This window comes from Schistocerca gregaria, chromosome 1, assembly GCF_023897955.1.
Source record: "Schistocerca gregaria isolate iqSchGreg1 chromosome 1, iqSchGreg1.2, whole genome shotgun sequence".
NCBI classification, from domain to species: domain Eukaryota; kingdom Metazoa; phylum Arthropoda; class Insecta; order Orthoptera; family Acrididae; genus Schistocerca; species Schistocerca gregaria.
The window spans coordinates 966,998,622-967,070,710 of record NC_064920.1 but is presented as its reverse complement, the minus strand read 5'-3'; the positions used below and the strand labels follow the sequence as shown (position 1 = coordinate 967,070,710).

General features: G+C 39.8%; 1 protein-coding gene across 1 annotated transcript; it reads right to left on the bottom strand.

Annotated features, from left to right (window-relative positions):
* Positions 1 to 26,801: 26,801 nt before the first annotated feature.
* LOC126276449 (protein N-lysine methyltransferase METTL21D-like) lies at positions 26,802 to 56,863 on the bottom strand. Its single transcript, XM_049977277.1, has 3 exons — positions 56,496 to 56,863; positions 55,133 to 55,322; positions 26,802 to 27,203 (listed from the first exon to the last, which is right to left on the bottom strand). The coding sequence occupies exons 1-3, from the start codon at positions 56,750 to 56,752 to the stop codon at positions 26,970 to 26,972; spliced, it is 681 nt and encodes a 226-aa protein (XP_049833234.1). The 5' UTR covers positions 56,753 to 56,863; the 3' UTR covers positions 26,802 to 26,969.
* Positions 56,864 to 72,089: the final 15,226 nt, after the last annotated feature.

Here is a 72,089-nt window from a genome sequence, read left to right as displayed (position 1 = left end):
GGCACGAAAACGTCCGTGAATGAGTTTCTTAGTTTTGAGCACAGCTACGAAAGAAATATAAAAACAACTATGAGAGTTACTGAGTACTATTAGCAACTAAGCTCCAGTCCTTAAACCTGGTTACAGAAATGCTAATCGGACGCATTACATATTCCTGGCTGTAGCAGCCGCGTCTTTGAGGCGCCTGCTAGGGTCACTTACCAGCCCGCTGTAGGATCACATCGCTTCGTCTTCTTCCTGCTGGTAATGTAACTGAGATTTGGCAACAACGCAAGGTATGTTTGGCAACTCTGTGATCGACGAGTTACTTCCTGGTGTGCACGGAATTAAGTCTCAAACTTCACTTGATTTCTCGTGTCATTTCCATTGAATAACCTGAGTTGCTATCGCTTGAGGTGTAACAGAAGAATGTAAATTTACGGTTTTCAGCCCAGCAAAGTCATTGAACCTGACAATCGCAAATAATCTCGTGCTGTAAATAGCGGTTTACGAGTTCTAACCACTATTGGCCTCGTAAGAGGAAAGAGCAACTATGTCTATCCGCTAGCTCTGTGTTAACGTGCTGACCTATGGAACCACGACTCTTATGGTTCGCGGTTCCAGCCTCGCTGAACGTAACGTTTTTATCCATTCTGAGTAAGAGCTGCAAGCAGTCAGATCAAACATCGATAAGTAAATCGTAAGAAAATACTTTTAGCTCAAAGTGCAATGGTGAAAAACTTACAATACCGCACAACAGGTAACGCTTCTTTCCGCTGCTGACAAGCAAATTTTTGGTTTCTAGGAACACGTAACTTTATTTATGAAATGCCACATTTGCTACCTGTCGAGTGTGACACAGTATACCATTTAAACACAGATCCAATCGAAATATAAGTGGGTGGTATTTTACTAATTCGTGCAGATACAGCCACGCCTGTGTACAGAAACTTAGTTTTGTTAAAACAGACTTACTTTCGTCGTAAGGTTATCGTGGGTAGTTTTATTTCATTTCTTACAATACAGTGCACAGTTTTCGGTGTAGTTAAAACAATACTAAACATGAGAGAGAAATTAATCATCAACGATATATGCGAATTCTCTGGTGTTATCTATAACAGTCTGACAATGCACATGCAGTTTATTGATTACATGCATGTAGAAAACTTGTTCTGAGTTAAAGCTGTGAAACAAGGTTTGAAGAAGAATAAAATGCCACTACCAGACGACAGCTAATGTAGAAAATACGTACTTTTCTGGCAATTTTGGCACAATGCGCTCTCCCCATACATAATACAAAAGCTTCGAGACGGCATCTGCTGCCTGGCGGTCTATTAAACCTGAAAAGAACAACTTCAACAGACAGCAGAATTGCGTTTTAAAAAATGTAGTAGCGAATGTAATAGAACATGCGACGTCTTATTAACAGTGCGCGACGCTTACCATTACGCTACTAGCTGTGACGTAGCTACAGCACCACTGGAAGTGAACAATTCCTCCAGAACTTCGGCATTCCACAGTGCTGTGAGATAATGCATATGGCCGGATCTAGACTTCTGAGAGACAGGCAGTTACAGCATTTCTTTCACTGCACGATGGTTTCAACAAACAGATAGCGCAATCTACATCTACATCTACATGACTACTCTGCAATTCACATTTAAATGCTTGGCAGAGGGTTCATCGAACCACAATCATACTATCTCTCTACTATTCCACTCCCGAACAGCGAGCGGGAAAAACGAACACCTAAACCTTTTTGTTCGAGCTCTGATTTCTCTTATTTTATTTTGATGATCATTCCTACCTATGTAGGTTGGGCTCAACAAAATATTTTCGCATTCGGAAGAGAAAGTTGGTGACTGAAATTTCGTAAAAAGGTCTCGCCGCGACGAAAAACGTCTGTGCTGGAATGACTTCCATCCCAACTCGTGTATCATATCTGCCACACTCTCTCCCCTATAACGTGATAATACAAAACGAGCTGCCCTTTTTTGCACTCTTTCGATGTCCTCCGTCAATCCCACCTGGTAAGGATCCCACACTGCGTAGCAATATTCTAACAGAGGACGAACGAGTGTAGTGTAAGCTGTCTCTTTAGTGGACTTGTTGCATCTTCTAAGTGTCCTGCCAATGAAACGCAACCTTTGGCTCGCCTTCCCGACAATATTATCTATGTGGTCCTTCCAACTGAAGTTGTTCGTAATTTTCACACCCAGGTACTTAGTTGCATTGACAGCCTTGAGAATTGTACTATTTATCGAGTAATTGAATTCCAACGGATTTCTTTTGGAAATCATGTGGATCATCTCACACTTTTCGTTATTTAGCGTCAACTGCCACCTGACACACCATACAGCAATCTTTTCTAAATCGCTTTGCAACTGATACTGGTCTTCGGATGACCTTACTAGACGGTAAATTACAGCATCATCTGCGAACAATCTAAGAGAACTGCTCAGATTGTCACCCAGGTCATTTATATAGATCAGGAACAGCAAAGGTCCCAGGACGCTTCTCTGGGGAACACCTGATATCACTTCAGTTTTACTCGATGATTTGCCGTCTATTACTACGAACTGCGACCTTCCTGACAGGAAATCACGAATCCAGTCGCACAACTGAGAAGATACCCCATAGCTCCGCAGCTTGATTAGAAGTTGCTTGTGAGGAACGGTGCCAAAAGCTTTCCGGAAATCTAGAAATACGGAATCAACTTGAGATCCCCTGTCGATAGCGGCCATTACTTCGTGCGAATAAAGAGCTAGCTGCGTTGCACAAGAGCGATGTTTTCTGAAGCCATGCTGATTACGTGTTAATAGATCGTTCCCTTCGAGGTGATTCATAATGTTTGAATACAGTATATGCTCCAAAACCCTACTGCAAACCGACGTCAATAATATAGGCCTGTAGTTAAATGGATTACTCCTACTACCCTTCTTGAACACTGGTGCGACCTGCGCAATTTTCCAATCTGTAGGTACAGATCTATCGGTGAGCGAGCGGTTGTATATGAGTGCTAAGTAGGGAGCTATAGTATCAGCGTAATCTGAAAGGAACCTAATCGGTATACAATCTGGACCTGAAGACTTGCCCGTATCAAGCGATTTGAGTTGCTTCGCAACCCCTAAGGTATCTACTTCTAAGAAACTCATGCTAGCAGATGTTCGTGTTTCAAATTCTGGAATATTCCATTCGTCTTCCCTGGTGAAGGAATTTTGGAAAACTGCGTTCAATAACTCCGCTTTAGCCGCACAGTCGTCGATAACAGTACCATCGGCACTGCGCAGCGAAGGTATTGACTGCGTCTTGCCGCTTGTGTACTTTACATACGACCAGAATTTCTTCGGATTTTCTACCAAATTTCGAGACAATGTTTCGTTGTGGAACCTATTAAAGGCATCTCGCATCGAAGTACGTGCCAAATTTCGCGCGTCTGTAAATTTTAGCCCATCTTCGGGATTTCGCGTTCTTCTGAACTTCTCATGCTTTTTCCGTTGCCTCTGCAACAGCGTTCGGACCTTTTTTGTGTACCACGGGGGATCCGTTCCATCTCTTACCAATTTATGAGGTATGAATATCTCAATTGCTGTTGCTACTATATCTTTGAATTTGAGCCACATCTCGTCTACATTCGCATAGTCAGTTCGGAAGGAATGGAAATTGTCTTTTAGGAAGGCTTCTAGTGACACTTTATCCGCTTTTTTAAATAAAATTATTTTGCGTTTGTTTCTGATGGATTTGGAAGAAATGGTATTGAGCCTAGCTACAACGACCTTGTGATCACTAATCCCTGTATCAGTCATGATACTCTCTATCAGCTCTGGATTGTTTGTGGCTAAGAGGTCAAGTGTGTTTTCGCAACCATTTACAATTCGCATTGGTTCGTGGACTAACTGCTCGAAATAATTTTCGGAGAAAGCATTTAGGACAATCTCGGAAGAAGTTTTCTGCGTACCACCGGTTTTGAACAAGTATTTTTGCCAACATACCGAGGGTAGGTTGAAGTCCCCACCAACTATAACCGTATGAGTGGGGTATTTATTTGTTACGAGACTCAAACTTTCTCTGAACTGTTCCGCAACTGTATCATCGGAGTCTGGGGGTCGGTAGAAGGAGCCAATTATTAACTTAATTCGGCTGTTAAGTATAAACTCCACGCATACCAATACGCACGGAGTATCTACTTCGACTTCACTACAAGATAAACCACTACTGACAGACACAAACACTCCACCACCAATTCTGCCTAATCTATCTTTCCTGAACACCGTCTGAGACTTCGTAAAAATTTCTGCAGAACTTATTTCAGACTTTAGCCAGCTTTCTGTACCTATAACGATATCAGCTTCTGTGCTTTCTATTAGCGCTTGAAGCTCAGGGACTTTTCCAGCGCAACTACAACAATTTACAACTATAATTCCGACTGTTCCTTGATCCAAGCACGTCCTGTAATTGCCAAGCACCCTTTGACATTGCAGCCCATCCCGCACTTTCCCGAGGCCTTCTAACCTAAAAACACCGCCCAGTCCACGCCACACAGCCTCCGCTACCCGTGTAGCCGCCAGCTGAGTGCAGTGAACTCCTGACCTATTCAGCAGAACCCGAAACCCCACCACCCTATGGCGCAAGTCAAGGAATCTGCAGCCAATACGGTCGCAAAACCGTCTGAACCTCTGATTCAGACCCTCCACCCGGCTCTGCACCAAAGGTCCGCAGTCGGTTCTGTCAACGATGCTGCAGATGGTGAGCTCTGCAATAGAGTAGCTCAAATGGTAAGGTACACTTTATTTAAATTTCTGCATCCTACACTGTTGGCAGTTGTGTGTAAGTGGCAGTTACGTTACTTTATTTCGGAGATTACAAAATAGAGTCGAATGTATACACTGGGTAGCCAAGGCAGCTAGTTCATGGCGATTCGGTCAACCAAGTAAATGAATGTAATGAACACCCTGAAAACCACTACAGGGAGCCTGAGTGTCAGAATTCTCATCTTGTGTGCCGCAACGGTGTTATGATAGAGAAATGAGTCGTAGAGAACAGGGTTTTGGTAGTCTGTTGGACTGATGATAGTTTCATATGATGTTGGTATCGATTCGATTCCAACTTCTGCCGATGTTCTTTGATAGGGAGAGGCAGATTCTATTCTCTTCTGGCTACGCCAAGTGAAGGGTTGGAATCCTGGCGCAGCACTAAACTTTTCACTATGTATTATCAAGCTCTAGCATGAGAACACCTATCTGCTGGTGGATAATAATTTTTAATGCATTTTCCTTCGTTGTCAACACTAACGATATCTGACGTTTTTGACTCCCAGTGAGACACAGAACTATTTCGAGATCACTAAGATCAAGGATGTTATTCCGAGCTGCCGGTGGAGAAAAATTCGGTAAGTGTCGTCTGTTTGTGTGTAGTCAACAACGATATGTGCGGGGTTCGATTCTCAGTCAGCAATGAACACTTCGTCATATTATGTGTAGTTCAAATATGTTCACGTGTCACTGCTGGTGTAACAAACCCATACTTAACGTTCCTTTTCTCTAGAATATAACAGCGATACGTGCCGGGTTGGAGTCCTGGGAAGGAAAAATTAATGTTTCGTCTCGTCATTTCATTTAATACATCTAGCTACAGCCGAGAAAATCCGATATGTCAAAGTTGACTGTGCTTCGATAACAATCCGATTATGTTTTGGGTTCGAATCCCTGTTCAACACAAAGCTTTACCTCACTGCATTTCAAGTAAGTTACTTGTGAAGAAGCAGTATTTAACATTTCTCGGAGTTCGTTAACAGGGACAATAGATGCTTGGTAGGAATTCGCGACCGTTAAAATTGTTTACGTTATGTGGTTTAAAGTTGATTTTTCTTAACTGATACTGTCTGAAGTCGAGGTATATCACTCTCTTTATGCCTAGTCAGGAATGACTGTAAATTTCCGTCAGTCACGAAATCTTAGAGTGCATGATCTGGGTTTGAATCCATATGCAGAACGAGTCGGTTCGCCATGTCATTTGAAGTTCATACATAGTTTCAACTAGCTGCTCGTGAATAACGTAAATTTTTAATGACATTTTGTGTTCTTTAACAAGTATGGTATGATACTTTGAAGAGGAAATCATGAATACGACGAACTTACTACGTGCGTTACCTATCTGACGTAATAATAAGAGTGCTAACATTTCAGGTATGGCAGTAACTGCAATAAATGCGATCTTACAAGCCTTAAGGGCAGTCTTATCTGTGGTGAGGTGTTCCTCGATATTTTTAGTATCGTGGTATTACTTTACATCTTGAGTTATTGCGATACAGAGCAGTGTTTTCTAGTGGTGATTGGTTGGAACCATTTTCAATAGTCAAACGATTGTATCAAGTAGCGATTAGAGGACCTGCTAGACAGCTACGTTATGTGGGTATATGATATTTCAATTTTAAACATGAGCATACCTTGTTGCTTGTGAATGACACCATATTCAACATGGTAGGGGGTAGTTCCCAGGACGGTAACTGTTAAGCCCAGTCCACACGCATCGATCTGTCTGTGCAGACATTGGCGCAGATGTCTGTACATGCAAAAGATCGCTGCAAATGTGGTGTGTTCACACGACACAAACCCCAATCTACTACTCGCCCGCCAACTGTCGGCGTAGAACAGAAAATCAGTGGCAAGCGACTACGCTCCCCGTAAACGTCAAAAATTTAATTCAGTTTTTTGAAATATAGAAATGGAGGAAGTTCTTTTGTGGTCTGTGTTCGCAATTTGTGTTGCAAAAAACATTCAGACCAACCGCAGGAAACAGAGAAAGCGGTCAAAATGGTGTAGACAGTGGCTGCTAAAGCGAAAGCAGTTTTCTCACGTAAATTTACTGCGAGAGTTGCAAGGCGAACCTAACGACTGGCGAAATTATTTGCTGATGGATGTCGAAAGTTATAATCATATCTTAAAGCTTGTAACCCCTCATATTATGAGAAAAAATACAGGGTGATTCAAAAAGAATACCACAACTTTAAAAATGTTGTTTAATGAAAGAAACATAACATTCTGGTATACATCATTACAAAGAGTATTTAAAAAGGTTTTTTCCACTCATAAACAAGTTCAGAGATGTTCAATTGGCCCTCTCCAGACACTCGAGCAATATCAACCCGATACTCCAACTCGTTCCACACTCTCTGTAGCATATCAGGCATAACAGTTTGGATAGCTGCTGTTATTTCTCGTTTCAAATCATCAATGGTGGCTGGGAGAGGTGGCCGAAACACCTTATCCTTATATACCCCCATAAGAAAAAATCGCAGGGGGTAAGATCAGGGCTTCTTGGAGGCCAGTGATGAAGTGCTCTGTCATGGGCTGCCTGGCGGCCGATCCATCGCCTCAGGTAGTTGACGTTCAGGTAGTTACGGACAGGTAAGTGCCAATGTGGTGGCGCTCCATCCTGCTGAAATATGAGTTGTTGTGCTTCTTGTTCGAGCTGAGGGAACAGCCAATTCTGTAGCATCTCCAGATACTGTAGTCCAGTTACAGTAGCACCTTCGAAGAAAAAGGGACCAATAACTTTATTGGCTGAAATGGCACAGAAAACGTTCACCTTAGGCGAGTCACGTTCATACTGAGTTGTTTCCCGCGGATTCTCAATGCCCCATATACAGACATTGTAACGGTTGACTTTCCCATTAGTGTGGAAAGTTGCTTCGTCACTAAACACAATCTTTGAAACGAAAGATTGATCTGTTTCCATTTGAGCAAGGATAAAATCACAGAAATCGATTCTTTTAATCTTATCAGCTGCAGACAGTGCTTGAACCAATTTCAGACGATAGGGTTTCATAACTAACCTTTTTCGTAGGACTCTGTATACAGTTGATTGTTGAGCGGTCGCCATCTTAGCATCAACTGACGCTGACACCTAGTCAACAGCGACTCAAGCGAACAAATGTACAACTAAATGAAACTTTATAGCTCCCTTAATTCGCTGACAGATAGTGCTTAGCTCTGCCTTTTGTCGTTGGAGAGTTTTGAATTCCTGAAGTTGTGGTATTCTTTTTGAATCATCCTGTACTTGTATGAGAAGGGCAATTTCTCCTCATGAACGCCTGGCGGTAACATTAAGATTCCTAGCAACAGGAAGGAGCTACAAGGATTTGGAATTTTCAACTGGTAATATCGAAACAAGCGTTGAGTGAAATAATACCCAACACATGTGAAGCTAATTACGCTGTCCTGAAGGATGAGTTCATGAAGGCAAGTCACGTAAATTAAGTCTGTCAAGTTACAGATAATATTTTTGGTGCTGTAGACGTGTTTGAAACACAGTAGGCCTATTATTATTATTATTATTATTAGAGATTATATACAGACATGACCAATGAGCTATGGTTTGTTTCTGAGGAGGCATTTTCAGTTCGCTACTTTGTAGAAGCAACCTGTTACAAACTTTTGTTCCAGGATACAAAACTCCTACACTAGATCTTCTAGATTTCTGAACTTTGGATAACCTTTTCGGCAAACAGTTCGCAACGAATTTATTTTATTTTATTTTATTTTTTATTACTGTGTCACCGTTTGCCGAGGCGTCAACTGACCCGCAGTTTTTCAATTAGAGCATTGTATGCTTCTGTCTTTTTGTCTCAGTCTCTATATTCTTTACTTTTAATCCTCCACTAACATGGGTGGTTTCTATATATTTCAATGAATTCACTTACAAACTCTCGAGAACATTGACGAGTATCAGCCATTTTAATGCCCTGTGCGCACAAATACAAACACTAGACTGAGCCAACAGCTGTTTCGTGCCAGATTTGCGGCGATCTCCTGTCCACACGCTCCAACTTGTCTGCACATATGTGGTTTGAACACACAGATTTGGACTGCTTCTGTTTTGCCACTCTTCTGCTCAATTATGTCGAAAGATGAGGGCACGTTTATGCCATACACTATCTCGAACAGTGACAGTATATACTTTTAGAGTTATATGTGATAATGACAAAAGCCACATATGTATCCCAATTTGGATCCATGTAGTAACTATATTTTCCCAAATGTTCTACGAACAGTCTCTGTCCTATTTGCTTGAGGATGTAGTGGTCTAATCCTCAACTTCTTCACTCTCAGCGACTGACAGAATTCCATCAGGTCTGATATGAAGTGGGTTCCCTGATCCATTATCATCATCATCTGTGGCTATTTGAACTTCAGTGTCCACCTATTAACTGACACCATTGTTCTGTTGAATGGCCCGAATACGTCCGCCCCAATGAAACTTAAAGGTTCTATTTCTTCTGGCAATCTTTGTTGCAATACCTGATTCTGACTCAAATTGGCCCTCTGTGCGTAATCCACAGAATTCTTGAATTACTGATCCATATCATCCTTTCCGTCAATGCTTCTCTGCCACCCTTCTATTCATTGTCCTGCATCCACCATGGCTGATAAACAGTAATCGTGCATCTCACTTAAGGCTTCCAATTTTAACTTGGCATGCACCACCGTTCGTGGTCATAATTTGTCTCATTACGCAATAATTCGTCTGTTGCTTCTTAAAACTGCCTACATTCATCGTTGGTGTTCTATAATGCTTGTTAATCCACAAAATCATGACCCAGTGGGTGTATTACAACTATTTTTCTACTTAGTCCATCCACATTTGCGTGTTTCCTTCATAATCAAATTCACTGACTTTCAGTGCCCATCTTGTTAAAATTCTAGATTGGTCTTTCGAGCCTACTAACCATTTCAAAGTTGCATGGACCGTTATCACCTTAAACTTCCTCCCATACACATAACATCGAAAGTAAATTATTCTGTATACCAGACTAAGCATATTTATCTCTCTCTCTGTATTGTAATTTCTTTCTGTGGCGTTCAATTGGCTTGATACAAAGGCAACAGAGTGTTCTTTACCATCAACCTCCTCGTTCAAAACACAGCCAAAGGCATAGTTTGATGCGTCACATGACAATATAAATTCTTTCTGGAAGTCTGGAAACACCAAAAATGGACTGGATGTCAAAACCATCTATAGCTTGTCTGCTGCCCGACATTGCTCCGAACACACCAACATAACCCCTTCTTCAGTTGCGTAAGCCGTCTTGCAACCCTTTACTTTCCCGTATGCAGATCAAATTTTATTTTTCCAATAATTAGCCACCACTACGGCTTTGTCGTTGGCTTGTAGCAGGTCACTAAAACTGCAGGGCTCCGGCAGTAGTCGGCACATGAGCAGATGTGCCTTGTCTTTTACCTGTCCGCATCCGCAAAGAACGTCGTCATCGTTAGTCAGCTGTATCCACTTGCACAGATTAGTTTTGCATCTGGATACACCAGCCCTCAGCCTATTTAGTGTTCTCCACACTGTATAAGGAAGTTTGTTTCCAGGTGCCATGTGCTTTTTTTTTTGTATTATCTGCTGTGTGTTTTGTTCATTCTCCCATTTACAGACTTCCTGTGAACCTTCTTGGATCTTGCAGTAAAGCTATTTCTAGACCAAAGCCTCCGAGCATGAGTGACGTGCCCATTCAGTGGGTGTCGAGAATCTGTTTCTTTCTTTGTTCTCTCAGCATCTGCTGCCACCTGTCTTCTGATCTTGGATGGGGCAATTCCAACAAGTAGGTACAAATTACCTCTAGAGAGAATTACCTGTTGGTGTGGGTCTGAGGCAGCCTGTAACAATTCACATTGTCTCATTTACACTTATATCAACCTGTTTAGCATGTGCAGATGCTTCCCATACTGGCGCTGCATAGTCTGCTGCAGAAACACACAGAGCAAGTGCTGATGTTCTCAGTACTGATGGTTGAGCTCCCCATTTCATAGTTTGTCAGCCTACAGATGATGTTAGTCCTGGAGCAGACTTTAGCCTCGGTGTTTTGGCAATGCTGCTTGAAGGAAAGCGTTCTGTCAAGTACAACCCCAAGGTATTTACGTGTTGGACACTGCTTTAGCTTCTTATCTTGCCATGTAACGTCGAGCTCAAATCCACCATCTCTATTGCGCAGATGGAAAGCACATACTTGGGTTTTGTCAGGGTTTGGCTCGAGGTGATTGGCGTCGTAGTATTGAGCCAGTTCTTCAAGCGCTCTAAAGAGATTTCCAGTTGTTGCATACAAATTGGACCCCTGGACCACCATAGCTGCATCATCAGCATATACGAACAGTCTTGCATCTTGAGGTATAGGTTGGTCTTTAGTGTACACATTATAAAGGATGGGAGAAAGTACACTTCCTTGTGGTAAGCCATTATTCTACAGTCGCCATCTACTGTTCTTACCATTTAGGGAGACATAATATCTTCGATTCTGCAGAAGACTACCAATAACCATCGTCAACCTATAGTCCTCTGTGAGGTGATATAATTTGCGCAATAGCTTTCTGTGGTTTACCGTGTCGTATGCACCAGTAAGATCTATGAAAGCTTCTCCAGTTATTAATTTTTTTTCAAAGCCATCTTCTATATGTTGTGTCAGAGTAAGTATTTGCCCACAACAAGATCTTCCTGGTCTGAAACCGACTTCTTCCTTTATGAGCTTTCCATCTATAGTTTCTGCCACGTGGTTGAGAATCATCCACTCCAGTATCTTAGAGAGATGGCATAAAAGTGACACTGGTCTGTAACTTTTGGGGTCCTTTAACTCCTTGCCAGGTTTTAGTAAAGCCACCACTCTTCGCCTGCCATCATAGTTTTGGAATATTCAGCTCTTTAATACAGGTGTTCATCATTTGCAGTAACCAGTTTCGAGCCTTGGGCCCAAACTGTTTCATCTGCTCCATTCTAAGGTCATTAGTTCCTGCGGCCTTATTCAGTTTCATACTCTGAATGGCGTCTTCCAGTTTGGTTGCTGTGAATGAAGCATTGAGGATTCCGTAATCTTTTTGTTCTTGGTATAACTCTTTCCCTTTGGTTTTCCCATTCTTCGGAAGTTGGCTAGCAATCTGATTTGCTATTACCCCGTTGTTCTTCTGCTAGTGGTCAGTTGGGTCCCCACTTAAATTTTTCAGTAATTTCCATGCGCGTCGTTTTGTTTCATGTCAAGATTCTCGACTAGTTTGCACCACCATGATCTCTTATCCTCAGCAATAGCCTGCATTAGTTCCTCCCCAGCCTCCATCGTATCTTCGCTGAAGGGGTTCTGAGTGAACAGCTTTTGGTACCTGTCAAGTAAGACCTTGCTGCTGCCGGTTAGACCCTGGATGTACTGGGTACGGCAACCCCTTGGGATGTTTTTCCTTGAGATCCCTTTCACAAGATCGATAAATCTACCATACTCATCTGGTCAAGGAGGGATTTTCTCAATCTCTTCATCCAATTGCTCTTTAAATTTCTGCCAGTCTGCCTTTTTGAAATTAAACCAACCTCGGAAAGGCACCTCCTCTGGTTTAACCATGGCATTCACAACACAAATTACGGGTCTGTGTTGTGTACTTGGAATAGGTTCTTCAACGCACTGTGCGGCCAACTTCCTACTCACAAAGATGTTGTCAGGATTATATCCCCTTCTCCATCTTCTGCTGTTCAACGATGCTGGCTGTTTTGGGTCATGAATGAGTTGTAGGTCATTTGTGTCAGCCCAGGATTCAAGCTGTACACCATTCTTATCAGTCTCATTATATCCCCATGGCAGTTGAAATCGCCTATGACAAAATTAATATGGTCATATGTACATTGTTTGGTTCATGGAAAACAAAGTCCACATCTGATGGTTTTTACACAGACAACTTCTGGGCACGAATGGTAAGTACTTCAATGTTATTTACTTCTGTCATTGCGGCTGATGTTACGTTGAGCCTGGTGAAAATCGCACTCCCATACTTGTCATGAGGTCTTTCAATGGCCAAATCCATTCCTGCTATTTTTGGTCTGTGGCTGCTGGCTCCCCGGTGTGTTTCCTGCACCAACAATTCGTTGCATTTCTGCTTATAGCACATGTCTGCTAATAAAACACTCTTATGACTAGAGAATCCCTCAATATTTATCGAGATCAGCACAAGCGCGGTGGTCTTGATAAAGGCTGTTGCATCTTGATGTTAATTTGGTTTTGGACTTTAACTTGATCTGGTGTTAGAAGGATTAGCCTGTGAAATCTTTCACCATTTCCAAGGTACGCCCGATTGTGTCTGTCTTCAGTCTCACAATCTTCTAGGACGCTCCTCCTTTGTACCCTGAACCTCCTATAACAATTTGCCGAGACCAAGGAAAGATTGTAACTCCGTAGTAGTTTGTGGTACTGGTCATTACACCATTCTTACTTTGATATGGCCCATGGAAAGTGACATTTTTCAGTATTGAGTGTGAGACACGCTGCTCGTAATCTGCTGAATACTTCTTTTATATGTTGATGCCCCTGCATATCGCTTTAATGGTGATTGTTATCAAGATATATTAAGCACTGGCGTGATTTCAGTCCTCTCAGTACCCTGTCCAGCAATAGATGGAATGTTGCAGGCACATTTTTTAACCCAAAAGGCATCCTCCTATATTGGTAGTGTCTCCCATTTGCAGGAAAAGCTGTGTTTTGTCTATCTTCAGAAGCCACTTCTAACTGTTGTTATCTGCTCTTTACATCTGAGTCTATCTATTGTCCCTGTGATATTCAGAACGGGGTACACATTTGTTCTACTCTTGCTATTCCAACAGTGATGTCGCAACAAAACTGATACTTCTGCAAACCGTCCATAGAATTCTTAGGTACAATTAAAATTCGTACCCTCCCTCTCCCCCTTCCCCCATGCACTATTACTTTCATCTATAATTCTGTCAGCTAATTGTCGATCTATGAATTCTTCTAGAACTGGCTGCAACGGCCATGGAATTTCTTTGAAATACTGATGCTTAATTTCCTGTTGGTATCCTGTTTGTGTTACCAGCAGGGCAGGCAACAACTTTCTTGGACAAAACAGATTCTTGAATTCTAGCAACAGGTCCTCCAATTGTGCTCTTTCTGCTCCTATCTAATGCTTCAACTTCTTATGAAATGCAGTCCTAAGTGTCCTGTGCCCCTTTGCAGCTCACACCTTCTGCATGCCAATCTTGTCTGGAATTTCTAGTGTGGCTAAAGCGACTGAATAATGCGCTGCACGGATGGCACACCCCCCCAATGTTGATTGCTGCAATGTCGGCCCTCCTCACACCACTCTGTGTGGACTACTCTGTAGTGGCACCTCTGTAAGGGTTGGTGCATGTGTGGTAATTCCAATAGGGGGTAGGGAACCAGTGGAAATGCTGTGGACAATTTAACAATATGACATTAAATCTTCAATTCTACATGAGGCAGGCATGCCTCTCCTTGTGAAGTCTGTACGGTGCAGCTGGCATCAGCTGCTAGGATGGCACCCAGCAGTGACCCACACCTCTCACACCTTGGACAGGCGGTGGCTGGCATTGTGATGCCGAGTCCCTCGCAGGCCTGTGTTGGCACCAAGCTGCACACACAGCAGACCAGTGGGGCTGTGGCACCAAGTCCCATGAAGGACCCAGTGCAGTGGCAGATGCACCCTCGTCTCAAAAAGAAGGCTGCTGCTGGCGTTGCCCTGTCATCTCATAGTCTGGCGTCATGGTGTAGCTACTCAGCAGTGACCAAGTCCCTGAACTGAATGATTTCGTGTCCTCAAATTCAGCCTCCGTTAGTGCCCATTTGTTTCTCTAAAACATGGTCTAGTCATGTCACCCATAACAAAGAGACTCGCTCAAGTGTAGTGGCAACAACCCACTTACTACATTGTTCTTTGCTGTGCAGGTTAGTTTACCATTGCACCCAACTATCCTCGTTTCACAACTCACTTGCACATTTGTTATTGTGCCCTGTGTGCCGACAAGGTATGGCTGACACTCAGCACTGGTACCACATTACTCTGCAGCGGCCACCATGCTACTTTCAGCCACTTACACTAAAGACATAATACTTTTACCTGAAATGCTGGGTAGTGCCACTACAGCTGCAATAATAGAAAGTTGCACAAGTAAACTCCCTGAAATGTGTGTGTCATGATCTCTGTTTTATTACGAGTTCTATTGTTGATAGTTTTCATTTTATTTTATTCTTGTTATGTTTTGAGGTCCGTAATAATGTGTTCTGTACATTTTGGAACTACATGCCATCATTTATGTGGATGATTTATGAAGCTCCATAATCGACCTCATCTAAAAGTTTTTGTAGCTTTCAGCGAACAGCATAAATTGTGAGAAGCTGAGTTTTGTACAAGATAATGAGTGAAGGTGGCACGCATTTATATACCACTGAAGAGGAAATTAGTAGGCTACGGAATGAAGTAAAGGCTTTGGAATTTGGCGTTACGATAATACGAGCATGAAACCTGCAAAGAAGATGACATGAATTCAATAATGCACTTTCAGTAGATGTTTTTTGTGGAGTGCAAGACAATGTAAAGCAGTATTCAAAGTACCTGCAGGCTCGCGTAAAACAGTGTACCACAACCAGGTGTAACAGCGAATGCTACAGTGCGTGGTAACAGTTTGTAGCCACAAGATACGTACCTGTCAGTTTCAGTGGTTCACCCCCATGCCCCCTCAACTATACACACGATTTGTGGTGGTGGAAAATATTCTGGCACAAATGACCAACAACCACGAGCAATTCACCTTGGGTTTAAAGAACGCAGATGTGCAAAACACAACATTTATACCATACATTATAGAGCACCCACTAAGAAATAAAGCTTACAACAAACTGGAAGAAGAGCTATCTCCCACTGCACAAAATCTGTTGACCTCAAAGTCAAGTAGGTGCAACGTCAGGAGAAGCGAGGTGCAGGACACTGTCAGTGATCTAGTGGCACCTGCGCAATTTAGCAGATGGCTCAGCAGTGCCTGACAATTTGTTAGGCAGTAACAACTTCCGGCTCAAGTGCAGATGGCATTGACGGTATATGAAGAGATCACCCAACAAGTTACTGCAGGCCGCCAATAGACTATGTGACACTTGAACCATCTGCAACAGATGCAATGGCAGTTTTGGATCTCTCAAATGAAACTGACTGCAGTCTGTTGAACCAAAGGGAAACTGCAACTCTCAACTACAGCCATCACACCGCAACATCTATCGAGCAATTCAGATATCAGGGCCTCAAGAACCACAGTGGAGAGACAATGCTGTTGCACATGCAGCAGTGACAACAAGATGCTAGTTATGGAAGGAAAGATACTTTCAAACTGGCAAAATCACCAAGTGAAACGTGATGTCAGCAGAAAGACTAATGCAAATTTTGCTGGTATCAGAAACGGCAAAGGTGTCTACAGTAATAGTGCCATCCTGGGTGCAGATTTTACCACATCGAAAAGACTGTATGTATCAAACAAAGATACTGAAAAAGTACTCGGTAGACATTGGCTCCAACATCAGTATGTTCCCAGCCAATCATGCACCTCACAACAAACAAGATGTTCATCCGTGGTTGGAGGCAGTTAACAATTCATCAATGGACAACAGTGCAGTATCAGGGACCAAAAGTCATCTGACTTTCAGTACCGCAAAAAACTGACAATATACCCCCTCTCGAAGGAACACAACACAGCTGAAACACAGAAGCCTTCAGATGACTGCAAAGTATAATCAGCAAACGTGCCAGAATGCCAGGTTCACCATATAGTACAGTACACTATATTCGCATGACACCAGGACAGCTGGTCTTGCTATGTGCACACACAATCACGCCTGAAAGGATGACACAGATGAAAACTTTGACAAATAACTTGTGACTGTAACATTTCATCAATCAGACAACTCACCACCTTCCCCTACACCTAGTCCAGAAGAAAGATGGATCATGGAGACTACCGGGCTTTAAAAGCAAGAACAACCTCAGGTGGATAACTGGCGCCCAACAAGACCTCATGTGCACACTACCCAGCACTGAAGTTTTGAATGTCCCCGATTGTAAAAATACATATCATCATATACCAGTAGCTACTAACAAAGCTCAAAAATAATGGTGATTACGCCATTTGGTTTATTCATGCATTTTGGCCTTAAGAACACAGCACAAATGTGGCAACATTTCATTGATGAGGTCCTCAAAGACTTCCATTCTGTTTCACTTAGACGATATTTTAGTGTTCTCTCCTAACACTCAAGTGCATGAACGATACCTATGTCAAGTACGCAAATGGATGTTTGACCATGAAAAACAAATGCCTCTTGGGAAAGATTCAAGTTATCATCCTGGTCTATATCATTCATCTGTTGGCAGAAAAAAGTTAGGACACAACCATCTCTGCCAAAACTGGCACATTACCAAAAGTAGAGGCATTCTTTGGAAATGGCTAGTTTTTAACTGGCATCTTCCAGCAATGGTGGAAGCACAGAAAATGCTCATGGTTGCAGTCATGGGACGAGTCTCTATAGGACGCCAACCTGCTAAATGGGCACCAGGTAGGGACAAAGCATTCAGCAACCTCCAAGTGAGTAAGCAAGACAGCATTATGTATTGACCCAGTTCCCTACATACAACCGGATATCGTAGTGGATGCAAATCAGTCGGCAATTGATGCACAGCACTCCACCAACAAGTGGATGAGCACAATGGCAACAGCTGAAGTTTTTCTCTAAGTATTTGCAACTGGCTCAAACAGAAGGGAAGAACATGTAATAGGGAATTATTGACAATATAAGAAGAGTCATATACTGCCATCTGCAAAAAGCAGCTCCACCAGTGACTATTTTATACAACACAAGCCCATTACCTTTGTGTTAAAAAATGCCATAAACATGTGCTCACCAAGACAGTTCCCATATATTGAATTCACAATGTAGTTTCTGAGAGATGTTAACCACATAAAAAGGACAGAAAATTTAGTGGCTGATTACTTTTCTCATATTTGTGGGGTGTCAGTGATCATCATATCTGTGGAGTGTTCGAGTTACCGTATTTGAGATTATTGTATCTGTGAAGTGTCGGAAATTGTAGACTATAGAGAACTTTCTGTGGAGCAAGCCAATGACCCATAGTTACAACTGTTAAATGACTCATCTACAAGACAAACTCAAACAAATTCCAGCACCACCCAACTCAAAGCCGAAGTTGTGGTGCGATATTTCCAGGGGCAAATCATGACAATGTTTTAGAGAAGTTCTGAAAGAGAGCCTTTAACAGCATACCAGACCTATCCTATCCTGGAGACTACTTTACAGATTATTTTGTGTGGACTGCTATGAAGAAAGATGCACAAGAGACAAGGTGCTGCATTCAATGCCAACAAAGTAAAGTGGGGTGTCACATATAGGCTGATAACTTTCAAAGTGCACCAGCTAGATTTGCCCACATTTGTGGCGACCTCTTAGGCTCTTCCACCATTGGATGGCTACAAATACTTATTCACAGCCATAGACAGATGTACAAGGTGAGTGGAGGCAACACTGATAACACACATAGGAGCTGAAACTATCACAAATATGTTTGCGAGTATGTGGACTGCATGCTTCGGGTGCCCTCTCCATGTTACAAATGATGAAGTATGCCAGTTTGAGTCCATGCTGTTCCTGGAGCTAGACTCTGCAGATTCCGATGATACTACACAACCAGCAACCATCCAGCCAGTAATGGTATAGTAGAACATTGGCACAGAACCTTGAAACCATCACTAATGTGTCACCAACAAAAATGGACAGACATGCTACCCTAGTGCTGTTGGGCCTTCAAATGGCATACAAGCCCCACATTAGGGCGACTGTGGCAGAAATGGTTTATGGTGGTCTATGCATTTCAGCACACTAACAAGTTCCAGCATTACTGCCACATACTGAGGAACTTCCACAGTTGACACAGCAGCTAAGGCACCACAGCACCAAAATAAATTGCTTACCTCCTCCTCACTACGAGCCCATCAGATGTTTGAACACAAAGGTTCGAAGAGCTGCTCACATGTGATGGTGTGAACAGGCTCCATTGACTCTTACATAAGGCCACCATACACTGGCCATTTTCCAATGTTTAGAAGACGCATTCATGTCACAGACATGTTGTGCACTGAAAATGTCAACTCAACATGTCAGACTGGTGGACTTTATTTCCAACAGTCTCTGACACTTCACCAATATGTCAAGCCATAAGTCCAAGGCAGATGAGATGTGCTTCACAAACACCAAGAAACTCCTCTACACAGCTGATGAACATACCAGCGCTGCAGCTGAAAGTGTCACCATTACCGCAACACTCCTCACATTAGTTCAATTAGCTGTTACCTGCACACTACTTGTTGAAGCATTACTTCATCTATCTTTGCACATGTAGGTGGGAGTCGTTAGGCTTATCACAGTGATACTTCAGTGTGATCTTACTATGAGATACCTGTATCATGTTTCGACTGTTGGGATACTTATCGACTTTCATGGTTGTATCAAGAGTTCAATTTTGCCATTTTAAGGGAAACCTATACTTGATAGCTTTCATATTATAACTTATGTCCTATAAAAATATGCTGTTTCAAAACACCAGTACACTGACGATCTCTAGAAAACAAGTTGATGTAGGTACAGTTTGTTATAGTTAAATGTAAAAGGGGCGTTTGAAAAGTCTGTGCAAAAATAAAAACTACTCACGTGTTTGGGGTAAACCTTTTTTATTTTTTGACACAGTCTCCTTTTACACTTATACACTTTGTTCAACACTGTTCTAATTTGTTGATCCCTTCCGAATAATAGGAATTGTCCAAGTCTGCAAAATAGCTATCAGTTGCTGCAATCAACTCCTCATTTGAATAAAATCTTTGTCCCGGCAGCCATTTCTTCAAATGGGGGAATAAATATTAGTCCGAGGGAGCGACGTCTGGAGAATAGGGGGGGATGTGAAACAAGTTGGAATCCTATTTCCATTAATTTTGCGGCCACAACTGCTGAGGTGTGTCCTGGTGTATTGTCGTGATGGAAAAGGACTTTTTTGCAGTCCAATGGCGGTGTTTTTCTTGCAGCTCTATTTTCAAATGGTCCAACAATGATGAATAATATTCACCTGTAATAGTTTTATCATTTTTGAGATAGTTTGAGGATTATCCCTTGCAAATCCCAAAAGACAGTCGCCATAACTTTTCCGGACAAAGGAATGGTCTTTGCCTTTTTTGGTGTAGATTCTCCCTTGTCAACCCATTGTTTAGATTGTTGTTTGGTCTCAGAAATATAGTAATGTATTCATGTTTCATCCACAGTGACAAAACAATGCTTAAAGTCCCGAGGATTCTTCCTGAACAGCTGCAAACCATCCTTGCAACACTTCACATGATTCAGTTTTTGGTCAAGCGTGAGAAATCGCAGAACCCTGTTTTGTGTATAGCTTTCTCATGTTCAAATGTTTATGCAAAATATTACATAGCCATTCATTTGAGATGCCCACAGAACTAGCAATCTCATGCACCTTAACTCTTCTGTCATTCATCCCCATATCATGGATTTTATCAATGATTTCCGGAGTCGTAACCTCCACAGGGCGTCCAGAAAGTTCACTCTAAAAATTTTGAAATCATTTAAAAACTGTTCTAATTGAAGGTGCAGACTCACTCTAATGTTTATCAAGCTTCTCTTTAGTCTCCAGAGGCGTTTTGCCTGTCATAAAGTAATGTTTAATCACTACATGAAATTCTTTTTCATCCATTTTTTGACAATCACTTGACTTCCTTGATTCACACGAACGCCAAACACAAATAAATAAACCAATATGGCTGGAACTTTGTGTGCATTCTTTCCAAAGATGCTACCAACTAAACATGACCTCGATTAATGCCAGTGGTGCCACCTCTCGAACTTTTCAAACATCCCTCGTAAAGCAATGACAGACCAGCACTGAAAGCTTCAGGAGATGTAAGTTAATGAAAATGGTGTCAATAAACTTCTTTTAAAGGTCTTTGCACTTATTAACTTAATAAAATGATAAGAGTTCCCACTCCCAGGAGTGAGTTGTCACTGTCAAAATTTACAGATTAAGCATGAAACATGCAAATGCCAATAAGTATTCAAAATTACAGAGTAAAATGCATAGTAAAGACTAGGACGATTAAAAATGAATTAAAAGGTAGCTTAGTTTCATCCATCTATAAAGTATAAAATAAAATATACAGGCTTGTTATTTTAGGACACTCCTTTTCCAAACAACAACATCGTCAATTACATTAGATATGTGGACGAACAGTATTCTGGCACTGATACAAGAATTTTCCTGCTGCTGGTTTTTCTCACTGTTTCAGTTACTTTCTAGTGCAAAACTTGTTTGCATTTTTCTTGCAGTGAATTTTAATTTTTTGCTCTATTTGGAAAATACACAACAACAACAACAACAACAACAAACACACACACACACACACACACACACACACACACACAATGGGCAGACTTCCACCATTGGGGGAGCTTCCTGTTAAGCATCGATAGCTTTTGAAATATATATGTAAATGAGTATGATGTTTACAAAGTTCTCAATTTCTAATAAAGGCAGCAATTGCTTCCAAAATTCCAGTTAATGTAACAACTGAAGATATGATGAGTTGCAGCTGTAGTTTGTTTGCAAGAATCACCACGATGATACTTTACACTTACACAATCTTTTTAGGGTTTCAGAAGAGTGCTACAGTAAAACTACATTTATCATTCTGGTGAACAATTTTGTTTATATAAGCAGACAACATTATGTTATGTATATGGTCCTCAAATGAATAAAAAGATCAATTAAAACAAAATCATTATTTCAGATTGATAAAAATGTTCCCTAAGTTTTGGCACTGTACCAACACATGAAATCAGGAGACACCTGCTGACCGGAGTGATGCCTCTGTGTAGAAAGCTGTGTTTCCACATGCAACGAAGGTGATGCCACTTGGCCACTACTCGAGTGGCGTCACCGGACTTGCATATGGGAACACAAAAACACCTGTGGTGCCACTCGACTGATGTCACTTTTAGCCATTACACAAAAGACAAACATTTCAACTTTGTCATGCCATTTTCCTTCTCCCATCACCAATTTGTGTCAGAAGGGGGCAGTCTTCTCTGTAGCTCTTTGAAGCTAACGTGCTATATTTTATAGTTTTCATATTTATTCTGATGTATTATGAAAATATCTAGTTTCAGTGATATATGACATTGCAAATCTCTGCAAAAATATGTTTTTATTTTAGTTTATTATGCTACAGGGATAGAATGTGCAACTTCGGTGTATGAAGGTTTTGCCATTGTGATTGTAAGATAATAACAGTTAATTTACATGATGAAAGTATATGATGTTTCTATTATATGTTGCACGAATAAAATTTGTGGGCGAGTAAGCAAGTATTATGTAGTTATTTCAATGTGATTTGTGGTTTCAGAGCAGCTCACTTTATTCCACAAATGATGAAAATTAATGCAAGATTGGCAGTACACTCAGTTTGCAGTACTGAAAACTTCAATGCTCTTTCAATATAGTACTTGCCCAGTGGATTGGAGAAACGGTGTAACAAGTTTTCTGGTGGCAGCATTATTTTCAATTGTGTGTAGCTTTTAATAAAGGAAATCAGCTGTAATATAGTGCCCTTTAGTGCATTTGGACGAAGCATAGCTCCAATATTTGGCATAGGAAAAATTTCATATTTTGTTGTCTTTATCTGATAAGGTGCAAGAGTGGAAATACATCTTTAAGGCATTGAAAATGGCATTCAACACACACAAAAACTCTGAAATTGTGAATTCTCCGTCAGGGTTTCAACCTTGTCCATCTCTGCTTCCAGCCCCTTGCCTCATGGCTCACATTCTTGCAATAGACATAGATACAAGACCAGTCCCATACACCCTCCTCCCACCACCACCACCACCACCACCACCACCACCACCACCACCACCACCACCACCACCACTTACTCTTCCACTCTGGTCACAGGCATCACCTGTCCCACCAAAGGCAAGGCTACCTGTAAAAGCAGTAATGTGATCTACAAACTAAGCTGCAACCAGTGTGCTGCTTTCTATGTTGGCATGAGAGCCAATAAGCTTGATGCCTGCATGAATGACTCACTGACTGACAAACTGGCCAACACACAAATTGACCATCCAGTTGCTGAACATGCTGCCCAATACAACATGCTTCATTCACTTGTATGAATACTTCACATTCTGCACCATTTAGAACCTTCCTGCCAGCTCCAGTTCCAGTTTTTCAGGTCATCGCCTGCAGCTCAACATAGAATATTACGTGAAGAAGAAAATGCACTTTCATGACTGTAATAGCCGGATAGACTACTAACCAACTCATTCACATTCATGGAGGAATCCAGTTGAAGGATTGAATAAAGGATTTTGTATATGTACACTGCTGGTCTGTCTGTCACTTTCCCACATCTCACCTGCCTCCCAAACCATCCGAGGACCCTATTACGCCCACAGGATGACTCACTGATCCTGACAAGCCAGAACTGCTTATGTTCAGTTAAGTTTTCTCCGAAGCTACACCAGTTTTGCTACATTAAAAACCAAATTTTATACGTTTTTTTTCTGTATTTTTTTGAGTAATTTATTCAGAAGTGTTAGTTTCAACTACTAGTTTTATTCCCAAAGATTAGTAATCCTCCTCTGTGTGATAAGTTTTGAAACAGGGCACATACACAGAATGGTACACTGTAAATTTTGCTTTGGTATCTGGTTCCTCAGTGCACTGTTTCACAATAACCATTCATGTGCATTCTTTGAACATTTGCTCACGATAACATCCGTAAACCCTTTTTTGTAAATTGTAGAGGATTCTCGTCATCAGGGTGCCTTCCCCTACCATCTTGTTCTCATTCTGTTGCACATTTTTCAACAACTTAACTAATGAGAGAGAATTGGAACTCTGCAAGTGTCATTTTTTTACCCTGCAACTGATCTGTGAGCAGCATGAGCATTTAAATGCACAAACCTAGAATGTGAGAAAAATATTTCTTGTTCCATTTCACAGTCTTATGCACTGATACTACTGAGCACAGTAGGAAGTCAGAACAGTCAATTGTACCTGTACTTGAGAACACTGGAGTCTATTTTTTTGTCAGTAATTCTGTCAGTATTCACTGTTTCAACCATTCATGGTGTGTTACATGCAAATACCACCCACACAACTTTTATTGCACCATTTGATAGCAATTTTCTCATGAATTGACTAAAGTCAGTTTCTCCTCATTTTAATTTATTATACAGTTTTGGCATGTTGTGCCTATTCTTATGAACAGTGGAGATGTTCCACGGTTGTGACATCTGAGACACAATCTAGGATTGAATACCAGTTGTCAACATACATAGTATGTTCCCATTCCAAATATAATCTCTTAAGCAGCGCCACTACATTGTCACTTTTTCCTAAATTGTGGGACCTAATTTTTGTGCCTGTATATGCAGTGAAATATAAGATGTACCTTGTCTGACAGTCGCAGAGCATGAATGTCTGTTCCGAATCTACCACACTTGGACGTAATAAATTGTTTACAGGATAACTAATCTTTCAACAATAAGGGACTTTTGTCATTGCAAAGCTTCTGATGTTGACTACACGCACTGCAAAAAATCTTATGAATGTATGAACTTTATCTAAATATTTATAATTTTAAACAAATTGTTGCCTCCAATACTCACAGACTTACCACTGAAGTGCAGCATTCTCAAAAGTTAATTAAAATGGTCTGCGATATAATTTTTCTGGGAACTGGAGTGTTTTAAGCTATATCTCCAGACCAGTCATCACTTCAGTTTTTTAACTCAAGCAAACAAAGTTTCTCAAATCAAGTATCTTTCCACTTTGACAATTGTCAAAGCACAGATTCCTGATTATATGCCTTTGTGCATTACATAAAATTGATTTGTTTCATTTGCTATAAAATGAAACAGATCTTTTGATGAGAATATTGTGAAAACTGACAGAATGCTTGAGCCAGTAAGCAGCTGACATTTGTGCTGGAAGAGGACTCATTAAATACAGGCTGTAATGGATAGAAATCTGTTTCCAATCTAAAGTGGCACTAAGGCATGCACTTTTCAAAAGTGGTTTGTTACTATTTTCTAATTCTTCGGATTCTGAATATCTGCTGACTGCACATCTCATAGAAACACCAAACTAATGTGCTGTACCGGCTAAAGACTTACTTCTAGATCCCACTGAAGACTCATCACTGTTTTGTCCATTGGAGAATTTATACTCCCTGTCACTCCTGGAGAGTATCTCCAGGATCTCCCTATCTGTGAAATGTTGGTGATGTGACATTCTATTGTAGAACAGAACTCAAATTAATACTGACAAAATGCACCAAGCAAGATCAAAATCTGCAATAGATGCACACTAACTATGCAGCTGGAACTTAAACACTCTGGAAGAACGGTATACAAATTCAGCACTCATCTAGAGGATGCAGGCACTCTAGACTCAGTGCACTTAATCCTGTCAGAGTGCCGGCAGAATGTGGCAAATACACACCAGCTTAAGGAAAAACCAGAGACCACACTCAAATGGATGCACAGCACCTGGGCAGCAGTGTAGCATGATGCGTTAACTTGCTAACAGCAGTCAAAGGGTTAATAGGTGAAACTAGCTGTCATAAAAATATATATTAAACTACTTCACACTGTAAATTATCTCTGAAGCCTCTTTCTCAATATGGGAATCCTGTAGTTATGCTGCCAATAATATTTCTGAAACACACAATTGGTCTTTTGGAGCTGCTCTGCATTTTACGAGAGAATTGTTCCAACCTTACAGTGTCACAGATCTCCTGCAAGTGTCAACCTCAAGTCATGCATACATGGTATCAAGCATTGTTCTGTCTTTAGATGCTGCTTGATGTGTCAAATACCATGCAGATATGACACCACCTTTAATGCCATTTGCATATACACGGTATAAAATTCCTTTATTTTGGCACTGACAACAATCTTTACTTCTGCCGGATGTAACACCTTCTATGTTATGTAAATGCTGTAAGTCATAATTATATGAGCTTGTACACTAACTAAATTCACCAAGCACTGTGAACATTGAATAAGGCCTAGCTGTAATACTGTTTCACCCAAAATAAATAAAAAGCTTAAAGCACATTTAACAATAATATGAAAAGGATAGTTGCTACTCACCATAGAGCAAAGATGCTGAGACAGATACACACAACAAAAGGACTGTCAGAAAGTGAGCTTTTGACCAACAAGACCTTCATCTCCTGTTGGAAAGACACACACACACACACACACACACACACACACACACACACACACACACACACACACACAATCCTTAAACATAAATGAGATAGTAAGGAATATGGATGTTTCCTGATGCAACAGTCAACATCTGAAAATGGTATGCAATTCCAACATCAGTCACATAATCGAGTACAAATGAGGATAATTTTACTACTTCAAACATAGGTAATAATCTTTAAAATGAACAACTGTAAGGTTATATGGTTTTGTAGGCTGTGACATAGTGGTCTTAATATCAGGGATGGATAGTCGATTTCTTTATTCCAGTGTGTCCTTCATTCATTCATGTTAGTGTACTCTTTCCAAAAATCCTCAAGAAAAGCATGGTTATGGTAGTATTTACTGCCATTAAGCTACACTGTATCATCATCTGAAATAAGCAGCTATAACAAATGTCCACTTGTATTGCAATTTAGCAATAATCCTTGATTAATACTGATTTAAAATATGATCTGACAGACTACATACTTTCCTAATAGCATATGCTTATTATCCCCCAACCCTACAGTATTACACAACATTTTGACTGAGTTAATGACAACAATGACTATAAGTGCATAGCACAATGAACTCAAAGACAATGTCACCAAATATTAATTAATGCCACCAGTTGTGGTATGAGGAATTATTTTTTCTTCAAAACTACAGAGTGAGCTTTTTATTGAAAGAGAACACCACAAATACATTAAACAAGTCACCTGATACAATGACACTGTATTAAGACTTCTTATATTCCTACAATCCAAATTACATTGTGAGACATTTAAATTGAAGGACAGAGGTATTTCTATTTCAAATACTTTCTCAGTACCTATTGTGAGACAGATTTTCTCTTTCCTCTGAGAATACATATATCGAAACTGTGAAACTCTGGATGCTGTTCTGACTCTTTGATATGCACCATCTGAAACTTTTCTTCTAGTAACTGCATAAATTTCTTCCATAGCTGAATCTGAAGCTCAGAACTTCTTAACTCTTGACAAATAATAATTTCAGTTTCATGTCCTGCTAGTGCATTGATAGTTTCATATAGTGGTTCTACCGACTGAAAAACAGAAGTGTACTGTTAATCCGTTTCCATTTATTCAACCAAAAATACACGATTTCTGTTAGAAAGACATGTATCTATGAATGAGTTTTACGGGAATGTTAATAACACAACTGATAACAGTTACAATATAGCTTCCATAGTGTTTTTGATAATTTGTGAGCAGTATATAATGTTCAAAATATGCATCAAAATGCTTGAGATTTCTATATTACATAATGTATCTGGAGACAATTACTACCAATGTAGTAAGCTTGTTGCATTTCCAAAAGCACAACTTCTCAGTTTTCATATGAAATGTTAGCTATTATTTACATTATCCTAAAAATACATTTGACAGTAAGGTTCTTATCTCAACAGTTATGCATTATTTGTATTCTTAGTCTCAAGTCTAAAAGGTCGATGATGCAGTAAAACTGTTCCTGTAATCAATTCTTATCTTTTTGTGGAAACAGCCAGTAAGAAGCCTATTGGGTTTGCATGGGATTTATTTTAGGCCAAGAGTAGCTTTAAATCTCTGAGGGCAAATAAATTTTCTATTTCTTGTAATATTTACATCATTGGCTAAAAAGAAAGGTTGAAATAAAAATACCTTTATAATATTGAATTTTCCGCAGTAATGGGAACCTCAGCAAGTTCATACTCTAAATCATAATACTTTCTGAATATATTGCATTATTTGCCTTTTAATATTATTCAGTAGTTAAAGGGAATTTCTAAAGTAACCCAGTATCATTTCCAGTAACACGACGTATTCAAAAATTATTATAACTTATAATAGAATTCACCCTAGCAATACCAAGGCATGATTCCATAATATGCATTACTGGGGGGAGGAAGGGGGAGAGTATTACTTTAACTGTTAATTGTTGTTGAATCCTATTATCAATGTATATTTTAAAGAAGTGCTGATGTGAAAGTAGTGTCCAGAATCTGAAAATAAGTTTTAGCATATTCTTGGCAATTTCAATGCACTTTCAATAATGTGTACAACTGCCTTTATGACCACAACAACAACAACAAAAAAATTGAAAAATTCGTTCAATGTTGTTAATTTCTACTCTCAAAATACTTTACAAAAGAGATACTGATATGTGTGTAAGGCACTGAATCTGGAAATACTGAATATGTAATCAGAGGGTAAGTGACATCTGCTACTGAGACTTACACATTTGGATTAACTTTAAATGAAAAAATTGAAACATATAAGGAATTAGCTAAAAGAGTTCATTAAACAATAAATATTTTTTCAGAATTTTAAAATGTAAAGTAACTGACTAGATTACACTATTTTCAAAAGATGTGCATAAAGTATGCCCCCCACCCATATTACAAGGGTTAAAGGCAATAATCAGATTTGTATCACACACTTTGAGAGCATTATCTCTTTTTAGAAAACATTTGTTTACATAGTTTAGGACAAAACTCATTTATGATTATTACACTGACTATTCATGCAGACAACCAAACATATCAAGACCTGTGTCTTCAAATGAAGAAATGCAGAATACGAGCAGATCCACTTAGTGGCATTGCTGTAGCTGGTGGGTGATAGCAGGGCAAGGTGCATGTGGTCATAAGTTAAATATGTTTTTAACTCTTATGACTGAGTCAGTAGATTCTTTCCAGACAACAGCTAGCTAGTAGGTGCAATGGTGAGAAATGCATGTGTAAGTTTTTGTTGCCTACAGAAATGTGACATAACAAATGGTTCCTGAAGAGGAGCAGAAGCCTTTTCAGTAGATGGAAATGCTCCTGTGTTAGTACTGCAGTACAGCAGAAAGAATGTGGAAACCACAACTGTTATATTTCCCCAAAAAATGGAGTTCTCTTGAATGGTTCAATCACAATGGTATTATCCTGCCAAAATATTCCAAATGTTTATTGGCTGGGAATTACTCAAGAGAATATTGTCGTCACAAAGAACAAATGGAATGTCAGATCCATTAATCAAGTGAGTAGTTATGACACGTTGGTTGGTTGGCTGGTTGTCGGAGTTACAGGGACCAAACTGCGAGGTCATCTGTCCCTTCATCTAATATGTATCGAACCAGGAATAACCATCAGGGGGATACAAAAAGCAAATCCTGAGAAACCCGATTGTAAGCAAGATAGATTAATACAGAGATAAAATCACAGAGAAGTACGAGGGAAGTTAGAGGGCATAAGGTGTGTGGGCCACTCTGCCCAGAATTAGTTGGAGGTCCCTGGAGCATGGTATGCAGTGTATGAGGACCCTCTGTTCCCACCAACACAACCTTACTGTACATTACCCCAAAGAAACGAGCAACACAGGCAAGATGATAAAAGTTTAGAAAAGGTAAAACATTAAAAATGGCAACCATAAAAGAACAAGGAGAGTAAAGGGGTGGGTAGGGAAAGGGCCAAGCCAGACTGTGAGCAAGTGCTGCCATCATCAGACCATTGGGCCAGAGCAGGCAAGGGTTACTGCTCCACCACTTCAGGCAGTCAATGAGGCCAAAGTGCCCCACCTCACAGAGATGAGTAGAAACCACCTTAAGGGGTGAAACATAAAACCAAATCACATGAATTCGTAGTTACAAACAATGAGTACCATCAGCTGTAGAATGGAATGACGACAATGAAAATTCATGCCAGACCAGAACACGAACGTGGATTTCACACTTATCGCAAGCGGTTGCCTTACCATTTGGCTATCCGTGGATGACTCATGGTCAGACCCAAGCTTCCATACATTGTCAACTATGGATCTGACCGCGAGTCGTGCATGGATAGCCAAATGGAAAGGTGACTGTTAACGATAAGTGGGAAATCCGGGTTCACATCCTGGTCAGCCAGAAATTTTCATTGTCATTCCATTCTACAGCTGACAGTAGTCATTGTTCACAATTACGAATTCATCTGATGTATTTAATAATGGCTATAGTTGCCACAGTGCTTTGTTATTGGGATAACACCAGCACTGGAATATTGTATAAAACCAGATCTTTCACTCTGGTGTCACATGCTAGCACCAGAGGTAGTGGGTCAGGAAGTGTAAGATATTCCCACAAAGCACCCAAATTTGGGCCACTGTCAGGTGGGCACTACATCGGCAGTAAGGTGAGTCCTCAAGTCAGAGAATGTGGCTGTGGGTCAGCCAAGTGTGGCCAATGCGTGGCCAACAAAGGATAGTGGATTCACTGTGAGAAGTGCAAAGGGAAGACTGTCACATATGGTCGTCATCTCCTTTATTGTCCTCGGTTTGATTGGAGAGACCAGGGCAAACCATTCTGAGTTTCAGAAATCCAACAACTGGTGATGTAAAGGCAACTGAAGATTCAGTTCTGGGACTCTCCTTTCCAAAATCGCCATCCTGATAGCCAACTTTGCCAAGTTGTCAGCATGTTCACTTCCTGGAATCCAAACACTTCCAGGGGTCACAGAAATGATGACCGGCCATCCAAGTTGATGGAGGTCAGAAGATCCCTGATAGTCATGACTAATGGGTGATGAGGGTAGCATTGGTCTATAGCCTGAAGGCTGCTCAGGGAGTCACTTCAGATTAGAAGCATATTGTCAGTGCGAGAATGAGCATGGCTAAGAGATTGTTTGAAGGCTACCACTCACCAGTGAAGACACTGCATCCATGCAGCCAGGAGCGTAGTTCACTGCACCTTGCATGTGGCTATGCAATACCGTTTCGTCCATTGTACTTTGAGACATGGCGTCAACTGACCACATGGTGTTTTGCCACCTGTACCTGGCGCTGTCCTCAAATCTTTCGGTCCAAAGGATAAATTGAGACAAATCTGAGGTCAGTGTAGGAGTTCAGAGCACAGACACTGTTACCAAATTGAAATTGAGACCCCTGTTCTGGATCTCTGTTGAGGGAGGTGAACCTCCCTACAAGAAAAAAGGAGACGGTGGTTTGGACGCTAAGGGGAGTTGCGAACATGTATGGCCCTCCACAAGCAGGATGCTTGCAGGGCTAGTTCAAAATTCTCCTGTTCAAAGTTGGATTGCACAATGATGTATCGGCTACAGTGACTGATGCTGAGAGCGATGCAAAACCACAGACCAGGCTCCCACAATCAAGACATGACAGGATCAGGGTTTGGAAAGCTGCAGAACGATAGTGAGGTCTGCACCCCAGCTAGTGTTACTGAGGCACTGAAACGTATTAACGTGCAGCCATCACCTTTGCTTAAGTTGGCAAAGATGGGAAGCCACATCAGCTGGGCATCAAGGACCAGTCCCAAAAAGCAGTAAGTCTCCACCAATTATGAAAAGCGTAAGGGGTCATAGTAGAAGTGTTCCCAATCATGATTCCCATCGAGTCTGATCTGAGTCTGGTATCATTCCGCCAATCATGTCGTCATACGAGCTACATTGGATCTACATACCGTATAAGCAAATTAGCTCTTTTTACAGCCCACAATAATTATTTCGCTCAACACTGTACGAGCAGTTCCAGTCACCATACAAGATTCAATCATAGAAATCTGCAGAACTAAGAGTTGCAACATCCTTTATCTACAGGAGACCCATAGGGGACCCTATAAATTAATGTAGTACATATGTGGCCAGTAAATGAGAGATTACATGAGAAGTGAGGAAGTGCCTTTTTTATAAGAGAAGGTCTGAAATTATCAGTAAGTCGTACCATTCATGACCAATAGTTGGGGTAATAGATAAGACCGAAATAATCTCTGTACACAAACCCCCACACAATCCTTTTAGCACTAATATTCCTCCTGTGTTACAAACACAGAAAATAGTAAGCACAGGGTCATTTTAGGGGACCTTAATTGCACAGTGCACAGTGAGGCTATAGTGAAGCTAAAGAACATGGCAATCTACTTCAGCAATGGGCAGAGGATAATTATATGTTTTTCACCCATGATCCCAAGCAACTACCATCCTTTAATAGCGGACAATGGAGAAAGTGTTACAACCTTTATCCGATTTTTGTAAGCAAAGATCTCGGCACTTTATTTCACAAACAAGTTTTGAATCCTATAATCCTTTTCACAGATCATAAAACAGACCAATTAAACTGGAAATAAGACACCACCATATGTCCATCCTGTATGGCGTAGATTTGAACTTCAGTCACTCCACAAGCATCCCCCAAGCCAGTAGAGAAACAAATATCAACCCACTCAGAGTCCTGCATGTCTGAGCAAGCTTTATACAACTGGGAGTGACAAGTGCCTCAGATGTTGCCCACTACAGAATATTTTACCTGAATAGCAATTCACCCTATCACACCATAGCAAATCTTGAGACTGAGTTTTGTGTGTGTGTGTGTGTGTGTGTGTGTGTGTGTGTGTGTTTTACTCATTGTCAGCCCCTTTCACTGAGGATTTTCCAGATTGTGTAACCCAGCCAGTAGCTACACTACCACCAAAGTCCTCTACGTCACTGAGGCACCCGACACTGGAGGTGCCTACGACAATGCGATATTCCACGGGACAATAAGACAACAGAAGATGAATGGATAGCTTTGAAAGATGAAATAATGGAAGGAGCAGAGCAACAACTAGGTAAAAACATAATGCTCAACAGGAATTCTGGTAAAAATTGTGTAGTGGCCCTCTGTTTCATTTTTTGTAGATTATGTACTATATTTATATATAATATGCACCAAAACACTCATACATAATTTACACTGCAATTTTATTTCTACCAAAAAGTGAGTTAAATATGGTCCAAAAGTAAGACATGAGGCTACACTACAGATCAATGCATTACCACAACCTCTACTTCTTCACATCCATTGGCTCTAACTCTCAACGGAACTATCACCTTTGTATCTAATGCGGACCTCCGGCTACGCTACACATCAGTCTGTCACTGGATGACACCCAACATATTAAATGTAACTGGTGAAACAAAATATAAAACAATGCAAGAAAAAGGAAAAACAGACCTCTTAAAAACTAAAACAGACAAAAGGTGCAAAATGACAAAGTAAGAATGGCTAGAGGAGAAATGCAAAACAGTAGATGGGTACATGACTATAAGAAAGGTAGATGTTGCATATAAGAACATTAAGAAATCTTTTGAGGAAAAAAGAGCAGCTGTTTGAACATTAAGAGTTTGGATGGTCAGCTAGTACTCAGTAAAGAAGGGACAGGTGGAAGGAGTGGGGAATGAAGATGAGAAGAGAAACATGATAGTGAACGAAAAATTTGACAAAACACCTAAAGGCCTAGGTCAAAACAATACCTGCTATAGATGATCTCTCAGAATTATTAAGATCTTTGGTAGAACCAACCACGACAAATTGGCTTCTGCTGGTATGCAAAAATGAGACAAGTGAAATATTCTCAGATTTCAAGAAAATGTAATAATTACAATATCAAAGAAAGCAGAGAGAGTTGAGAGTACCACCCAACAATCAGTTTAGCAATAATGGAAATTCAAGGGTGGAACAGTATGTAAAACAAGGGAAAGGCAACTACTCAATATAGCAGACTGGTGTCTGTTATATAGAGAGAACTGAAATCAGTTTTTAGTAGCTTTTGAGTACTGCATCTTTTTCTAGTACAAAGTAAACATATTCATATTGAAATATGGGTGGACAAGGGTATTCTGTAGGTTGGATGGGCAGCAGAACCCTACTTTGGGTAAAATGTGTAAGATATCCCTCATCTCAGGGCACAATGAGAGTAGTTGATTCAATGGTGAAAGATGTGTTTGAGAGTTTCAAAGGAAGGACAGCCAGTAGGAAGACCTGTGGGGGTTGCGTGTGTGGAGATTGGGGAGTAGGTAAATAGTAGGTGTGCAGGGTTTGCTGGTGTGTGGAGGGACATGGTTTCAGGTGTCAGATTTTGTGATTAACCTAAGATCTTGAGGTGCTCCTGGAGGCAATGTTGGACTTCTCTGATGTTTGTAAGGTTTGTATGTATGGAAGTCAGGAAGTTGGTGGAGACCCTCAACCAAACAATCAGAATCGCAGTGGTGCAAACTTTGTCCATAGAAAGGATGATAATGTCTGGATGGGTTGCCAGGTTAGAGATAACTGTGTGTTCACAGGAGTGGTGTTTGACTCACCAGGGAGAGGATTGGGAAAGGAAGGTGAAGTCATGTTAGAAGTGATGAATCTCCAACTTCAATGGCCTCCCTACTGGTTGTCCCATTGTGGATAGTTACAGTGCTCCCACACTATCGTCTGTAAGCTCCCATCCTACATTCAAGACACTGTTCACTTTATTCACAACCTTTCCACTGTTTCTGTCCTGCTATCTATAGACTCCCTGGAGGCCAAATCTTTGTACAAATCATTGGTACTGCAATGGATACTCTCATGGCACCATCCTACACCAACTTATTTATGGACCATCAGGAGGAATCTTCCCTATTTGGTCAACACCTAAAACCCCATGTCTCCTCCTTATTCACTGATGACATTTTTATAAACTGGACTCATTGCAAAATCTACACTTTTTCTCCTATAACCTCAACATTGCTTCACTCGGTCCTTCAGCTGAATGGACCGTTGATATCGATCTCCACCTCTCAGATAGTTCCACTATTATTATATCAAGAGCAGAAGCCACCAACATTATCTCCACTTCAAAAGCTGTCACCCATTAAATGTCAAAAAATCTCTGCCTCAGAGGCCCCCCTTCCCCCACCAAGAACGCCGCACCAGCAGTAGAAAGCAGGCATTGTCAAAATATACCCATAACCTTATCACAGCTTTGTTGACATCTATAAACAGATCACCCATCTATCTCCTCATCTTACACCAGCATACCTGTCAAACCAGCACTCTGACCAACACTCCTCTGATCATCCTGGCCTTGAACAGCTCAACCACATCCTTCACCAGGACTCTCACTACCTCTCGCCTTGTTCAGAGATGAGGAATATTCTACCAATGGCACCAAAACCAGTGTTCTGCTGTTCACCTAATCTAGAGAATATCCTAAGCTAGAGAATATCCCTGTCCATCCCTATCCCAATCCTGCTCCCCATGTGTTGTTCCATTGTGTATGACCCAGGTGCAAGATCTGTCCCATGTACACACCAACCACCTTCTGCCACTATCATATTACCGTCATTTCCTGTCCTTTAAAATGAAGTGCCATGTGTGAAAGCAGCTATGTTATATACAATCTATGCTGCAACCAGTGGCAGCTGGTGCTCACTTTTGTTCATCTACATCTACATGATTACTCTGCAATTCACATTTAAGTGCTTGGCAGAGGGTTCATCGAACCACAATCACACTATCTCCCTACCATTCCACTCCCGAACAGCGCGCGGGAAAAACGAACACCTAAACCTTTCTGTTCAAGCTCTGATTTCTCTTATTTTATTTTGATGCTCATTCCAACCTATGTAGTTTGGGCTCAACAAAATATTTTCACATTTGGAAGAGAAAGTTGGTGACTGAAATTTCGTAAATAGATCTTGCCGCGACAAAAAACGTCTGTTTTAATGTCTTCCATCCCAACTTGTGTATCATACCTGCCACACACTCTCCTGTATTGTTGGTGGGGACCAGATAAAAAGTTAGTAAACTTTATAACCAAATTGATCTGAAGTGTTCATTATATAACCTTCATGTGTGTCATACTGATTAAACACTTTCTAAAGACCACCACCTTCACTGGTTTTTCCATGTCTTTTTTTTAAGTGTGTGGGACAATGCTGTGGTGAAACATTTTATTGAATAAGCTATTTGGGTGCAATCTGAAGTTCGCCAGCTCACATTTTGCTGATGTCCACTCTTATTCTAGTAGTGTTTCTGTAGTCTAAGTGTGGTGTTAAAAGCAAAATGATACAACTGTGGGAGGAAGCATGTAACTTCTCAACTGGGAATGCATCAGAGCAAATATAGAGCCCCTCCTGGCTTTTGCCATATGGCCAAGGGCAAAAGCTCTTGGGAAAACCTCAGCTAGAAGTGGTTTCATGAGTGTCTTACCAAACTAGCGTGTTAACTAATGGAGGTTACTATCCTGGCAGGTTACTTACACAGTAGCTGTGCAGGCCAGTTCTTCTGACTGGGAAACAAATCAATTACTCTGTTGTTAAAGTTTTAAATTACACCGATTTCCTCCATATGAATGGAACAGCCAGAGTGTTCATACTTTCCTGACCCATATGATTCCGGGGGAAGTTTTTAATTCTTTTTAAAGTGCTGAAACTGTACTCTGCTTATATTGTTTAAAGAGGTGTAGTTAGTACAATTTGCAATGTTTTGTGCACTTCAGTGAATAGTTCTTCAAAGCAAAGTTTCACCAGAAATGTGACCAGCTCACAAACTGAAGTAATGCCTTTAAACATATCATTGTGGCAAATGACTGACAGTTATTTTTCACTTAATCATGGAAAATAAAGAGAGTGTAACTTAATGATACAGTATTGACTAAAGTGGATGGGAAATGATCACTGAAAGACGCAAACTTTTTTGGATCAGTAATTTCGAAGCTACTAAAGACATGAGAGTTTTTGAATCTTCCTTTGAGTTCGTTGATCACAGTGTCATACACTTCTTTGGCATCTGCTGTCAGATTAAATTCAGTAATATACTTGGAATGTTTTCTTGAAGGAGAAAAATATTTATCTTCAGGAATTCAGTACCTGTCAGTGTTCTATCTTATTTCAGAAACAGCTGACTCAAAATGATGTAATGCATTGCCTCTAGTCATGGTATCTGCATTCTGCATCCAAACTGTGTTATAAAAAATATCAACAGGTTTCATAATTGTGTAGAAAAAAAATTAGAAGGAACAAAAAGTCTGAATTAGGAGGAAAATTTCTTAAAGCAAATGCTTCTCTTACTGTAATATCATCCCCACAATCTTCTTGCTTAATCTTATCAAAATATTCCAATGAGTGTAATTTGTGTTCTTGAACATTAGTTACTATGCGAGGCTGGAAATCCACCTTGTTGAAGAGACTGAAGAAATTCTCTTGTTGCAGAGCGTCAATGACAAATCACTTTGCTTAGGTGATTAGGAGAAAGACGACGTAAATCCAGAAATTTTCGTGAAGAATAACCTGTAATACCACAACCCTTCAGGATTCTATATCCTTTTATCAGTCTCATCCCCACTCTTCTGAAGAAGGCATATGTATAATATCAGTATGCTACTTTGATTTGGTCTTCTCTAGTTACCTGGATGTGAATACACTGAAGATTTTCTTTTGCAGCAAATTAATAATTTGCATTAATTTAAGCTATTGTTTTGACACTGTTTACATTAGGCTTCACCAACATGCAGATTGAGGGAAACATGTTGAGTTAAAAGCTGATACACCATCACAATTTGTACATTATAGAAACGTCAGCCACATGGTAGGAATAAAATTACTGTTATAATTACGAAATAATTAACGATTAAAGTCCTGATATTTTTAGTCAATAAAAGACAGCTATTTTTATGTTTTCAAACTAAAAACAAACTGTATTTGTATTGGAAATATGACATGATAATTTTTCAGCCATAATTAGGCATACTAACATTTTAATTTGTGTTAGTTAATGGAATTGTAATTACAACTCTATAGAAATGTAAAGTTTTATTTGTACAAAATTTAATTCATTGAATCCCGACCTTTCATTCAATAAAAGTAATCCCTCTGTTCACCTGAAACTGATAAGATGATTATCCTTTAAGTAAGCAGAATGATATTTGGAAATTAATTAAATATATCGTTGTAATTTTTCCCGAGGACATGCAGCTTTACTGTATGGTTAAATGATGATGGCGTCCTCTTGGGTAAAATAGTCCCCCATTCGGATCTCCGGGTGGGAACTACTCAGGAGGACATTGTTATCAGGAAAAAGAAAACTGGCGTTCTACGGATCGTAGCGTGGAATGTCAGATCACTTAATCCGGCAGGTAGGTTAGAAAATTTAAAAAGGGAAATGGATAGGTTAAGGTTAGATATAGTGGGAATTAGTGAAGTTCAGTGGCAGGAGGAACAAGACTTTTGGTCAGGTCATAAATACAAAATCAAATAGGGGTAATGCAGGAGCATGTTTAATAATGAATAAAAAAATAGGAGTGCAGGTAAGCTACTACAAACAGCATAGTGAATGCATTATTGTGGCCAAGATAGACACGAAACCCACGCCTACTACAGTAGTACAAGTTTATATGCCACCTAGCTGTGCAGATGACGAAGAAATTGAAGAAATGTGAGATTAAATAAAAGAAATTATTCAGATAGTGAAGGGAGACGAAAATTTAGTAGTCATGGGTGACTGGTATTCGGTAGTACGAAAAGGGAGAGAAGGAAATGCAGTAGGTGAATATGGATTGGGGCTAAGAAATGAGAGAGGAAGCCGCCTGACAGAATTCTGCACGGAGCACAACTTAATCATAGCTAACACTTGGTTCAAGAATCATAAAAGAAGGTTGTGTACATGGAAGAAGCCTGGAGATACTGACAGGTTTCAGATAGATTTATATAATGGTAAGACAGAGATTTAGGAACCAGATTTTAAATTGTAAGACATTTCCAGGGGCAGATGTGGACTTTGACCAGAATCTATTGGTTATGAAATGTAGATTAAAACTGAAGAGACTGCAAAAAGGTGGGAATTTAAGGGGATGGGACCTGGATAAACTACAAGAACCAGAGGTTGTACAGAGTTTCAGGGAGAGCATAAGGAAACAATTGACAGGAATGGGGGAAAGAAATACAGTAGTAGAAGAATGGGTAGCTTTGAGAGATGAAGTAGTGAAGGCAGCAGAGGATCAAGTAGGTAAAAAGACGAGGGCTAGTAGAAATCCTTGGGTAACAGAAGAAATATTGAATTTAATTGATGAAAGGAGAAAATATAAAAATGCAGTAAATGAAGCAGGCATAAAGGAATACAAATGTCTCAAAAATGAGATCGACAGGAAGTGCAAAATGGCTAAGCAGGGATGGCTAGAGGACAAATGTAAGGATGTAGAGGCTTATCTTACTAGGGGTAAGATAGATACTGCCTACAGGAAAAGTAAAGAGACCTTTGGAGAAAAGAGAACCACTTGGATGAATATCAAGAGCTCAGATGTAAACCAAGTTCTAAGCAAAGAAGGGAAAGCAGAAAGGTGGAAGGAGTATATAGAGGGTCTATACAAGGGTGATGTACTTGAGGACAATATTACGGAAATGGAAGAGGATGTTGATGAAGATGAAATGGGAGATACAATACTGTGTGAAGAGTTTGACAGAGCACTGAAAGACCTGAGTCAAAACAAGGCCCCGGGAGTAGACAACATTCCATTAGAACTACTGATGGCCTTGGGAGAGCCAGTCCTGACAAAACTCTACCATCTGGTGAGCAAGATGTATGAGACAGGCGAAATACCCTCAGACTTCAAGGAGAATATAATAATTCCAATCCCAAAGAAAGGAGGTGTTGACATATATGAAAATTACCGAACTATCAGTTTAATAAGTCACAGATGCAAAATACTAATGCGAATTCTTTACAGACGAATGGAAAAACTGGCAGAAGCCGACCTCGGGGAAGATCACTTTGGATTCCGTAGAAATATTGGAACACGTGAGGCAATACTTACCCTACGACTTATCTTAGAAGCTAGATTAAGGAAAGGCAAACCTACGTTCCTAGCATTTGTAGACTTAGAGAAAGCTTTTGACAATGTTGACTGGAATACTCTCTTTCAAATTCTGAAGGTGGCAGGGCTATAAAATACAGGGAGCGAAAAGATATTTACAATTAGTACAGAAACCAGATGGCAGTTATAAGAGTCAAGGGGCATGAAAGGAAAGCAGCGGTTGGGAAGGGAGTGAGAAAGGGTTGTAGCCTGTCGCCGATGTTGTTCAATCTGTATATTGAGCAAGCAGTAAAAGAAACAAAAGAAAAATTTGGAGTAGGTATTAAAATCTATGGAGAAGAAATAAAAACTTTGAGGTTCAACGATGACATTGTAATTCTGTCAGAGACAGCAAAGGACTTGGAAGAGCAGTTTAACGGAATGGATAGTGTCTAATGGTGGATATAAGATGAACATCAACTAAAGCAAAACGAGGATAATGGAATGTAGTCTAATTAAATCGGGAAATGCTGAGGGAATTAGATTAGGAAGTGAGACACTTAAAGTAGTAAAGGAGTTCTGCTATTTGGGGAGCAAAATAAGTGATGATGGTCGAAGTAGAGGGGATATAAAATGTAGACTGGCAATGGCAAGGAAAGAGTTTCTGAAGAAGAGAAATTTGTTAACACTGAGTATAGATTTAAGTGTCAGGAAGTCGTTTCTGGAAGTATTTGTATGGAATGTAGCCATGTATGGAAGTGAAACATGGACTATACCTAGTTTGGACAAGAAGAGAATAGAAGCTTTCGAAATGTGGTGCTACAGAAGAATGTTTAAGATTAGATGGGTAGATCACATAACTAATGAGGAGGTATTGAATAGGATAAGGGAGAAGTTTGTGGTACAACTTGACTAGAAGAAGGGATCGTTTGGTAGGACATGTTCTGAGGCATAAAGGGATCACCAATTTAGTACTGGAGGGCAGCGTGGTGGGTAAAAATCGTAGAGGGAGACCAAGAGATGAATACACTAAACAAGATTCAGAAGGATGTAGGTTGCAGTAGGTACTGGGAGATGAAGAAGCTTGCACAGGATAGAGCAGCAGAAAGAGCTGCACCAAACCAGTCTCAGGACTGAAGACAACAACAACATTGTTGTAATGATAAAACCTGTAATTTATAGTCTTAATAGAAACAGATTCTTTCCTGTCTTTGTACGAAATTATTCACTTATTTCATGTAAATTCTACGTAATTTGGGAAGATGTACATAAAAGTTTTAATTGTTGAACCTACAAATTGTATTATCTAACAATGCCAGTAATTAACTGTTCAGGCTTTCCCGGCGAGATCTTGACATGTGGAAAAATTGCGGGTGCGGACCGCGAACGCAACGCCCGACACAGGACGGGCCTGACAGCCGCCACGACTGCACACGGTGGACGAGGCGAGCACGGATATCCGTGGAAGCACCAGGGAAGTGCCAACACCTCAGGAGCAGTGCCAAGCGGGCGCGGACCACGAACAGAATGCCAGAAAACTGCCACGACCACAGATGGTGGACGAGCTGGGCGCGGACGTCCGAGGGAGCACCAGGGAAGAGAGAAAACATTACAGGCAGCGCCAGGCGGGTGCAGATGGCAGAGAGAGCACCCAGCGCCCTCTGAGCATAAATACTGGACGATATCCTCCAGTACCGCAGTATCAGTTAGCACCTGAAGAAGGCAACGAGTTACGTGGTTGAAATATTGTGCCGGAGGGACACAAACATCCGGCAGTAGACCAAATTTTTCAACATGTCAATATCAGTAATTGTTTAAAATCATATAAATAGAGGCAATTTGTAAGCCACATATCTCTGTTGGAGTTCACTTTTACATCAGTCATGAGACAGTGTTAAGTCAATTTTATATGTAATTCGCCACCCAACATCTAGTGTGCAAAATAAAACTCTCTGTGGAAACAAATTCCTGGAGCTTATTCCTGCCATTGCACAATTCCTGAGTGGCAATGCAGTAACATCAAGGTGAACTTATGGCAGCATTAAGAAGCAGCACTCCGGATTACACAAGGTACATATTGTTTATTTGGTGGAGGATATCCTTAATATGATGTGGTATTCTGTTTTCTTGCGTAAAGCAACGATACACATCCCAAACTTCACCATGCAAAAATCATTTTTTCACCACATTATACTACAAACCTGAGAGACTATTTTTTTATCACGAGCATTCTTACTAACCAAATTCATTTGGTATGCACAACAGTGGACATACTTGACATATGGGAAAGTACTCCACATTGGAGTCTGTACGCCACCATAACTACCATTCATTACTGGGGCACCACTGTATGCCTGAGCAATGAGTTTTTCTTAAACACTGAAAGGTTCCAGACTTCTTTTTTGGACCTCACTAAGCCCATATGCTGTCCTATCATTAACATTTTCAAAGGAAAGAATCAACAGGTTTGCTTCCCTTAATATACCACAGTATGACAAATTGACTTCTGCATATATCATCTGTTGTTTCATTTGCCTGCACAGAAACAAATGTGGCAGCATTAATGTCTTTAATCAGTTCTTCAACATAAACTTGGTACATAAAGTATAAAAGTTCATTGCGTACGATGTGTGATGTACATGTGCATACGCTAGTTCTATAACTGCTTAAGGGTTCATCTAACATGAAGTCAAGATTTCCTAGAAAAGGTAACAAATCTAAGAAATTGCTACAGCTTGCTGACACTTTCATCATTGTGAGTGTTTTGTGCTGGCTCACGAGTTCCACAAAACATTAACCACTCTACTCTTCTGTTAAATACACATCTATTCTTTGTAACTAATTCATTATGGTTCTGATCTGCCATTTTGTATGCTGAATCAATTTGAGCAGCAATGCTAATTGTGCCAAACATTTTGTATTTACATTATTAATGTAGTCCACTTTCTTCTTGTTTCTTAGTGCCTATTGTCCACAACCCTTCACAACCAAAAACACACAACAGAAACAAAATAATTTTTGCTTTTCTTCACTAACTGTTAACTAAGTTACAGAACCATGAAATCTATTGGTTGATGTGCATCTAACTCTCTGATTTCCAGCTTCTCTTCTATACTTAATAAACGAAAGGGCGTTTTAAGCAAACTCTCTTTTATATTTGTTTTAAAGTTGTCACTGAGCAAACACTCGAGTTTCAACCAAACAGCTCCAGCACACTGAAAGATGGCCTTGTTTGATGTTTTCCACATTTCCTGTTGATGAATGGCAGTAGGGCAGAGGGGGACGGGGAGGGGGAGGAATGCAACAAGGCATGTGACAGCAACTACAGTCTGGAGCTGTGGGTCCAAGGTGTCTGGCCCCAAACATTGCGAAGACTTGTGGGCAGGTGGGTGGGTGGGTGGGTATGGCAATGCAGCTGAGACAGCAGGGTTCGGGGAAAGAAGGGTATGGGTGAGATGGTCCATCCACCGGGCCCAATTGAGGAGGCTCAAAGCTTAGCTGGAGGAAGGTAAACAGCTTGGTTATGTTACTGGGACTGTACTTTTAGGAGCTGGGGGTGTGGGGGGGAGTAAGGGCTGTTTGTCAATAGCCCCATGGCACGGCTGTGGTGTAGGGAAAGAGAAGTACATGTGCAACGACCTGTCCAATGGGGCCCGTGTTTGCTGGCCCACAGCTATGCTTCGGCACGGAGCATGATGGAGAAGGTGAAACTGCTTGCTCACGTCACTGTGACTGTGGACCAGGAGCATGGAGGGAGTACAGGGCTATGGTCCACCTTCCACTGACTCTTGGCTTTAGGTGAATGGGAAGGGTAAAGAAAAACTGGTTTGTCACTGCAGAATGATACACTGTGTGATGAGTCGGCAACAGAGAGAACTGGGTCTGATTACATTGGGTTTCTGTCAGTCGTACTATGCCAAAATCATGTCACATACTGTGTGGCCCTTTAGAATGAGCTGCCCCTGGCTGCAATAATTACTGTGCACCATGCAACATGGGCGCAACAGGTCACAAACTGTCTACTTGCCTAAATGGGTATCACCAAACTGCGGCCAATCGCAAACTGTATCATCCAATTGCCGAACATGCTACATGGCACAGCACATACAACTTTTCAACAGCTGATTTGCTATGCATGTCATCTGGATACCCCCTTCCTGCATAAGATAAGTTTCTGTGAGCTACACGGGCAGGAAGTGTGTCTCCTCTGAATTCTACATACTTGTAATTTCCCTGGCCTAAACCTCTGCTACCCACTGCCTCCCTTTAACTTTTTCTTATCCTCTTCTATTGCTGTTCATACCACTCCATTCTCATCCAGGCTGTGTACTGACCCCCCCCCCCCCCCCCCCAACCAAATTTCCACCTTCCCGTTTCTATATTTCTTGCATGCGCAACCCCCTCATAACTCCCTTCATTTTGTTGTGAAGCTGCTGAGTATTCATCTTTCCCACTCTTGCCCAACACTAATCTCTCCTTGCTTCGTGTGTCTTCCCGTACCCTCCTCTACTCATCCATTAGCCCAGGCAACTGCTCTCTAAAAATCGGTACTCAATAGTCAGTAACACCGTGCTTGTGGCAATGTGCATTTGGGTGTGTGTGGTTGAGGTCTCTTTCTACAACAATCAGTTTAGTAAGTCATGATTGCTAAATATTAAAATGAATCATTTCCAGAACAATGGAACAGCTGATGTAAGCTGATCTGCAGGACAATCAGAAATAAAATACAGGGAGCAAATGGTTCTGTACCAGCCCTAGAGAATAAGATTGAATATTCCCATTAAAAATATCAAAAGCGATACCTTTACTCGTGTGCAAATAGGCATAAAGTTGAAAATTACTGACCCATTTTCCACTCCACTTGGCATTCTCTAAAGTTATGGAGGGAGTAAAGAAACAACTAGTCATCAAGTACTTAGATGACTACAGTCTATTGGATGATAACAAGCATGGCTTTCGAACTGGCAGAAGTACAGAAAAAGTGAAATGATTACACTGACAAAATAGTAATTTGGATAACAACAACAGTGTTGACAGAGTTAATTTAGATTTTTTTCTATCATGTTTGGCATGGTTAGTCATGAAATCCTTTGAGATAAGTTTGATGTAATGGGGATGAAAGGAATAGAACAGATGTGGATTCAATCATATTTGCAGTGTAGATTACAGGTTGTGGAGCCCACATCAACTCATGCTAATCATAAAATCAGACAAGTATCTGATGTAATAAAAGTCAAAACAGGTGTACCCCAATGAAGTGTGTTATGTCACCTACTGTTCCTTACTTTATAAAAGATATACACATCTCAGACATTGCTGCCAAGATCTTGTTGTTTGCAAATGACGGACCTCTGTCCATCGCAACTGGAAGTCCTTGCATTCTTGGTTCAATACCAAAAGGTTGACAATAAATCTGAAGAAAACAAACTATATACACTTTGGGAAGAAAAGTTAAAACCTAGGTCTCCATCTGGTACTGGACAGAAACGAGTTAGAAGGTGTACAAAACTTAAGGAATGCACGCTGACGAACACAAACTTTAAAGGCCTGTAACTAATCTCGCCTAGAAATTGAGATCTGCATGCTTTGCTCTGAGAATTATTTCTGAAGTTTGATCCCCAGGTATTGCTAGAATGGATTATTTTGGTTACTTTCAGTTTCCCTGTATCTTACGGGATAGTTTTCTGGGGTAAAGTTAGTAGCCACCCAAAGGAAATTTTTACATTACAGAAAAGGGCTATTTGGCTCTTGTCACATAACTCAGCTAGCACTCACTTCAAGCCCCTATTTAAAGGTTGTGTTTGCTTACCATTGAACATATACAAATGTGTGCTGACGACATGGGCTACACTTTGTGACCTGCTAGTGAACTATGATTACCAGAGTTATAATGTGTGGGCCCCTCCATACAGAACAAGTTAGTACAACCAGCTCTCAGAAACATGTGAACCACTTTGGTTTCAGGCTGTATACTGTGCTGTCAACATACGTTTCAAGGTTGGAGAAGGTAAGGGTTTTTAAATAATAGTTAAAACCATTTCTTTTTGAGAACTGCTTTTACAGTGTAAATGAATGTTAACTTATTGGATAACTACGCCTTCATTCATTGTTGGGTTCTTCCGATTCTGTCAACCGATGCACTATCAGTAATGTGTTTGTCTTTGCAAAGAATGGTTCGGCTGTTGGTCTTCTGTTTGCTCTGTTTCAAATGGAGTGCGACACACCTCCAACGAGAAAGGAAATGGTGCTAACGTAATTGTGACTATTTTAGTGTAAGCAGGGTTTCATGTGCTCGTGCTTAATATCTTTTAGCAGTGCTCTATAATGTGCTTGTGTGTATTATTTTCTGAGAGGTGCTTTTAATCAGAGTCGTGATTTACCTACCTCACTGGTTGACTTAGTCTGCATTTTACAAATTACTTAGGAATAAAAGATGATTCAGTGAAAGGCACACAAACAAAAGGTAGGAAGCTTTACCAGCTCTTTACAATATACGGAGACAAGTGTGTGTGTGTAATGCTTGTTTTTCCCCCTACAGCTAGAAAAAGGAAGTGCATTCTGAAAGCTGGCTGAGCTCTAACTTTTGTCTGTGTGCCTATTGATGATTCAGCACTTCTGCCTTTCAGTAAGTTGTCTCCTTTATTCCTACATAATTTGCTATTTTCAACCAGAACTTTCTGTACATTATTATTGTGCATTTTACACTTTTATGTAGTAGCACGTAATTTATTCACGTGTTTTCACTTTTTCAGAGTTTTTATTATCAAAATTTCATTCACTTACTTATTGTGCATATTGCACTTATAATGTAGACAATGCATTTTGTTATTCCATTCCAATCATGTACCGACTGAGGTGGCTACTCTACTCTTAATGTACTGGACTTGTATACAAGAGGACTAGGGTTTGTATCCCCGTCCAGCCACCATGACTTGATTTTTCCATGGTTCCTCCTTGTCGCAAAGGTGACTGCTTGGATGGTTCCTTTGACTTGGTCATGGCCGATTGCCCACCATATCCTATCCTATTTTGTAAATGTTATATACAAATACAATTTTTGTCCATTTTTGATGTGGCCAATACTATTGTACCAAATGGTCAATGAATGAATGAATGAATGAATGAATAAATAAATAAAGACAATACTTATAGGAGTCAAAGAATATGGAAGGAAGTCAACAATAGAGAAAGGAACGAGACAACGTTGTAACCTATCGTCCACGTTATACAAGCTGTACAATGAGTAAGCAACACAGGAAATTAAGGAAAAATTTCAAGAGGCAATTTAAGTTCAAGGAGAAAAATGAAAGTTTGAAGGTTTATCAATGACAGAGTGATTCTGTCAGAGACAACAAAGGACTTCTAAGGTTGGCTATATGGGATAGACAGGCTATAAGAAAGTTAATGGTGTGCACTTATTTTTAATAAGGCAATGCTGAGGGAATTAGCCAAGACATGAAACACAAAGTAGTGCACTAAGCTTTCTATCTGGGTATTGAACTAACAGTCAATGGTTGAATTAGAAACTACATAAAGTGCAGACTGAAAACATGAGGTGCTTTTCTGTGAAAGATAAATTTAAATGTTTTCTCAAGTAACTGTCCCTTATGCGCAGCTTTATATGGAAGTGGCACATGGATAATAAACAACACACAAAAGATAATATAAGCTTTTGAAATATGCTGTTAGATATTCAATGCTGAAATTGAAGTACCACACCAAATCAGAAAGAAATGTCGTTTCTGGCGTAACTTGAGTAAAATTCTGGATAACATTGGTTGGACACAGCCTGAGACATCATTGAACAATACTTAATTTGGTAATTGAGGGAAGAGTGTGTGTGTTTTTTTTTTTTTGGGGGGGGGGGGGGCAAAATTTTATGGACCGATGAAGGATTGACTATAGTGACAGGCTTTGATGTTCAGTGGTTGGTAATATGCACCTATTTGTGGTTTCTCTTGATGTTGTTGTTGTACATGCTTTGTGTTGAACCGGTACCTAATAAACAACGTGTATTTCAAAGTATGCAAATATTCATTTTCTAACAAAATCTCAGCAGGTTATGGCCCCAGGTGCATGTTAAAAGGACACTTGCACAAAAATAATAACTTAACTCTGTACAAAAGGTTTTTTTTTAAAGTTATCTCCAAGAAGACTTTTTGAAGTGAATTCCACACAACCAACAATGGATTCAACGAAAATTATCAACATTGGACTTCTGGAAGGCAAAACAAATTGGAACACCTGGAACTACAAAGTAAGTATTTGTCTGCAAGGAATTCCTGGCACACTTGCTGTCGTGTAAGGCAGGTTTGTGAAACCTAGTATTCTCTCAGAAAGTGCTACCGTTGAACAAAGGGTGCTCTACAAAAGTGCATTAGAAGGTTTTAACAAAGCAGACATCAATGCTCTACCTGTTTTGACTACAAATATGTCTGAATAAACTTTGCAGAAAATAATGCGTCTAACTACAGCATGTGACATGTGGACAGAATTACTCAAAATATTTGTTGGTGTGTCTGAACGCAAAGTTTACAAACTTTGTTTGCAGTTCTTTAGTTACAAAAAGGCTCCTGAAAACGACACTGCGACACACATTTCCAAACGGAAAAATTTGTGGACTGAACTGAAACAGGAAATGGTTAAAGATATTGTAAATAATTCAGAAATGCCTGATTTCTTTTTGATTTGTAAAATATTAGGTACACTACCAGAAGACTTATTTAAATCTAGTTGGATGCTAATGTCTAGAGATGACAGAACAATTGATAATTTAACAAATCAATTGTGTGCATATGAAAAAGCTTTAAGTATAAAGGAGTATGATTTTAGTGAACAAGAAGCCCTGACTACAGGCTCATCGAGGCTGTCATTTCAGCAAGTAAATGCAACGAAGAGAAAGAAGAAAAAGAAATCAATATGTAATTACTGCAAGAAACCCAACCATACAATTAAAGTGTGCAGAAAGTGGGCAGCTGATGGCAAACCTCCAGAACCAGCTACCACAGATACAAATTTGCTACTTCTTGCTGTGACATCTTTGATGAACTCTGAATGTAGAAATGAGGACTGGTATTTAGACAATGGTGTAACAAGTCATATTACAAATGATAGGAATTGTTTCAAGACATTTGTCTTTTCTAACCAAACCCTCAATTACTACAGTTAATGGTGACATAATTGAAGCAACTGGAAAAGCTTCAATAGACATTGCAGCAGCATTTGGAGGAAACTGGAAGAGAATTACCTTGACAGATGTATGATATGTACCTCAGATTAACAAGAATCTATTCTCTGTTCTTGCAGCACAGGATAAACATCCAGAACGTAAATTCACATCAACCGCAGAAATTTGTCATCTTAAGATTGATAATGTCACTAGATTGGTTGGTGTCCATGATTGCTTTCGAGGCCTTTTTAAACTTGCTGTAAGAAATGTGAAACCTCCCTCCCTCAGTGAAGTTAATGCCACTAGCAAAGATATGTTGCAGCTTTATCATGAAAGATTTGGACACCAGAACAAGCGACATGTGAAGTCTGTACTTCATAGTGAGTTAAATATTGAGGTGGAAATGGACAGTGAACTTTGTGAAGGTTGTATTTATGGCAAGGCTCATCGTTTACCATTTGGCACCAGAAAGAAGACAGCAGAACCAAGTGAGCTTATTTACACTGATGTATGTAGTCCCGTTTCAAGTACCTTCTGTGTCAGGGCACTGGTATTTTGTTCTTTTCAAAGATGATTGTACAAAGTTTAGGGCAACATATTTCATACAAGAAAAGTCTAGAGTGGCAGAAAAGTTAAAGCAGTTCAAAGCTGAAGCAAAAGCTGCTGGACATACCATCAAGGAACTTCTGAGTGATAATGGGACAGAATTTGACAACAAACAAGCAAGAGAGATTCTTCACAAAGAGGGTATCCTTCAACACCTCACGATGCCATACACTCCAGAACAAAATGGGTGCAGTGAAAGAGAGAACTGCACAGCTATGGAAACTGCCAGAGCCATAATGCATGCACACGGAAACATTCCACAGAAACTTTGGGGAGAGATGGTGAACACTGCAACCTACATTCTGAACCGAACAGGGCCTTCCAGTATTACAGGAACATTTCCATATGAACTGTGGTATGGAAAGAAGCCAAGACTGAATCATATGCAGGTGATAAGCTCCACCTGTTATGTTCATATTCCAAAACAACAGAGAAGGAAAATGGACCGAAAAGCACTGAAAGGTGTCCTTATTGGATATGATCAATGATGGTTACAGAATTTATTGTGGAGAATTGTGCAAACTCATTAGGTCACGAGATATCTTTGAGGAGAGACAACTGAAGAATGCGAAAAGTTCAACTCTTCCAGTGAATGTTTTCAAACATCAGGATCCAGCACCCCAGGCTGAAGACCAGTATGGTACTGATAGCGAGAGTGAAGAGGATGGCAGTTCCTTATATATATATATATATATATATATATATATATATATATATATATATATATATATAAAGAAACTTCCACATGGGAAAAATATATTAAAAACAAAGATTCCAAGACTTACCAAGCGGGAAAGTGCCGGCAGACAGGCACATGAACAAAACACACAATCACACACACAGAATTACGAGCTTTCGCAACTGGCAGTTGCTTCGTCAGGAAGGAAGGAAGGAGAGGGAAAAATGAAAGGATGTGGGTTTTAAGGGAGAGGGTAAGGAGTCATTCCAATCCCGGGAGCGGAAAGACTTCCCCTAGGGGAAAAAAAGGACAAGTGTACACTCGCGCACACACACACATGTGCGGATGGATATGTGTGTGTGTGTGTGTGTGTGTGTGTGTGTGTGTGTGTGTGTGGGCGCGCGAGTGTACACTTGTCCTTTTTTTCCCCTAAGGGAAGTCTTTCCGCTCCCGGGATTGGAATGACTCCTTACCCTCTCCCTTAAAACCCACATCCTTTCATTTTTCCCTCTCCTTCCTTCCTTCCTGACGAAGCAACTGCCAGTTGCGAAAGCTCGTAATTCTGTGTGTGTGTTTGTGTGTTTTGTTCATGTGCCTGTCTGCCGGCGCTTTCCCGCTTGGTAAGTCTTGGAATCTTTGTATATATATATATATATATATATATATATATATATATATATATGAAGACCCTCAGGAGGAAGATCAGGAAGACAAGTGGAGAAGCTTCACCACATCTACATTTACATCTACATCTACATTTATACTGCACAAGCCACCCAACGGTGTGTGACCCTCATGCCTCCACAAAAATTTAATGATTATGTAATGCACCTCTCACTATCTTTCCAGGAACCAGAAACATTCAGCGATGCCATGAAGTTTGTTCAAAACGATTTCTGGAAGGAAGTAGTAGTAGTAGTAGTAGTTGTTGTTGTTGTTGTTGTCTTCAGTCCTGAGACTGGTTTGATGCAGCTCTCCATGCTACTCTATCCTGTGCAAGCTTCTTCATCTCCCAGTGCCTACTGCAACCTACATCCTTCTGAATCTGCTTAGTGTAGTGATCTATTGGTCTCCCTCTATGATTTTTACCCTCCATACTGCCCTCCAATACTAAATTGGTGATCCCTTGATGCCTCAGAACTTGTCCTACCAACCGATCCCTTCTTCTGGTCAAGTTGTGCCACAAACTTCTCCTCTCCCCAATCCGATTCAATACTTCCTTATTAGTTATGCGATCTATCCATCTAATCTTCAGCATTCTTCTGTAGCACCACATTTCGAAAGCTTCTATTCTCTTCTTGTCCAAACTATTTATCGTCCATGTTTCACTTCCATACATGGCTACACTCCATACAAATACTTTCAGAAATGACTTCCTGACACTTAAATCTATACTTGATGTTAACAAATTTATCTTCTTCAGAAACGCTTTCCTTCCCATTGCCAGTCTACATTTTATATCCCCTCTACTTCGACCATCATCAGTTATTTTGCTCCCCAAATAGCAGAACTCCTTTACTACTTTAAGTGTCTCACTTCCTAATCTAATTCCCTCAGCATTACCCGACATAATTCGACTACATTCCATTATCCTCGTTTTGCTTTTGTGATGATCATCTTATATCCTCCTTTCAAGACACTATCCATTCCATTCAACTGCTCTTCCAAGTCCTTTTGCTGTCTCTGACAGAATTACGATGTCATCGGCGAACCTCAAAGTTTTTATTTTTTCTCCATGGACTTTAATACCTACTCCGAATTTTTCTTTTGTTTCATTCACTGCTCGCTCAATATACAGATTGAATAACATCGGGGAGAGACTACAGCCCTGTCTCACTCCCTTCCCAACCACTGCTTCCCTTTCGACTCTTATAACTGCCATCTGGTTTCTGTACTAATTGTAAATAGCCTTTCGCTTCCTGCCACCTTCAGAATTTGAAAGAGAGTATTCCAGTCAACATTGTCAAAAGCTTTCTCTAAGTCTACAAATGCTAGAAACGAAAGTTTGCCTTTCCTTAATCTAGCTTCTAAGATAAGTCGTAGGGTCAGTATTGCCTCACGTGTTCCAACATTTCTACGGAATCCAAACTGATCTTCCCCGAGGTCGGCTTCTACTAGTTTTTCCATTTGTCTCTAAAGAATTCGCATTAGTATTTTGCAGCTGTGACTTATTAAACTGATAGTTCGGTAATTTTCATATATGTCAACACCTCCTTTCTTTGGGATTGGAATTATTATATTCTCCTTGAAGTCTGAGGGTATTTCGCCTGTCTCATACATCTTGCTCACCAGATGGTAGAGTTTTGTCAGGACTGGCTCTCCCAAGGCCATCAGTAGTTCTAATGGAATGTTGTCTACTCCCGGGGCCTTGTTTTGACTCAGGTCTTTCAGTGCTCTGTCAAACTCTTCACACAGTATTGTATCTCCCATTTCATCTTCATCAACATCCTCTTCCATTTCCGTAATATTGTCCTCAAGTACATCACCCTTGTATAGACCCTCTATATACTCCTTCCACCTTTCTGCTTTCCCTTCTTTGCTAAGAATTGGGTTTCCATCTGAGCTCTTGATGCTCACACAAGTGGTTCTCTTTTCTCCAAAGGTCTCTTTAATTTTCCCGTAGGCAGTATCTATTTTACCCCTAGTAAGATAAGCCTCTACATCCTTGTATTTGTCCTCTAGCCATCCCTGCTTAGCCATTTTGCACTTCCTGTCGATCTCATTTTTGAGAAGTTTGTATTCCTTTTTACCTGCTTCATTTACTGCATTTTTATATTTTCTCCTTTCATCAATTAAAATCAATATTTCTTCTGTTACCCAAGGATTTCTACTAGCCCTCGTCCTTTTACCTAACTGATCCTCTGCTGCCTTCATTACTTCATCCCTCAAAGCTACCCATTCTTCTTCTATTGCATTTCTTTCCCCCATTCCTGTCAATTGCTCCCTTATGCTCTCCTTGAAACTCTGTACAACCTCTGGTTCTTTTAGTTTATCCAGGTCCCATCACCTTAAATTCCCCTAAGTCATGGATTCTGAAATAAAAGCTTTTCAAGAAAATAAAACGCGAGATCTGGTTGACCTACCAGATCGAAAGAGGGCCATTTCTAATAGATGGGTGTATAAAGTTAAAACAAATGCTGATGGCTCAGCCAATAAATTCAAGGCAAGATTGGTGATTAAGGGTTATTCGCAGCACAGAGGAGTTGACTATGGCCAGACGTTCAATCCTGTAGCCAGAGTGTCTACCATTCGAGCACTACTAAGTGTTGCTGCAAGTGAGAGAATGAAACTTTTACAAATTGATGTTTCAACTGCTTTTCTTTATGGTGATTTAAAAGAAACCATTTATATGCAACAACCTGAAGGATGTGATAATGGGTCCGGGAGAGTATATCGCTTGAAGAAAAGTTTATACGGACTGAAACAGGCTCCGTGTTGCTGGAATGAGAAGTTCAGTAATCATCTCACTAAATTGGGATTGCAGAGGTATGAAGCTGATCCTTGTCTTTTCATGAGACAGAAAGGCTGTAAGAAAATATTCCTTGTGCTGTATGTTGATGGACTGATTGCAGCTCGCTAGAAGACATTGTCAGTGATTTAAGAGAAGAGTCTAAAATTACTTCAGTGCCTGCATCATTTTTCTTAGGTCTGGAAATTGACCAACAAGAACGTGGAACTGTACGTGTAAGTCAAACTCATTACACAGAGAAAATACTGGAGTGTTTCAACATGAACTGCAAGGCTGTAACTACACCCATTATAAAGGACAATGATATAGAAGAAAGACCTTGCAACTCAATTTCTGTACAGGCAAGCTGTTGGAGCACTGATGTTTCTGATATGTGAGGCATGTCCTGACATTGCATATGCTGTCAGTGTTGTATCAAGAAATCTTGAAAAACCAACAGATCGTGATGTAGTGGAAGTTAAAAGAATCTTACGATACCCGACAGGCACAACAAATTATGGACTTTTATATAAAAACAATTCTAAGAAGCAGGTTTTAGTGGTGTTGTGATGCTGACCATGGTGATGATCGTGGCTCTGGGCGCTCATTGTCCGGTTTTCTTTGCCTGTATTCTCGGGCACCTGTCTCCTGGATTAGTCAGAGGCTATCTTCTGTTGCCATGACCACAACTGAAGCTGAGGTTGTGGCTGCCAGTGAAGCTGCTCGGGAAATTGTCTGGACCAAGAAGCTTCTGACAGAATTGGACAAATTGTTGGCAACACCAGTTCTGCAGGTTGACAACGAAGTTGCTATCCAGCTTGCCCAGAATTCTGAGTTTCACCGAAGTACGAAGCATATTCATATAAGTAATTTCTTTGTTCTTGAACTAGTTAGTGCTGGTGTTAACACAGTTGCAAAAGTAGACACTGAAGAACAACTTGCTGATATACTAACAAAGCCACTTGTTTTCCATTAGATATCAGTATATATGTAATATGACTGGACTCTGCAAGTTAATAAGGGAGAGTGTTAACATATTTTACACCTTTGGTGTTCTTTAATAACTAAAGTCATTATTTTATGTTCAGTGGCTGGTAATATGCACCTGTGTGTGGTTTCTCTGTATGATGTACGTGCTTTCTGTTGAACTGGTACCTAATAAACCATGTGTTTTTCAAAGTATGCAAATATTCTTTTTCTAACAAATCCCAGCAGTGGAGAGCTGCATAAAATGCATCTTTGCATTGAAGACAACACGAAAAACAAACACCACCAACACTTTCAACTGGTTTTGGTGCAAATACTTGAAATCTCAATTATACTAAAACACACTTTAGAATTATTCGCTTTCACATTATTAGAAAATTAGCTCAAGATCTAAGTCAGACATTGTTACACAAAATCTGTCAGAAATGTGCATATCAAAAGTGTTTTTCAATGTAAACATAAAAGATTTTACTTGGACATTACTATTTTTAAGCTGAAAGAGAACAAGTCTTAAAAAATATCACCAATTCATTTAGAATTATTGATTTGTGCACATACCTCTTCATAGTAAACACAATCTGCTAGGAGTAACAAACTGATTTCCTTGACCTCACTGACTTCTTCACCCCAGCGCAAAATTTCAGCAGTAGCGCTGCCACCACTTTGTGTCCAGAGATGTCTGTTGACATCTATATTATGCCTCATTAATGGCATTATCTCAGGAAGGTCAGTCATAGTTACATGAGCACTGGAACATATGTTAGACAGCCTGAATAATAACAAATAATAATAATTTAACAGTATTAGAATAGTGTAACAGTGGTCGTGGTGGTGGTACCACACTTCAATAAAATTTAAGACACATTGTTTGACTGTCTTACAGTAAATTGAAAACAATGAAATGGACTCATACTGACAGTTACTGTGTCTAGTATCATACTGGCAGTAATGATGTCTGGAACACGATTCAATTACTTTATCTGGTTAGTTAAAACATATTTCAAAAAGCAAAGTAAGTTGGATTAGAGGTAAATGGCAAGGAAAGAGGGCAGAAAGAATTAACACAAAAAAGCAGAAAAACCATACAGATTTATGACCACATATTGGGTTGGAATAAACAACAAAAATGACGGGAAACCGATAATAGAGCTGAGGATAAAAGCGGCGTCAGAGAGCATCATATTCAGTCAACAAACTACAGTCATACAAAATTTTATCAATAAGAACCAGAACAGGGGTAAATGCGAAACTAATCAGACCTCTATTACTACAAAGTATGGAGAATAGATAATTACACAGAGAATAAAATCCTGCGGAAGATATCTGGACCATTTTGTGATTGAGGAGAATGGTGAAGAAGAAAACACAGTGAGGTTCATAACGCCACGACAGTAAGTAAATAAGTAATGAAAATATTGATTCAGTGGTCTGTAAGTAACGATGGAGAATTCTGCGGAATGAATTCATGCTAAACTGTAACACAGTTGACAATTATGGATAACAAAACACAGAGAGTTCAAAGTTACTATAATTTACAGGTACCAAATACGGCCCTTTTCTAATGATCCGCAGGTAGAAAGCATGACCAAGCCACAGACAAAAAAAAAAGTAGTTTATAAAAGTTGACAGCAATATGTATCATTACATACAGTCTAAGGGGGGCGAGAGTGACGCATTTTTTCGAATGTGTCAAGTTGTGAACACAAAGCTTATAACTTCCATATACACATAACAGGCGAAATACGAACAGCTATACACGTAAGTTAGTAACCAAGACACGTACCGTAAATTAGTAAACGCTGAAGATTCTATAGCCACAGCTGTTTAACTATGACACAATCATACCCCATTGAGTTTGTAGGGGCAAGCATCGGTAGAACCTTTTTTCCCTTGAAACATGCTTATTGTTCCAATATCTTACCCGAGGCATGAAGCAGTTAGCCCTACGCATCCTAGACCTGCACCAAGTTCTACAACTGAACTACCTTTAAGCCACGACTTATTCCGCAAATTTTCTACTTCTAAATATTTCGCGAGTACTATCGCCGCGTCCCATACTACACAGCTAACATTGCCGACTTCTTTCTGGTACAGGGTCAGAGGTGATATCAATCCAATATCTAACTTTCTGACAAAAAATCCACTTTCTCCGGTTTTGTTTTCTGGAACTTCTGCCATTTAAATTTCAAAAATAATTTAATGGTTCCACAAATCGACAAAATGATTTTCGAATGGGAACCAGTTTTCCCACTCTCGTGGACACGTGGCTACGGTAGTATCGCTACCAACATTCCGCCGTCAAACAAATGCTAATTTGAGAAGCCACATCTTGTAATTTTTAAGGCGAAAATGTAGTTCGGATCATAAGGTATATAAAATCAACTTTAAAAGTTAATTGAAACAATCGAAATAAAATGTATTATTTTTTAAACGTGATGTATTTGGTACCGGCATTTCTTCTTCCAGCACGGAAGTGTTTTCTTTCACTATACCAATGATGGATTTGTGCATATGGGAACTCACTGCGAGTTATATGTTTGTTTGCATAGCTTTCTTCCACAACAGCTGTTAATATCAGTTTCTCCTTCTCAAGCTAACTGCAATTAAAAGAGGTTAAATTACAGATTATAACATCGGTATACAAACAGCACTGAAGTAAGATATCTGTCCAGTAACGATGAATGAGCAATAGCTATTTACATCTACATGGCTACCCTGTAGTTTACAATTAAGTGCCTGACAGAGGGTTCATCGAACCACTTCCAAACTATTTCCTTACGGTTTCACTCGCTAAAAGCTCGAGGGAAAAAAAGAACACTTAGTCTTCCCGTGCGGGCTCTGATTTACCTTATTTTATTACAGTGATTACTTCTCCCCTAATCTGTGGGTGCCAACAAACTAATTTTACATTCGAAGGAGAAAGTTGGTGCTTGCAAAAAGATCCTGCCACCAACGAAAATTGCCTATGTTGTAATGATTGCCGTGACGCTATCTCCCCTATTTCGCGATAAAACAAAATGAACTTTTTCGATACCATCGGTTAATCCTGTCTGATGCGGATGTCGCACCGCGCAGTAATACTCCACGAGAGGATGGAGACGAACAAGCGTAGTAGACCTGTTGCCAGGAGCGCCTACAGGTATTTACTGTATGTCAGTGGGGGCAAACCATTTCCCCACACATGTGATTTAGAAATTTTGAGAACATTTTCATGTGTTTACCATATTCTTCTGTTAGTTTCTACAGAACAATTGCAATACCTAGTCAAAGTTATAAACACGCAAACAGTATACATATAATAAAATCTGTTTTTTATTCCCAGATTTTACGTTTTCCCACCATTTACATTATTTTCAGTTGGTAACACCGTAAGCCCTTTTCTCCAAATGAATTGTTTTCGTGCTATAAAAATCTCATATGGATAACATTTCCAATATTTTGCGATTTTGGTCCACTTTGACAAGTTTCAACATCGATTTTCAAATCTTTGTGAAAACTTAATAGTGATCCTGCAAGGACAACCTGTAGATAATAAATATCATAAAATGTACAGTTTATTTCAGACTCTAATTCATTTTGGGTTCGAAAATAACTGTAGATGGCATTTTGAGGGGAACTTTCAAAATGTCTATGCAATGTTTTGTCGCCTGGCACTACTCTAAATGGCAATACATCGTCAGAAAACAGCACTTGAATTTGTTTTTGTTCCTAAAGGCAAGTCATGTAATGTACAACACAATACGCAAGAAACAATTAACTTCAACTGAGTGCGGTTAGTTTATAGGGGTGAATGTTGTACATTTAGGATTGTATTCTTAGGAACAAATGATTCTTGGTCGGTGTTTCAAACTAGGGGCCGATTTTAGAATTACATGAAGAAATAGCTTTAGAGACTGCAATAAGTAGTTTCCAGGATTTTCTACTGCTTTTGTTGCTGTATGACATGGTGTGTTTTGTGATGCATTTATAAATATTATTAATTAATTCTGCAGTTGCAGAATTTTATAGTCAGTGAAATTCTATGTGTTTTTAGAACAAATTATATAACATGTGGACAGCTAAACCATATTTTGTAGTTAGTGCATCATTTGGTACCTTGAAACGTAAGACGACCTACTATGAAACATGTGATATTTGCAAATGAACTGAGTGTTTTTTTTACTGTCTTAACAATTTCAGCTAACTTGAAAATGGAAATTTGTTTTAGTTTTCAACATCTTTAGTTCAAAAAGGTGTAAATTGTAATTGATTTTTGATAATACTTTACATAATTAGATTTCACTTACTCATAAGTATTTTACAGCAGAATAATAACGTGAGAGATAGCTGATAAGAGTGTTAACAAGATTTTCATGATTGCAACACTCATAAGTATTTTACAGCAGAATAATAACGTGAGAGATAGCTGATAAGAGTGTTAACAAGATTTTCATGATTGCAACACTTCTAATTTCAACAGAATATGCGTCCCTTGCCGGCCGTTGTGGCCGAGCGGTTCTAGGCGCTTCAGTCTGGAACCGGGCGGCCGCTACGGTTGCATGTTCGAATCCTGTCTCGGGCATGGATGTATGTGATGTCCTTAGGTTAGTTAGGGTTAAGTAGTTCTAAGTTCTAGGGGACTGATGACCTCAAATGTTAAGTCGCATAGTGCTCAGAGCCATTTGAACCATTTCTTTGTGTTCCTTGATATATAACCATGTTGTGTACCTTGGAAAATTTTTTCACATTTGGAAAAGAAACTATTTTTCCAGAGTAGTTTTTATACTTTCAGAAAAAGACTGCAATACACAAGAAGTGAATACTATCGTTTAGAAATAGAATAGAAAAATATAGTAAACTTCCTTAACACAGCTCACTATAGGCAAAAGACTGAAAAGTGTTCCAAGATACAAATTCCGCTACTAATTTTGCAAGATTCTCTTTAACAAGTTCTTGTATTTTCTTGATTTGGCTTGTAATAATATTAACAAAATAACTTTATCTTTTCAGTTGGATCTTTATGCCACTCGAAAATCATATACATTTTAAAGATTCGTGACACATTTTGAAATTGGTGAACGAACAGCTTACGGTTGCGCCATTATGACTGCCATGCTTTGTGCATGGCCAGAAACTTAACACATGACTTAAAAAGGGCACCTCCAACTGCTATAGATTAAACCAGTCACGGATAATAAAGTAAACCAGTGGCAGATATAATGACAGTCATTGAATCGAAATGTTTTCTTTATGCCGTGTACATCATTTCTGAAATATTTAGTAGACATATCTGAGTTATCCTTTTGCTTTTGATATTTCTTGTATATTTTTCGATTCCCTCATTTTCATTTTCAGTCTTCATTCGTTTATGAAACATAAACTTACGACTATCGATCACTTTTCGCTCTGCTGAATGTGTTCATACACCTGACAATGCACAAAATTCTAAGTAAACCACATTCACGCACCACTCTCACTTACAACTCATTGCTGGCTACGAAAAAATATAGAGCTTACTTCCTTAACTGCAGACAACACCCCTGCGCCGTGACGATCAGCTGAATTTCGTGACAGCGAATTGTAGAGATGTTTATGCTAAAATATTCTGCTTATTTGCAGTAGTTAGTATGAAATTAATTAAATGAAGGCTGCTGTACAACAATGACTCAAAGAGTACCCCCCACTGTTAGATTGCGTAGGTTGACAATAGTTCCTGTAATGACAATTTCTTACTTCTACCAAGTTTCGACTAGCGGCGACACACTACAGTTGAACACCTCTTCAGCAAATAAAAAGAAATATGGCACATTCAAGTTACTCTAAATTAGTATCTGACAGTTGTTAACCGATATTTGAATTTTGAGGCAGTAAGCTTTTGTCGAGTGTGTTTTGTCATACAGCTGTTTTGTTACACCAATAGCCATTTGAGATCAATGAAAAAGTGTATATCTGTTGACTTGGGAACTGGGAGAATGGCTTTTTTCTTCCCAAGGAAAGAAACATAAGCCAGATGGAACTCTCAACATGGACATCCTTCTTAATGGGAGAAGTATGTAACGTGTAACTGGATTAAGGACAGAGAAGGTCCACTGTTGTTTCAGAACAATATTTGAAAAATGTAGAGGGAAAGATTGTAGCATTATCGGTTCAAAAAAGGATATAGAAATGTTGACACGTAAAAAGTTAGAGGAAAAAGCACGATGCACAAAGCACACAGACACATCCACCATCATTCATACCTTGCTAACGAAAGAGCTTGCACAGAACTCGAGAAAATTATGGTTCTACATACAATTAGAAAGTGCGCCGAAGCCTTCTATCCAGCTTCTCTTGTGGCAGTAGAAGTCAGCAAAAGGGAGGCTGAAGTTTAAAATTTCACGTTTAGAAAATGATACACGCTGGAGGATCGTTTGACCGTGACAGAGACACTGGTGTTGAGAAGCAGCTGGAGTTGAAACCGAATAAGTCTTCAGGTCTGGGTGGAATCCCAGTGCGGTTTTACCGAGTAATCTGCGCTATTGACCCTTCTTGAGCTTGTATTCAAGTTGCTCCTGTATATTAGAAGGGTAAGGAAAGGATATGCAACATCACAGACCAATATCCTTAACATTGCTTTGCTGCAGAATGGATTCTGAGTTAGACTGTAGTAAATTTTCTTGATACAGAAAAGTGTCTGTCCACAGATCAGCACGAATTTAGAAAGCGTCCCTTGTGAGAAACTCAGCTTACCTTTTTCTCATAAGATGTACTCCGAACTGGGGATGATGAGTGTGGCCTTCTATCTATTGGGAAGTGGATATTCAATATTCTTGTAATGTCTGTCTACATTCACACTGCTGAGACTGGGTGCTTCTGAATTCATTAAAGTTCTTGGGACAGCAGAGAAATCCATCAACAGGGACCTAATATTCAAAACTCTTTGAAATCACAACGGTTCATTAGATTAGAGGCTCTTTTATCTATCTGAATACATATCAACTAAATTTCATCAAAGGATACAGTATAAAAGTTTCAGTTCTTTAAGAATAATTACAATTTACAAAGAATAAATGTTCTCCACTGCTCATACTTATTTCTCCACAATGAAATAATTTTTTTCCAGTCTACTAAACTTCATTTCAAAAGCATACACCCTTCAATAACTCCGAAATACAAATCAGAACAAAAAACTGGTATATTCTGAAAAACACATATTAAATGGAGGGCACTGTGATTTTTCCCTGTCTTTCTTGACTGCCAATATTCCAGATTTAATAATCATGAAGTATAATAAGAATCTTGGCCTGGCATTAAATGAATGAATAACATCTGTCAGACAAGAGTACACTGCAACGACTTAACGTACATAATGAAATTCCATGATTCTTGCTCAGCAGCAGTGGAACCTTAACACTCCATGGCTGCCGGACTGTTGTCAACGTGCTGTCATTTTTTACGCAATCTAGGCCAGGTAATTTCATCTTCCCAAGAACCTCTGGATACTGCATGGTTTTTTTCAGAATGTCCTTCTATGCAATTTTACACACACACAAGTGCAAGGTAAAAAGGCGTCTAGTTTAGCAGGGGATACAACCCGTCAGCTTTGACCAATGACGTCAGAATTGGCCAGAGAGCATGTATTTCAAAGATGAAAGAGCTGAGAAGAATGTTTAGAAACAAAGGAATGCAAGAGAGAAAAACTGTACTTCACATATATAAGGGTCAGTAGTATTTTCACGTTAACGATATCACGTGTTTCTATCTTAGTAGTTCTCCGCAAAATACAATGGAAAGAAATGAATGAAATATATTACTAGCAAAGAATACATCACGTTACATGCATGTCAGCTGTATCTCGAAACTCTTTCGAACTTTTTTGCTTAAGTGCAGTACGGAATACGAGTTTGTCGTAAGTCGATTTCTTCGTTTTCACTAGCATTACTGTCCTGTTCTTCAATTGAACGATGTATCCTCCGCTTCAGTAAACCCTAAGTGGAACACAGGATACAAATTGTAGATGTGTTGATTATTTCGTCTCCGCTATTACTAACAGTCTATTCTTACGTACATATCAGTACTACTGATGACAGGACTTACGTATGTAATATATGTATACCAGACTTCCGTCGACCTCTATGTATGTACACTGGTAACGAAAAGGTGGAAATAGACGTAAGTTACATTTGCAACCTGTACCTCAATTGAACTACACAGAGATAAGAAGACGACACATGTAGAATTTATATCCCGTACTTCACTATGGTGTACAGTTTTCTTGTTGCCTTGGAGGCCAATAGTATCCCATTCGTCACTTGAGCTGTATAGCTATACGCAACATTTGTATCTTGCTCGCCAATTGACATATATAGAGTCAATGTAAAGGCAAAGTGAAGGACGTGATACAAATTTTAGGTGTATCGTCAATGTACAGGCGAAGTGAAGGACGGGATACAAATTTTAGTTGTGTCAGGGGTTTCACCTGTGATATAGCAAGTACACATTTAAAAATGTCGTACTGATACTAGTGCTGGGAAACGAATGAATATCGACAGCTGAGAAATGTCTATTATGTACTTCACAACACGAAAATACATATATTGGTGGAATAAAACAGTGAAATATGTCAAGATAGTGAAATACAATGAAAGAAGCAAATGGAAAAGTGAACTTACCACACGGAAATATCCAGGAATAACCAAAGCTCACCTAGATAGAGTGTAACGAAAATTACATACCCACAAACAGACAAATCCATTCCTACAAACGAAAGTAAGACACTAAAAATTGTTCTACAATAACAAGCTAATACTCCAAATTAACTCAATATCATTGCGAATAATTGTAATGCACAATGATAGCGCTTATCTGGAACACAGAACTGTTTCGTTATCTATGCCTCGAAGTGAAGACATTATTATCTATGACTAATGTAAGACGCCATTGATCAAAGCCGACGGGTTGTATCCCCTGCTTCACTAGACCCAAACGTTCTACATGTAGTTTCTCCTGGCTGCTCAGCAATATTGTTTAACTCAATCTCCTATCTGAATAAATCGTACGAGGACTATAATTACGTATTAACGGTTGTCACTGGTGGTCCATAACAAGGGAAACAACAAGGTTCCATACTCCTATATTTCTGGAAAGCTTTTTCCACGAGGAATGGTCAATATTCGTGGATATGACATGTATGCTCATTCAAAGCAAAAAAGTCTAGTAAACATGGGCTGTAAAATACAAACATGGTCAGCTATTAGCATTTCTTCGCCTATTATACTGTGAAACAAATCTCTTCCACTGCAAGCTCTTTGTTTTCCATATTTTGTAAGGTGGTAGCACGGACCAAAGCAATAATAAACGTTCAGTAAACATGGCCTCTAAAGTGCATACCTTAAGAGCTAGGGGCACTTGTTCAGGTTCGCTACTGAGGAACACATCTCTTCTACTGAGCAAGTGCTCTTAGGTCTTAAGGTATGAATATTAAAGCCCTCATTTAGTAGACAATTTGGCTTTGAATTGTCGTTCCTGTCGTATCCCTAAATATTGACCACTCCTCCAGGGACACACCGATAGCATAAGCAATTTAAGGGATAGGTTGAGCAGTAATCTACGACTATTTGCTGATGATGCTGTAGCACTACAGAAAAGTGTTTTTTAGTGACTGTAAGAGGATACAAGGTGATTCACCTTACATGGTATTCATCTTTGGTATGACTTATGGCAACTTTCTTCGTATTTAGAAAAATGTAAGTTTATGCAGATGAAAAGAAAAACAATCCTGCATTGTTCAAATTTAATAATAATGGTGTGCTGCTTGACATAGTTATGCCAATAAAATATCTCGGCTTAACAATGCAAAGCGATATGAAATGAAATGAGCACATAAGATCACTAGTAGGGAAGGCGAATGTTTGGTTTCTGTTTATTAGGACAATCTTAGGGATGTGTAGTTTATCTATATGGGAGACAGCTTGAAGAATACTAGAGTGGCCCATTCTTGAGTACTGCTCGAGTGTTTGGGACCCCCACTAGGTCTGATTAAAGCAATCTGTCGAAGCAATTCGGAGGTGTGTTGCTAGACTAGTTAACAGATGGTTAGATCAACACACAAGTGTTACAGATATGCTTCATGAATTCTAATGCGAATTACTGGAGGGAAGACGACCTCTTTTTCGTAAAACACTACTTGAAAATGTAGAAACCAGCATTTGCAGCTGATGGCAGATTGAGTCTACTGCTGCAAAGGTACAGTTTATGTAAGTACTGTAATGACAGCTTAAGACAGACAGTAGATTTTCTCTTCCTCTTTTTAAGAGTGGTACAGGAAAGGGAATGACTAGTAGTGGTACAAGGTAACCTCTGCTGTGCACAGCATGGTGGCTTGCGGGTTATGTATGTAGACGTTGGTGTAGACTGCCTACATACATAGTAGTTTCATCACTCTGTCCATTGGGAGCTTTATTTAATTCAATTACAGTTTATCAGTCATGCCAAGAGTTTTTTGACAAGTAATCTTTTTTAGCTGTGATCCATGCATTGCTTACAAGGAATAAAATACTGTATATTCAAGCTGTAGATATGTGAATTTATTTTGCATTTTTGGTCATGTAGGTAGTGTATGTCATTTAATTTTTCAAGGATGATGTCATTTTTAAGATTTTAATTAATTTCTCATGTGATTGTATTTAACATCCATTTGTGACCCAAGAATACTCTCTTTTCATTTTGGCAAATAGCGAACAATCCATATGCTAGTTGGAAAAATGCAACAATATTGCTCAAAACTGTATTTGTTGCATGTTGAATATAAGTCAAGGGTTCATCTGCTTATTGCCATTGTCACATCACTTAATGTTGTTAATATTAGGGCACCAGTGTAGATTCTGGCCCATACAGCTTTACCAACCATCCATTTTTTTTCCAGGAATATCCGTCCTTTCGATATCTTTTTAAATGTCCTGCCTAGCATTTTTTTATTAGAAATTGTCTAGCTTTTTGGTGACAAAGTTCCAGTTCATTATATAATGAATTTCAGAGCAGCGTAATTGGACTGAATTATAAGCTCCACATTTCAGTGAAAAACAGATTTGAGAATAAATTCATCCCTCTCAGAAAAGCTTTGAACACCGTTTCAGAAGCTGGCATAGAAAAGAGTGCCAGGTGTAAGTGGAAATTGTATCTTTTTCAATGGAACTTGTGCTCAGTACCTAGAAAAACGGATGCAGCCACTGAAAAAAATTCAAGTGCATTAAATGGCTTAAGCTCAAAGACTTAAAAGACCTTTGATTTGAGGGCATTCTTCCATATCTTCAGTAATTACAGACCAAAGGTATGAAAGTTGGCGGTTCATAATTGCAACATCAAGAACTGTGCTATATCTACAAAGTTGAACAAAAACCCTACACTTTTGTTTATAATAGTTTTCTTCGTTTAAAAAGTGCCAAAATGTCGAAACATTTTCAGAAATATTGAAAATTTACCCATTTTTCCTTGTGATTTTTAGTAGCAATACATCTACTGAATGTGTATTTTCTCTCATTATCTACTCAGTGGACAAACGAACAGAATAGTTTGTTGATGGACACAGTAAAAGGAATTTTCTGGTTAAGATCAGTTTTAAGGCTATGTCTTGTGAGGAATTTTATTGCTACATTTGTCAAGATAACAATTCAGTTATTCTCTCAGCAGTACATTCTGTTGAAAAATACACTTTGAAAGGTAACACCACAGGAAAAAACGGCCATATACATCATAGCAATTCCACTGTATCTGTAACAATTAAATACAATTGTTTAATACTATAGCACATTTTGGATGTATTATTATCTGCTCATATTGAGATTAGAGCACATGTATGACTCCACTGTACAAAATACAAACAATTTATTGGTTTTAAAATAAATAGTCAAACTTCTTAAAAATGTTCTCCTTTATATGAAACACTGCCCTGCTTTTGATAATTTTGAACTGATAGCCGTACACACATATCTTCCTTAAAATAAGAGGGTATTAGGTTACACATGTGGTGCCAGGTTATCCACTTGGGCGACTTATATTCAAGGTCACCTCCACTCTCCTTACCTTGGGGGACCACTGGGAATTGATCAAGATCACACAGTGGAAACCCCTCTCCCCTCTCCTTCACACATCTTAGGAAATTGTGCTAAGTTATATTCAAGGTCATGACGTTACTCAATTCTGGTTACATGATGTTATGCACACACCTTATGCAGGTGGACTTGATGTTGATCACAAGATGGAAAATTGGGGGGGAACACACACACACACACACACACACACACACACACACACACACACACACACACACATGCGCGTAAATATAAATAACATTTCTCTCATTTAATTGTTGCAGCTGATATATAAACCAGTGCAAGATTTGAGATAAAAGTATAATCTTGGTTGTGGAGGCTTTTATTTTCAAATTTTAATGATGCATTTCGCCTGTGATAGGCATCTTCAGATTATCTAAAATGCAAAAAAGTACAAAAATCACAAAAATAGGTATAAGGAACATTGTGATCCCATCTAGTCCAAGAACATACTCTAGGGGAAAAGTTTTTATAGAGACTTATAGAAACATGTCACAGTTCACACCGTCCATAAAAATAACTACCACAATGCAAAATCATCTGCAAATCTAATCTCATTTTTGCTGATGTGTTCTCATTGTGCAATGCAAAATCATCAGCAAATCTAATAGCATTTTTGCTGATGTGTTCTCATTGTGTAATCATTTTTATGGATGGCGTGTGTAGTGACCAGTTTGTATAAGTTTGCACAGCCCTGAGCGCCTTACTAGACCCCCTTTTCTGCCTCTCTTCATATATGGCCCAGTATGATGCTTTCCATAAAAGTTCTGAACCACTGTGCAATCGCCTCGCCCTCACATGCATAGCCCGCCCCCCCACAAATTTTGGAAAATGTTCTTCTCTTCAACACCACTGCCTCCTTTTGGAGTTTGGAGTACTTCAGAGTACAGAAGTCTCCTGCACTTAATGGCAGAATAATTCAGGTCAATGACGTATCCAGTCAACTCCCTTTTCAGAACTATACTTCAAGCATTTAGGAAAGTGGCAGGGTCTCGGTAGCTCATATCTGAATTATCAATGCAGCAGATGAGATCCTGTCCTGAAATCCACCAGCGATCTTTGAACAGTCCAATGTGGCCACAAGACTTACTTGGTGGTTGTCAATAAAGCAGATGGGTGTGTTGCTGCTGCTAGACCTGACGCTGTTGGGTTGGGTTGTGTGGCGAAGGAGAGCAGACAGCGAGGTCATCGGTCTCATCGGATTAGGGAAGGATGGGGAAGGAAGTCGGCTGTGCCCTTTGAAAGGAACCATCCCGGCCCTGACGTTGTGTCTCAATAATCCCACGTGAATGTGACACTTGGGAGATGTGCCTTGGCATGAAGAGCACTGTCAAGACTATGGCAAATAGGCTAGAGTCACGATGCTGTGCCACAGGCTGGCCTAGGACGTCAATGGCCTGGGCTGTACCGCAGATATCGATGGAGCCAGATGCTGCTGCTTCTCCACCAGCTACCTCTGGTACATTTCTGACTGTTAGTATGTCATGAATAGTGGTAGGTATGTCATGGGCAGCTGCTGCTGCAGGGCAGGCAGCTAGTATTTGAAGGATGGCAGTGGGTACAGCCATGAAGTAAGGTGCTACTGCTGCATGGCTGGCTGTGTGTGCATCCATCTGCCGGATTGTTGCTGCATGGCCAAGTGTGGTTACATCCACGTACTGGGCTGCTGCTGCTGCACAGCTGGCTGTGGGTAAGTTCATGGAATTTGCTGTGTATCATCTCTATCATCATAATCATCATCACCATGGGTAGCTGTAGAGAAGCTGCATCATTGTGGATGATCAGACTGTATCATCATCGATGGACCACTTGCTGCTGCTGCAAGCACACATGTGGCACCCACCATCTCCTCTATATCACCTGCGCAGACAGAAGGAGGAACAATATTATGTATCATGCATAACTTTAAAAAGAAATATATATTTTGGAGCGCATAGTATTTCTACTTATGTTTGAAATTAGCAGCATCTGAATAAGTCAACAAGCTCATCATCATGGTTATCATCATCACCACCACCACCACCACCACCACCACCATCATCATCATCATCATCATTATCATGTATAGCTGAGTGGACTGCTGGAACACAGATGGGCGCAGGGCTGCTGCTAGCCATGGCTATAACATCGTCTGCAGGCCTGCTGCTGCTGCTACTTTTGCTACAGCTGCAAGTCCACCACCCAACGTCTTCTCCTTGTCACCTGCACAGGAAGAAGGACAAATATTAAGCATGAAGCAGAATTTTTAAAATAAAGATATATCTAGGCATGTAAAGCGTTTCTACTGATGTTCAAAATTAACAGTCACTGAATGAGTCAATGAGGTTTTATTGGCCGCTACCTCCAGCAATAGTTGATGGAGCTCGACCTGTGCATTGAGTGCATCTAGAAACAAACATCACATTAGTAATCCATGCATGCAATTGTGCTGGTAGTTAGTATTGTTAGAAGAAGATGGAGAACCACTCATGTATTCTTTCCTTGATGACTGGTGTCATTCTCTACGAACAAATGCTGGAGGAAGAGGTCAACACATTCAATTGTGACTCATTATCACATGCACCTACAAGCAGACGCAAACACAAAACATTAGTAATGCAAGCACACATTTATGTATGTTTGTGTATATTTTTTGTGCCTTAGGAGAATAGAAAGAACTACTACTTACGTATGTGCTCCTCAACAACTGCAAACATCCCTCATGAGCTTGCTGTAGAGAATGAGGTTGGCTCAATGGCAATCTACTGCACATCATCATCATTGTCATCATCATTATCATCATCATCATCATTAGCACTAATGATAATGGTAGACTTGTGTCGCCATTGCATTGATTAGTATTGGACTTGACTGTTGCATCAGATCCTTGAACTAATTGAAGAATTCTACAACAAACAGAAACAAAAACGATAACGCTAGATAACTGCACACACACATATGAAGAAGGAGAGAAACAGATGCTTACTTTCACATGAATCAGAAGTCATCCTCTGGAGATCCCAGAATAATGTATCAAGGCATTTCTACTTGAATAGCTATCTTTATCAATCAGCTATTTTTGCGGTAGTCAGTAGAGCTGGATACTCATAGAGTTCCCACAAATGGAAACTTAATGGTAGTTGAACTAGAAGCTCAGCACATGTAAAAGTTTTAGTCAGGTGTAATCTGATACAGAAATATGCGGTTCTTTCTACACTAATTTATTCGAAACTGTTATATTTTCCACTGCCTGTGCTTTTGAAATGTATGCATTATTATCTGTTGCACTTCTAACAAGAATCAGTTTATGCTTAGAATTCAAAATGGTCCTCTTATTGTCCTCAAAGAAACTCCATAAGCATTTTGAGGTGCACATACTAAAGTGATTTCTTATTGGTCCATGAATGAACCAATCTGCGTTTTGTAGAACATTCTGGTCTGAATTTGGTGTGGATGTGTGAGTGTCGATGTAGTTCCATTGTTTCTTGTTCGGTCGAGCTCAACGTGTCAAGAACGTAGCATATCTCTGGAAACAGGAAGACGAACAGATAATGAGTAGGTCTCGATGTTCCCACTAGAGCGCTTCCATCATTATCCATAAAAGTGCCTTCCAAGTATAGGAAACCACTGCTGGAATTGTAAACTTAACTTGATGCTTAATTAGCATTCGTATGTCGTCCTTATTACTGAACGTCGCCGAAGAAAATGGTTTGTGAGAGACGTATTCCTGACAAGTGATTTATTCATCGTATTGAACTGGTGGTGTTATTTCGATCAGCATCATTGCAAGATTTCAATCGAATCGACTCTAGGAGCTCATACTTTTGCCGTGTTATCACCTTGTCCTTCCATTGCAGATTGCCATACTGACTGGTGTGTGGTATTTTTTATACTTTAATCCCATGATGCTGTTTTAAATGAGAATGTATGACGATTTTCTTTCCTCAAAAATCAACCAATTTCCTGTCATGGTGAACTCGGGACGGTCTAATGTTTGAGCAGTCATAGGGGTATATTGGACTACTGGAGCCCCAAAGAGTTTGTATCCTCGTACACTGTAGGAAAGAACCCGTAGATTGCATACATTAATCGCTCACTGATGTATGAATTCGCAGGAATATTACATTCGACACGATCGTGATAGCAAAAGGAATACCCTGGTTGTTGTTGTTGTTGTCTTCAGTCCTGAGACTGGTTTGATGCAGCTCTCGATGCTACTCTATCCTGTGCAAGCTTCTTCATCTCCCAGTACCTACTGCAACCTACATCCTTCTGAAGCTGCTTAGTGTATTCATCTCTTGGTCTCCCTCTACGATTTTTACCCTCCACGCTGCCCTCCAATACTAAATTGGTGATCCCTTGATGCCTCAGAACATGTCCTACCAACCGATCCTTTCTTCTGGTCAAGTTGTGCCACAAACTTCTCTTCTCCCCAATCCTATTCAATACTTCCTCATTAGTTATTTGATCTACCCATCTAATCTTCAGCATTCTTCTGTAGCACCACATTTCGAAAGCTTCTATTCTCTTCTTGTCCAAACTATTTATCGTTCATGTTTCACTTCCATACATGGCTATACTCCATACAAATACTTTCAGAAATGACTTCCTGCACTTAAATCTATACTCGATGTTAACAAATTTCTCTTGCTCAGAAACGCTTTCCTTGCCATTACCAATGTACATCTTATATCCTCTCTACTTCAATCATCATCAGTTATTTTGCTCCCCAAATAGCAAAACTCCTTTACTACTTTAAGAGTTAATCCAGCTCTTAAATTTTCTCAGTATTATTTCCTCGAGAAGCCGGGTATTGATCCTATTGAATCTTTCGAGCTAAAGTCCATTGTATATTTCGTCATTTTTATCCCTTTTTTCAAACATATTAAGGTTTGCACCTAAACCAAATTCTTTTACGGATCGATTTTATCTGCATTTGGATTGCCAGTATCGTATGAGTCACGGGAATCCCGCCACCTTCCTGCTCACTAGGTGATGTTTATTGTTCTTTTCAGTAATGTTCGGAGTGCTGTTAGAGGTTCGAGACCAGTCAGTGCAATACTCGATTAACCCTTGCTTGGATGTGTTGGGGAAGGGGAAATAATTTACGCTTAATACAGACATACGCTCTTTTAATTCAGAGTGTGCAACATGACAGCTCAGTTTGAACTGACGCGTTGATGTGCTTGCTGCTTCTTTTTATGCATTCGTCACAAGAAACATTAGACAGAAATGCCCACAGAGGAATGAATCCAGCTCTTGATAGCGTCGAAAATTGTGAAGCGCATGACTCTTGGCGAAATATCCCAGCAATTCTTCCGACGTGTGGGAATCGCCTTTGAGTAAAAGTATAGTATGTTGTGCTGTTTCTATTGACATATGCGACCCAGTGTGTTCCAGATCCTCCTCTGACGTCTAAATATACGATTACACTTTCCTTGTATTTTCAAATCTTCTAAAAAAAAATT

What these genes read in the sequence shown, in the direction of transcription:
- LOC126276449 (XM_049977277.1), bottom strand. Translation starts at nt 56,752, where the DNA reads ATGGCAGAAGTTCCAGAAAACAAAACCGGAGAAAGTGGATTTTTTGTC. An exon ending in CTAACTGCTTCATGCCTCGG is followed by an intron (nt 55,323 to 56,495) that starts GTAAGATATTGG and finishes CATATGTTCCAG; the next exon opens with TGCTCATGTAACTATGACTG. An exon ending in ATTGTGTTTACTATGAAGAG is followed by an intron (nt 27,204 to 55,132) that starts GTATGTGCACAA and finishes TCTGTTTTTCAG; the next exon opens with TCGGTAGAACCACTATATGA.